Source organism: Euleptes europaea, chromosome 1, assembly GCF_029931775.1.
Source record: "Euleptes europaea isolate rEulEur1 chromosome 1, rEulEur1.hap1, whole genome shotgun sequence".
NCBI classification, from domain to species: domain Eukaryota; kingdom Metazoa; phylum Chordata; class Lepidosauria; order Squamata; family Sphaerodactylidae; genus Euleptes; species Euleptes europaea.
In genome coordinates, this window is record NC_079312.1 from 26,346,429 (window position 1) to 26,417,091 (window position 70,663).

The 70,663-nt window shown below is 46.5% G+C and overlaps 2 protein-coding genes, 4 non-coding genes and 2 pseudogenes across 6 annotated transcripts; 2 read left to right on the forward strand and 6 right to left on the reverse strand.

Moving 5' to 3' along the window:
• Positions 1–1,425: 1,425 nt before the first annotated feature.
• LOC130493058 (acetylcholinesterase-like) lies at positions 1,426–6,104 on the reverse strand. Its single transcript, XM_056866839.1, has 3 exons — positions 4,609–6,104; positions 3,131–3,291; positions 1,426–1,490 (listed from the first exon to the last, which is right to left on the reverse strand). The coding sequence occupies exons 1-3, from the start codon at positions 6,102–6,104 to the stop codon at positions 1,426–1,428; spliced, it is 1,722 nt and encodes a 573-aa protein (XP_056722817.1).
• Positions 6,105–8,755: 2,651 nt separating this feature from the next.
• On the reverse strand, positions 8,756–8,874 carry LOC130493606 (5S ribosomal RNA). The gene has a single exon (XR_008933985.1). It is a non-coding gene; the product is annotated as a 5S ribosomal RNA (ribosomal RNA).
• A 919-nt stretch (positions 8,875–9,793) lies between these two features.
• LOC130493593 (5S ribosomal RNA) lies at positions 9,794–9,912 on the reverse strand. The gene has a single exon (XR_008933977.1). It is a non-coding gene; the product is annotated as a 5S ribosomal RNA (ribosomal RNA).
• Positions 9,913–14,213: 4,301 nt separating this feature from the next.
• On the reverse strand, positions 14,214–14,332 carry LOC130493596 (5S ribosomal RNA). Its single transcript, XR_008933980.1, has one exon. It is a non-coding gene; the product is annotated as a 5S ribosomal RNA (ribosomal RNA).
• A 10,001-nt stretch (positions 14,333–24,333) lies between these two features.
• On the forward strand, positions 24,334–29,533 carry LOC130473974 (zinc finger protein 501-like; annotated as a pseudogene).
• LOC130493603 (5S ribosomal RNA) lies at positions 28,149–28,267 on the reverse strand (annotated as a pseudogene).
• Positions 29,534–29,657: 124 nt separating the features above from the next.
• Positions 29,658–29,776, reverse strand: LOC130493601 (5S ribosomal RNA). The gene has a single exon (XR_008933983.1). It is a non-coding gene; the product is annotated as a 5S ribosomal RNA (ribosomal RNA).
• Positions 29,777–39,828: 10,052 nt separating this feature from the next.
• Positions 39,829–63,863, forward strand: LOC130473983 (zinc finger protein 665-like). Its single transcript, XM_056845654.1, has 10 exons — positions 39,829–39,862; positions 41,874–41,924; positions 45,068–45,235; positions 46,435–46,599; positions 53,497–55,279; positions 55,331–55,555; positions 61,853–61,865; positions 62,055–62,221; positions 62,801–62,904; positions 63,634–63,863. Exons 1-10 carry the CDS (start codon positions 39,829–39,831, stop codon positions 63,861–63,863), a joined length of 2,940 nt encoding a protein of 979 aa, XP_056701632.1.
• Positions 63,864–70,663: the final 6,800 nt, after the last annotated feature.

Below are 70,663 nucleotides of genomic sequence, written 5' to 3' on the forward strand. Positions count from 1 at the left end.
GCTTCCTTGTAGATTGAGGAGAGTGGAGCGCTTACACATTTACTCCGCTTGATCCACAGATCCCTATTGATTCCCCCCATCCTCCCGCCATCCATCTGCCTGCTTTCCCCCCCCCCTCTATGATGTCTTTGAACTTGTGAAGGAACATTGGTGCGCTGGACTAACCTTCCCCTTATTTGCCAGTGTGCATTTAATAGCACACCATAGAATGGCTGTCCGACTGGTTGGGGTGGGTGGGGTACGCAGGGATGATCGCTGTGAGGGTCATTCAAACAATTCAAAAATGGAACCAAGCGAGATGGCAGCCAATCACAACACTCCTTCTCACCAACGCTACAGTGCATGCGCAAAAAATTTTAATAAGGGAGGGGAAGGCAGGGGAGTATCCACAACGTCACCAATGACGTTATGCTCCCCTACGGAACTTATTGTTCTTTTTTTTGAAAAGTGCAAACTGATAACAAAACGTCTTGGGTACGATGAACAGAGTGGTGAAAGAGGCAACAGGTGGACAGGAATTTTGAACATGCAGCCAAACCTCACGGACTGACCACGAGGCTAATAAATTGTAAGTGCTTGGTGCGGTAACGGCCTGAGACGCAAGGCGGATTAGAGAATGTTAAAAAATGCACTCAAGTAGCATAAGGCAACTAAGGAACAAGGCGACAGGACTAGGATTACAGAATTAGAAACAAACAATCACAGCACAAGGCAAGGTACACTATAAACAATGCATGAAATGGAATCACAAAGGTATAAAACAATGCAGTAAAAGCAAGATGGATACTGACAATAATCTGTTGTAGACTATAATCCTGCAGGGGCCACGGCTCAGTGCTAGAGCGTCTGCCTGGCATGCAGAAGGTCCTAGATTCAATCCCTAGCATCTCCAGTTAAAGGATTTGTCAGTAAGTGACTTTAAAGACCTCTGCCTGAGATCCTGGAGAGCCACGGCGACTTTGATTAGACAGTGCTGACCTTGAGGGACCAATGGTCTGATTCAATATAAGGCAGCTTTATGTGTTCCTCCTATTCCATTCTAAAGGTGCCATCCTGGACAGTTCAGTTCCACTACAGTTCTCATCCATTTACAAAAAGGCGCTTCTGAACATTTCTGTTTTGCACATTCTGCTAGGTGAGAGCCTCCACTGAGAATGTAAATAAATGAAGAAGAAAGAGAGCTCAGGAGATTAAGTTAATTCAGTCACGTGAATGTAGACTTGATTGTGCCTGAGAAGAAGGTGAGGGGAAGCTGGTTAATGATTTTATGTTTTAAAATCAGTCAACAGAAATTACTGTAATCCACTCTGAATACAAATGAAAGAAGAAAGGTATAAACTGAAATTTCCTCCGTTGTCCATTGCCTCTTTAGACCTCTTCCTCCCACTCCATAGGATCCTGTTTCTCCATCCGTATGTACTTAATTTACAGTTCTTGCTTCCTATTGTCTTCTGGGCTGGGTTTGGGAGAATCTTTTCGAGGCTGGTCTGTGGCAAGAAAGAAGGCCAAGAAAATAAGCTTCTCACTGAGTCAGACCAGATAAGCCAGAAACAAACATATTATCATGTGACTGCCCAAACTGAAAATGGTGCTTTCTAGACAGCTGACCGATCAACGTTAGCTAAGACGAGGCACCACTTTTTCTCATCTATTTAAAATATTTATACGTCTTGCCTTTCTCATGATTAATTCCGGTCCCAAAATGGGTAACAACAGTATAACAACAATTTGATAAACATTAAAATTACAGATATAAAAACCAATCTAAAAGTACCTTCCCCTCCCAACAGGGTATTCTCCCTTTGCCCAGGTTCAGGCTGCCTCCAAAGCGAAATAGCTCACTCTGCAGCCTTGCTAGGAAGGCTGGAGCCGGGAGGCTGTTCCAGAGGCATGGGGCAGCCACTGAAAAGGCCTGAGCCCAGACTGTTGTCGAACATGCTTTATGAGGGAACAAAACACTGCAAGGATTGTTAGGTTCTCATTCCTATCTTGTAAAAGAAATTTTATATCATCCTATATCTTTGAAAGCTATCCATATTCCCAGGATGACTTGTGAAGTGCCTGGTTATCTTACAGAGTCCAATGATAGACAACAAGGAGGAGGCTAAGTTAAAAGCAACAGTTCTTTATTTAGCTAAACACAGAGCTGGGGTGAGTTAACCACAGACAAAGCACAGGGTTACTCACCAAGGAAACAAAGGAAGGTCAGCATCATTTATGCCATTAGAATGGGGCAGGCCCATAGCTGCTTACAAGCAGATTGATACACAAAAGCACCAATACAAGTTAGGTGTCTACTCCACGTTAATTAGCATAGCCTATAGATATTGCCCGAAGGCGTCACTTAGGAAAGAGCTTGATCTTGTGAGCTAGGAGACAGAAACCACATTCCTAAAGTTAGAGGTAATTCAAAGACAGCTTTCTCTCTACTGGTGAGAGGCAGTACCAGGCACAGAAAGTATGATTTGTTGGTTCATGGGCCCCAGATGCCAACCTCCCCAAAGCTTCCATGTGCGTGCATATGAGCACATAGTGTTCTATACCAGCCTTTATATCTGGGCACTACACTTGAGCCATTGGGAATTTATTCAAGATCATTTGCAAGCACAGCGAACAGAGACTAGTCCTAATCCTTCCCCTGACACACCTCTGGCGCTGCCCAATTTTGGTGTAGGGGTTATAATGGAGAGCTCAGTTGCTATCCTAAGCAGTTCCAGAATGGCCTTAGCATTGTTCTGTTGTCTCTAGACCAAGGCCTTTCCCGTGTACTCTTTTTGCTCGTCTTGAAGTTCCTGTTTCTTTGGTGTTTTTTAAAAAGTTCCACATGTGCTTTACTCCCTCTAGTGGTCGATTCAATATAGCAGTAGATTAAATCTAATTTATTTCCCTGCTGAGTAAAGCAGCAGCTTTTTAGTCTTGATAAAATCGGGTGTGATATTGAATGGACCACTAGAGGGAACAAATCATTTGTGGAACTTTTAAAAAACACCGACGAACCAGGAACTTGGAGATGAAGAAAAAGAGAATGCAGAAAAGCCCCTAGATTCCAATCCAAACATTCGTCCACAATGTCTACCTCAGGGAATGGCTTTGGGCTCTGCCTCCCCATTTCAAGGCCTCAACTCACATAGGCTTGATGCCTCTGATAAGAGCGCCTTCCAGAAACCACAGTGCCGAGCAGGTGAGGGTTTCATGACTTGAGGCGGCTCTGTGCTGATGTGAAAGAAGTTCTGCTCTGCAGGGTTGTAGAGCGGCCATTCTGTCTCACCGACATGTGAAGGGGTGGGATTGCTGTAGAGGAGGCAAAAATATCATGATCCAAGAAGTCAGAGAAGGAACTTGTTCTGTGTAAGGTACACAATATATGTCGTCTGATTATTCACTTACTTAATTTAGATTTCACTTGTCTCATTGAGACTCAAGATGGATTACATAGTTTAAAAAATGCAGTCAGATCAGTAAAATACATATTCCACTCACATTTGTAATTAGAGTACTGATTTACATTAATTAGATCTGGAAAAGCTTTCATCCCCGTCAACATGTATCCAAGAATCTGGGCCTTGTTAATGGCACCACAAACTATTATGGCTGCCATTTAAGATTCTTTGTAGAGGCGGTGATTCGAGTGACCCTGACTTCTGAAATTAGGCAGGCAATGACCACAGCAAAGGCCTTTTCTGTGGGGAAGCCTAATTTGTGGAATGTCCTTCCCAGAGATATGTGCTAGGTACCAGACAAATTAATTTTCTTCACACCTTTAATGACCAAATTCCTTTTTCTTCATATGCAATGCGATAGTTTAAAATAAAATTCTGCCTCATTATTAAACAACTGCTTTTAGGCTTTCACTAGTTACCTTGGAAGTTTAACATCGAATGGAAAGAACAGAAATGGTATGGTCCAAAAGAACGACATAAAAGTAGGGTTGCCAGCTCTCAGTTGGGAAATACCTGGAGATTTTGGGAGTGGAGCCTGAGGAGGGTGGGGTTTGGGAAGGGGAGGGACCTCAGCAGGATACAGTGCCATAGAGTCTGCCATCCATAGCATCCATTTTCTCCAGGGGAACTGATCTCTATTGTCTCCATATCAGTTGTATTAACGGGAAATCTCCAGCCCACACCTGGAGGTTGGCAACCCTATGTAAAAGTGAGCATGGTGTAATGCTGGATCCACACTAGGATCCAGGAAATCCAGATTCAAATCCACATTCTAGCATTCTAGGGTGAAACTTTGGATTAGACTCTCTCTTCTTCTGTCAGCCTAACCTACCTCACAGGGTTGTTGTGAGATTAAAATGGACAAGGGGAGAACCATATGCACAGCCCTGAGCCCCTTGGAGGAAGGGCAGGATAAAGATGTACTAAGTAATAATAAGAAATGTCTCAAATTGACAAATGAATTGAACCAGTGTATATAGGTGAGGTTATTTCTAGTTAACAAATAGGCATTACCTTTCATAGGCAACAGAAACGGGCATGTATTTAAAATGGATGCTAGTTCCTAACACGGTCTGTGAAAAAGAAACCTTAGGGAAGTGCTACCTCCTGTATTTTCTGGGCCGGGGATGGTGAACGTTTACAAGTACAGATCTACAAGTTCTCTTACCCACTTCTGGCAAACTCCGCCCAGTACCGCATCACTCGGGGGATTAGCGCTAACTCGGCCTCTGTATGCGTTTCATTGGTTCCCGGTATTAACGTCAGACTTCCAAAAATGTATGGGACTGTAGATCCATGGATGGACCCCATCCATTCAGGCCAGACAGAGCCAATACTGCGGTGGGTGAAAGTGTAAGCATACACAGGGCTTCCAGTCCTTGCAGTCTCTGTGGCAACTTCATTTGCAGGACATACAAAGAAGTAATCACCCACGGCCTGGGACAAAGCGGAACGATACCGGGCTGGGCCCTCTGGTTCCGCTTCGCTGTATCTCCAAGCAATGGCTTGGATGAAGTCATCGGTGGCATTGGGTACACTCATCTTCAGCCCCTCCAAGAGCTTCTCCCGGGTCAAAAGGCATTCCTTGGATGTACATAAGGAAAGAGCAGTGTCGAAGATAAAGACGGACCCTTCGTCAGAGGTGGTACCAATCATAATAGGTTTAGACTGAAATCGCCTGGGCTCCACCAGTTTCTGTGGGTCATCAGGAAGAAAATCTCCATCTGTTGTTGGTATGAAGGGAAAGTTTAGAACCATCTTGGAATCCACAACTGAGAACATGTATGTTTGAAATTCTTCCACTCCCTTTTCCTGCAAGCACTCCACTATGACACTGCCCTCATCTTCTGTACAGCCCATCAGCTGGGCCAGGGCCAGAGATCTCCTCTTTGCCTCCTCAGGGCTCACCCAAGCCCAGGGTGCAATGGCCGATCCACTCTGCAGCACTGCGTGGTCAAAGAGAGGCTGACTCCCCGGTGAGAGGAGGTGGTAGCTGGCAGATGCTCCTCCAGCACTCTCGCCAAAAATAGTTATCCGCGTAGGGTCTCCTCCAAAGGCAGCTGCATTCTCCCTCACCCACCTCAGGGCCAACTGCTGGTCCAACAGGCCCATGTTTCCTGGGGCGGCTGGTGGTAATGAAAGGAAGCCTAGAGCTCCCAGGCGGTAATTAATGGAGACCACAATGACATTCTCGGTGGCAGCTAAGAATGCCCCATCATATATAACCAAAGACGTTGTGCCAATATAAAATGCCCCGCCATAAATCCAGACAAGGACAGCAGTTGGTGTGGAGGGCTGGGGATTGGGTACCCAGACGTTGAGGAAGAGACAGTCCTCCGAACGGGGCGTGTTGGCAGTCCATGTTTCAGCACCTGGAATGTCTGAAAGAAGTATTTGGGGGCATGAATTGCCATAGTTGGTGGCTTCCAGGATGTGGCTCCATGGCTCATGGGGAACAGGCCTCTGGAAACGCAATTTCCCCACGGGGGGTTCTGCATAGGGGACGCCCAGATAGGCTGTGACTGCTTTTGAGCCAGCTGGGAGATGCTTTCCCCGGATAGGGCCACTGCTGGTGACTACTACAGTATCATGGTGAGCAGGAGACTTGGATTCCTGAAGGGAAAGGACCAGGAAGCTCAAGAACCAAAGGAGGAGACTAGTCATTGCAGCACCTGAAAGAAGAAGCGACAAAAAATATAAGACAAGTATGGCAATAATTCCCTAAAGTCCCGCCTCTCCTCCAGAGCTCTGTACCAATCCTTGCGATTCTGGCCTCATGCCAATCCAACGATTCAGCCAATCAGAGCCCATAGAACTCCAGTGGATGGGACGGGGTCAGCAAGCCTCAGCTTCAAAAGAAGGACAAATTTCTTCCCTTAGACAGGGGTTTTGGTAGCTCTGGATAAGAGTGTTAGTATAGGCAGGTTTTTATTTAGCTTTTAGTTTGGGGTTTGGGTCATCTTAGGGAAGAAAGCTCTTTTTTTAATGAAAGAAATAAGCATCCTGTTAAGGGGCCAACATTCCCAACGAACATGTACATGTTCTGTGGAAGGAGCTCTGTGTGTTAAAAGACCAGCCTGGAACCTGGGCAGAATCCCATCAATTGTGGAATTAGATTTAGGGAGCACATAGCTTACGTGCCACCAACCCTTTAATCAAAGCAGGAATCAATGCCGTTGACCTAGCGGAGAGAACAGGCCTACTTGCTTGGAGAGGAGACTGCTGAGATTTAGTCCCCCCCTCTCCTCTTTCCTGTCATCTGATGCAAGCGGTTCTTTAAGACAGCCAACTCACCCTTCCTCTTGCCTCCTCCTCCTCCAGCAATGGTCTTTTTCAGCTCTCTGCAGTATCCGTTCACTTATCTGCTACATGTGGAGGGAGCAAGAAAATGGCATTATTTATCTCGAAAGGTATGACTCAGCAGGCTTTATCATACCCAGTGGGAGGATCCTGCATAATATCCACTGGCTGTGACATTACTGCGAAGAGAAAATTGAAACAGATTTTCATGGGTAAGTGGGCGGCCCACAGGGGGAAGAGTGGGGCAGGACAATTCCTGACCAGCCCAGGCTCAGTATTGCCAAAAGTGAGAGAACAAACATGAGAAGGGCTCCGGATAACATGAGAGACCTTTGGCACACTTTTACATAAACAGAAGAAGAATTTGCAGAGGGGCCAAATGTAGCTTGGAGTCAGAACCCCTGCTTTGGATGCAGAAGGGTATAGGTTCAATTCCTGCCACTTCCACTTGAAGGCAGTCTGGGAGACTCTCAAAAGCTTATTCTTCGGCAGACCGACATGGCTACCCTCTGCAACGATCAGCGATGATTATTATTAACACCATTTGTCATCCACCTTTCTCACTGAGTCTCAAAGTAGATTGCAAAACACAATAAAACCACTTCAGTCAAACAGCAAAGATCTCTAAACAAAAAAAACAGTGCAGCGGAGCTAGGCCTGAAGAACTAGCAAAACACACCGGTGAATTAATGCAAGGGAAGTTTGTGCTTGGTGGTTTGCTGCACAGTTTCCTGATCCGAATTCTCAAACATCATATGCATGACGGCTTCCCCCCTCCAAGAAATTCCAGGAGTACCTTGTGATTAATTATGCATCCCCTGTGAATCGGAACTTCTGAGTCCCTCCCTCTGAGCTGCCTTGTTGCAGTTTGCTTGGAGGGGACGGGTAACCCCTAAAGGGACTGCTCCCCATCTGTGCCTGTGCTTTTGCAAAGCTGGGTATTTCTCCCCTCCTTTCTTCAACAGCTCCCTGCCAGGAGCTGCCTTCCAGCCTCTCTTCGGTTGGTGTCTTCCTGCACATTTCATGAAGGTTTCACTCCGAGTCCTGCCCATAAAGAGCGATTAAACCCAATGCAAGGCACATCCGCCAATTTCTACTTCTACCCCCAAACGGCCTACAAGAAACATACTTAGCTACAATGCTCGATGAATGGGAAATTCTGTATTCATGGAAAACTGGCTGGATACTTTTCTTCTGATGACTTTTGTTGTTGTCGTCTTTATGGAAAGTGAATGTCTAATGTTTGTTTCATGACGGGAATGCTGTAATTTCCTTTGTGTAGAGTAGAGAAGAGAGATCTGTATGCTGAACAGTACATCATGGAGTGTCTACATTACTGTTTTAAAAATGAACTTTAAAAAAATAGTTGTCTTCAACTCAAACAGTTCTCCATGATAAGACTGGATTTCTGAACCCATCTCAAATTTATTGTTGAGAGTAGTGTTGTGAGATGTTTGGACTTTGCAGCTGGCTAGAAGAGGGAATGCACCATTTGCTGTCCTGTCAAAATATTCACATTTCCGAATCAACTGAAAGCGATTCCAGTTTCTTGGAATACAAAAATGCTGAAAGAAGCCAGTTAGTTTCTCTACAAAATAATACAATCTCTTACAAGTCCATTTCTTTTTGCTTTATTGTCAACAGCCACCCCTCCAGTTCATTTTATTCTGCTTTACTGTGAACAACCATCACTCAATCATATAATCCAGTGATGGCATATGTGTGCCTTGTTCTATTACCCCTCTGCTCTGCCACTTCTCTGCTTCAAGTGGCACAAGTGCAGACTGTGTTCTTGTCGTGGCGTTTCATTGGGCAGCTTTGTTAAGTGTCCGTGAAGCTTTCGGGCAATGTGTCTGCAAAGGGTGAAGGAACGCTTTGTGCGAGTAATGTTTCCCTGATTATTGTTGAGAGTAGTGTTGTGATATGTTTGGACTGCAAGGTACGTTCCTGCAAGAGGAGGGGGAAAGAGTGACAAGGGGCTGGCCACAGCGACCCCCGCTGGTGGCAAAAGGGAATGCCTACAGCACCCGGTATTCCCAGGCGGTCTCCCATCCAAGTACTAACCAGGCCTGACCCTGCTTAGCTTCCGAGATCAGACGAGATCGGGCGTGTTCAGGGTAGTATGGCCGTAGGCAGCCACCCTAGCTCCCCTGCCTCACTTCAACATGATGCAGAAACATGCTTAGCTACAATGATCGATGAATGGGAAATTCTGCATTCTTCAACATCATGGAAAGCTGGCTCGATACTTATCTTCTATTGACCTTTTTTGTTGTCGTCTTTATGTGAAGTGACTGTCTAATGTTTCTTTCGTGACGAGAATGCTGTAATTTCCTTTGGGTGGAGTAGAGAAAAGAGATCTGTATGTTAAACAGTATATCATAGAGTGTCTACGTTATTGTTTTAAAAATGAACTATTTTAAAAATAGCTTTCTTCAACTCAAACAGTTCTCCATGATAAGATTGGATTTCTGAACCCATCTCAAATTTATTGTTGAGAGTAGTGTTGTGATATATTTGGACTTTACAGCTGGCTAGAAGAGGGAATGCACCATTTGCTGTCCTGTCAAAATATTCACATCTCCGAATCAACTGAAAGCGATTCCAGTTTATTTGAATACAAAAATGTTGAAAAAAGCCAGTTAGTTTCTCTACAAAATAATACAATCTCTTACAAGTCCATTTCTTTTTGCTTTATTGTCAACAACCATCCCTCCAGTTCATTTTATTCTGCTTTACTGTGAACAACCATCACTCAATCCTATAATCCAACGACGGCGTATGTGTGCCTTGTTCTTTTACCCCTCTGCTCGGCCACTTCTCTGCTTCAAGTGGCACAAGTGCAGACTGTGTTCTTGTTGTGGCATTTCATTGGGCAGCTTTGTTAAGTGTCCCTGAAGCTTTCGGGCAATGTGTCTGCAAAGGGTGAAGGATATGCGTTGTGTGAGTAATGTTTCCCTGGCCGGCTGATGCGCTCCTGCAAGAGGGGGAAAAAAAGAAGAGGGGGCGAAAGGGGGCTGGGCACAGCGACCCCCGCTGGTGGCAAAAGGGAATGCCTACAGCACCCGGTATTCCCAGGCGGTCTCCCATCCAAGTACTAACCAGGCCTGACCCTGCTTAGCTTCCGAGATCAGACGGGATCGGGCGTGTTCAGGGTAGTATGGCCGTAGGCAGCAGCCTTGGCTCTCCTGCCTCACTTCAACATGATGCAGGCCCTTCCTCCCACCGCCCCCCACCCCAAGAATAAATTTCCCCAGCTTTCCGGAACCGGGGGCTCTCTCTCTCCACCCCTCTCCTGCGCAGGGCTGACCTTCGCACCCCAGGCTCAGCAGCTCCGCCACCCCCTTGGGAAAACCCACCTCCCACCGGCCCCGGCCAGCCTTCGCCGCCTTTCCCAGCCGTGGGGAGCCTTTCCGCCAGGACAAGCGGCTGGGAGGCGCTTCCAGCATTTGGGAGACCCCCGCTCGAATCCCCACTCTGCCGGGGGACCTCGGGCAGTCCGGGCTCACAACCCGCTCAGCCTAGCCTACCTCGCAAGGTTGTTGTGATGGTTACCCGGAGGGCAGCAGAACCACGGAAGCCGCTGGCGACCCAGAACGGGATTTGAAGGGAACGAATAAGACTGGATTTCTGAACCCATCTCAAATTTACTGTTGAGAGTAGTATTGTGATATGCTTGGACTTTACAGCTGGCCTTACAGCTTGCTGGGGGTAACGGGAAGATGACTGGGGAAGGCGCTGGCAAACCACCCCATCAACAAAGTCTGCCTAGGAAATGTCCTGTCCAAAATATGCACATCACCAAATCCTCTGAAAGTGATTCCAGTTTATTTGAATACAAAAAAGTAGCCAGCTCGTTTCTCTACAAAATAATACTCTCCCTCTTAAAAGTCCATTTAATTTTGTTTAATTGTCAACAACCATCCGAGTTCGTTTTATTCTGCGTTATTGTGAACAACCATCAGTCAATACACATTTTCAAAACCATATAATCCAGTGATGGAGTATGTATGTGTGCAGGGTGATCCTACCCCTCTGCTCTGCCACTTCTCCGCTTCAAGGGGCACAAGTGCAGACTGCCTTCTCGTCGTGGCATTTCATTGGGCAGCTTTGCAAGTGTCCCTGAAGCTTTCTGCCAATGCGCCTGCAAAGGGTGAAGGAATGCGTCATGTGAGTAATGCTTCCCTTCCGGGTTGATGCGCTCCAACAAGGGGGGAAAAAGAGAGAGGGCCAAGGGTGGGCCACAGCCTACAGCACCCGGCATTCCCAGGGGGCCTTCCGAGATCACACGAGATCGGGCATGCTCAGGGTAGTATGGCTGTAGGCCCCAGCATTACCTCCTCTGCCTCACTTCAACATGATGCAGTCCCTTCCCCTACCCCCCCAGAATAACATTTTCTCAGCTTTCCAGAAACTGGGCCACCACCCTGCCACACAGCATTAGCCTTGGCACCCCGCACCACCAGGCCTGCCCCCCAAACAAGGCCCACACGTCCATCCTCTCCACCCGGCCTGAAGTCCAGGCCCCATATCGAAACACTCTGCCAAGTGCTTCAATCGTCTCTCCAGAATGGGTTTGGGGTTCATGGCTTCAAAAATGCAACCTCCTCCACTCGGTAAGGCACACAAGGATTCCTCCTCTCACCTGATCCACTGCGTGTGTTAAGTGCCCTCGAGTCATCTCCCACTCATGGCGACCCTATGAATGAAAGTCCTCCGAAACGTCCTATCTTTGACAGCCTTGTTGAGATCTTGCAAATTGAGGGCTGTGGCTTCCTTTATAGAGTCAATCCATCTCTTGTTGGGTTTTCCTCTTTTCCAGCTGCCTTCAACTTTTCCTAGCATGATTGTCTTTTCTAGTGACTCTTGCCTTCTCATAATGTGACCAAAATACGATCGCCGCAGTTTGGTCATTTTCGCTTCTAGCGTCAGTGCAGACTTGATTTGATCAAAAACCCACTGATTTGTGTTTTTGGCCCTCCAGGGTATCTGTAACACTCTCCTTCCAACGCCACATTTCAAAGGAATCTACTTTCTTCCTATCAGCTTTCTTCATTGTCCAGCTCTCACAACCATACATAGTAATAGGGAATACGATGGCATGAATTAACCTGATCTTGGTTGCCAGTGACACATCCTTACATTTCAGAATCTTTTCCAGCTCCTTCATGGCTGCCCTTCCCAATCTCAATCTCCTTCTGATTTCTTGGCTGCACTCTCCCTTTTGGTTGATGATCCACTACCACCCTGGAAAAGCACACCTTCCGCCTGGGCTAGCAAACCTTTGCAACCTTTCCAAGCTGTGGAGAGCCGCTTTGTTTTGCTGTTTGACTTGTTCGTTTTTGTACCGTTCATTTTTGTATTGTTGTATTTAGATAGTTAGAGTGAGGTTGTTGCTTATATGGGATGGTATTATACTGTATGTTCATTTTGTGAAATAGAGTTAAATTTGGGCTACGTGCTGTTATTTTTTGAGAGCCACTCTCATTACAGCATAGGGTTAGTTTTGGAAATCAACCTCCAGGTACTAGCTGGAGATCTGCTATTACAACTGACCAATAGAGATGTTCACCTAGAGAAAATGGCCACTTTGGCAATTGGACTCTACGGCATTGAAGTCCCTCCCCTTCCCAAACTCCGTTCTCAGGCTCCGCCCTGAAACCCTCCTGCCAGCGACAAAGAGGGACATTGCAACCCTAAACATTGTGCTTAAGAGAAATGTTGAACATGTGCTGAGCATCTTGAAACCCATTCCGGAGGCTTTAATCAAAATACTGAAAAATAGCTGATTTACTGCTGATGCTGTTGAAATTTGAAAGGAACTGAGCGAGCACTTAAAAACAAGGACTACACAATGACAGAATCAAATTACAAGTATTAAAACAACGAATGGGACAAGCATTGCCTCTAGCTCATTTTCTGGCAAATATTGTCAATATCTGGTTCTAAAGTCAAACCTGAAGTGCTGAAGAAGAGGAGTCACTTTTAACAGCAGCAGCTTCTTCTGCTGGCACAAAGAAATCCTATTCCTTTGGACTCATTCATTCTCAATTGAGAAATAGGTTGAGATGCAATAAAGCAGGGAAGCTTGTTTTTCTTCTCCACATTATGAACAAACAGGAAAAGTTAGATGAAAATGAGTGAGCTACAAAGACAGTATTTTAAGTTTTGCAATGTGTGTACCTGAGTGATAGTCAGCCTAAGTTTTTAAATAGATATTTTGTTTAACCACATCAGTTAACAAACATGGATGTTTAACCAAATACAAGAATACCTATGTTATAATATTATTGTTCTAGTTAAATAAAGCTATCTAAATCGTGTTATTAAGGTAATGATTATTTTTCTCCTTCCAATAAAGTACAGCAGAAAAGTTGTCCAAACATGAATGATTAACCTATTAAACTGGAGATAGTTAATCTCACAATTATTTCATAATTATTGATCTATGTATTTCTAATACTATAACCAAATTTTTATATAACTTTCAAATTAATCTGAAAAGCTATTATTCTAAAAAGGAAACCTTGATTTGGGTGTAAGTATTAAGATTATACCTGCAAGAATGTGTCTTTATATACAATACCGTGATTTAAATCTAGTCTTACTCACTAGCGATTTAAATCGTGGTTAAAATCAAATCCACCCTGGCAGTCTCACACACACTCAGCCTTACCTACTTCACAGGGGGGTTGTGAAGACTACATGGAGGACAGCAGAACCACATAAGGCGCTTGGGGTCCCCCTGGAGAACCAGGGCATGGTTTAAAGGAAATATATAAGTAGATAAAAAGTAAAGGAATGCTTTGAGGTTTCTGATGTTTTCTTCCCTTCCCTTCCCAAGATCTATTAAGCCTGGAAGGCCCCAAGTCATCAGCAGAGAGGCCGGCAACAGAGGGCCCAGGCCGGCTTAGGGCCAGCGCAGTGCCCAGGGAGAACAAGGCAGCAGCAAACCTCAGGCAGCTTTCTAAGTGGCCGTGAAGCTTTCTGGCACTCTGCAAAGGGTAAAAAAAAAAATGCTTTCTCCAAGTAACATTTCCCTGCCCGGCTGATGCGCTTCTCTGGCACACTGCCTGCTGCTGGGAGGAAGGAGAAAAGAAAAAAGGTTTATTGTTAACAACCATCCCTCGAGTTCGTTTTATTTTGCTTTCTTGTGAACAACCATCGCTCAATAAACATTTTCAAAATCATATAATCCAGTGGTGGCGTATGTGTGCCTTGTTCTATTACCCCTCTGCTCTGCCACTTCTCTACTTCAAGTGCAGTGCAGACTGCCTTCTCGTGGTGGCATTTCATTGGGCAGCTTTGTTAAGTGTCCGTGAAGCTTTCGGGCAATGCGTCTGCAAAGGGTCAAGGAATGCTTTGTGTGAGCAGCGTTTCCCTGGCCGGCTGATGCGCTCCTGCAAGAGGAGGGAAAAAGAGAGTGACAAGGGGCTGACCAGCGCCTCCCGCTGGTGCCAAAAAGAAAAGAAATGCCTACAGCACCCGGTATTCCCAGGCGGTCTCCCATCCAAGTACTAACCAGGCCTGACCCTGCTTAGCTTGCGAGATCAGACGAGATCGGGCGTGTTCAGGGTAGTATGGCCGTAGGCAGCAACACCAGCTCGCCTGCCTCACTTCAACATGATGCAGGCCCTTCCTCCACCCACTCACCCACCCCCAATTCCATTTTCTTAGCTTTCAGGAAATTGGGCCACCGCCCTGCCACACAGCACTAGCCTGGGCCCCCCACATGCCCACGCCTGCCCCCCCCCCAACAGGACACACACGTCCATCCCCTCCAAGCAGCCACACGCTGGGCTTTCTCACCCGCAGTCTCTCCTCTCCCTGCTGTTGGGGGGTGGGGGGGCATCCTTCTCCCTCCCACCCCGCCTCCAGCAGCCCTCTGCCCAGGTCCCCTATCGACTTCTTTGGGCAGCTGCTTCAGTCATCTGTCCAGAAGGGGTTGGGGGTTCCCGGCTTCAACAAGGCAAACTCCCCAACTGGGTGGGGCGCACGCAAGCATCCCTCGGCTCAGCAGCTCCGTTCCCGTCTTGGAAAAACACACCTGCTGCTGCTGGCCCTGGGGTTGCCAGGTCCCTCTTCGCTGTCGGTGGGAGATCTTGGGGGCGGGGCCTGGGGAGGGGAGGGACTTCAATGCCATAGAGTCCAATTGCCAGGTTGGGGAATACCTGAAGATTTTGTGAGTGGAGCCTGAGGAGGATGGGGTTTGAAGAGGGGAGGGACTTCAATGCCATAGAGTCCAATGGCCAAAGCGGCCATTTCTTCCAGGTGAACTGATCTCTATCGGCTGGAAATCAGTTGTAATAGCAGGAGATCTCCAGCTACTACCTGGAGGTTGGCAACCCTAGCTGGCACTGGCCAACTTTCGCCACCTCTCCAAGCTGTGGAGAGCCTTTCCACCATGACAGCGGCTAGAATGCGCTTCTAGCATTTGGGAGACCCCAGTTCAAATCCCCACTCTGCCATGGAAGCTGGCAGGTGACCTTGGGCCTCTCTGGGGTGGATAAAAATTATTTTTTTAAAATTAACAATCCCATTTTTTAAAAAAAAAATTAAAATGTTTTTAAAACTTTAAATCAGATTTAAATCATTTCTCTACTTCAAGTGGCACAAGTGCAGACTGCCGTCTTGTGGTGGCATTTCATTGGGCAGCTTTGCAAGTGTCCGTGAAGCTTTCGGGCAATGTGTCTGCAAAGGGTCAAGGATATGCGTCGTGTGAGCAACGTTTCCCTGGCCGGCTGATGCGCTCCTGCAAGGGGGGGGGAAAGAGTGGTCAACCAAGGGTGGGCCACAGCCAACATTCACGTCTTTATCTGGCCCTCACCACAAATGACTTTTGACACCCCTGCTGTAGGGTTTTCGAGGCCAGAGGACCCCGAGCTCGTCCCAATAGCTCAGAGGCCGGAACAGCCCCTCCCTGCCTCCATCGGAGAGCTTAGGTTGTGGGGTTGCCAACCTCCAGGGGAGGCCTGGAGCTCTCTTGGGAATTGCAGCCGATCTCCAGACTGCAGAGCTCAGCTGCCCTTGCAGGAAGAAAAGGCTGCATTGGAGGGTGGGGGGGGGGCGACTCTAGGGCATTGCACCCCACCGCGCGCCCCCCTCCCCAAACCCTGCCCCACCCCTCAACTCTCTGCAATCTCCCCACCTGGGATTGGGCGCCCCTCGGCTCCTCCTCCATCCCCCTTCCTGGTGGTTGGCCGGGGACTACATTTCCCAGAAGGCCTCGCGAGGGCCAGAGCCGCGAACCCCACGTGTTCTCGGTGTGGGAGAGGGGAGGGAGGACAAAGGGGTCTGGGGGCGCCATGGGGTCCCTCCGGGGGTCTCCTCCTCTCCCTGCTCCTTTTCCCCAGCGGGAGGGGCAACCCGGACCTCGCAGGTCTGCGGGGGAGGTGAGTGGGGGGCTTCATAGAGCGGATCTGGGGCGAGACATTCCTGCAATGGGGGGCGTGCAAGAGGGGGAGGTGGCCGGAGAGAGCGTGGGGAGAGAGGGAGGGGTTCGCGTGGGCAAGGGGTTAGTGGGGGGCGGGGTCGTGTTTCCGCCCCCTCTCGTGTGTCCCCCCCATCTGCCAGCCCTGCGTTTCTGCGTTTCTTCCCTGCTTGAGCCCCCCCGGGGGTCCCCGGCCCTCTTGAGCCTGCCGACACAGTTGGGAGTGCCGACCCTGCAGGGTGGGCGCAGCAGCAGCAAAAGGGCGGCGGGCCCAGACCCCCAGATGGCGGGGGCACCCTGAACTTCCATCCTATGGGGCAGATCCTTTTGTGCCGTGGAGGCAGCTGCCGTCAAAGCAATATTTTTTTAAAAAAAATTTTTTTTTAATTGGATCACATACAATTTCAATATTGTCATCTTCAAAGTTTCGTAGATTAAAACAATTTCAACCTAATCAGCCTAATCTATATTAACTTTTCTTGAGTTGTTTTTAAAAAAAAAACCTGCGCAGCCAATCAGAACTTCAGGAGCCTCGCAGGGCCAACCCCCCCCCACCTCCCTCCACCCACTCCCCCAAAACACTGGGTGGGCAGCAGAAAAGGTGTCAGCAGGCCTCACTTTGGGGAACCCCTGACCTAGACTGCACCCCTGGTCTGATCCACCAGCAGCATCCCTTGTCTCTTCTTACTGCTCCCTTCCCCCTTAGCTGGCTTCACTCGCCCTGTTCTTCTTCCCCACCCTCCACAGGCTCTAAACCCCCAAAGAGGCGTGTGGCCATATTCTGCCCCTGTAATGGAAGCCAGCTTTTGCTGTGTCCAGCCAGTCATTGGGTTTTTGCGCAAGGAAGTCAGTACTCGCTTCAAGTTTGTATTAGAATCTGTGACCTGAGTACAGCTTGAAGGAGTTGTATTATTACAACGTTGGAGGAATAAATGCCCACCTCTGGTAAATCAATGGATCGAGCCCCTTAGAACTTCGTCAGTATTTGAAGGGAGGACATATAGATGACGATTGTGCATGGACTTGTTTTTTAGATATTTGAAAACATTTTATTGAGGCTTAATGGTAGATCTGCCACCACTGTTGTGACATGTCTCTGTGTATATTTTTTAGTTGCTGGATTCTGAGTTTCCCCCCCCCTTCAGTTATTTTTCTTATTTTTTTGAAATATAAACAAATAAACTATATTATACCAGTCACAGGCTGAGGGAGGTGGGAGGTGGAAAGAAGGCAATTTTTCATTCCATCAGTTTGATGTTTTGCACCATTTTACTTAATTGACTGGCCAACGGGGTTCTTTTTTCACTCTTGAATGCTCAGAGACGGAAATAGAAGATCAGCTGAGCCATATTTTCCTCTTTCAGAGATCACCAGTGCCCTTTGAGGAGGTGGCCGTGTTCTTCACTGTGGAGGAATGGGCTCTGCTGGACCCGGGCCAAAGAAAACTCTACAGGAAAGTTATGGATGAAAATTACGAGACTGTGGGCTCTGTGGGTAAGAAACGTTTCCCTTTTACTAGTAACACGGAAGACGACGGAGGGGCTGGCGTCTTCCTTTGGCCCTCTTGAATTTCTGTGCATGCTTTTGTTTGCCACAGAAGAAAGAAGGGAGCTCCCATACCTGGGGATCATACAGCGTCTGGAAAAGAGCATTGATGCAAATGCATTCATGCTGCAAAGAGAAATGTGTCGATCAGGAAGGCTTTTGTTAGGGAGAGATGGATGCCATTCTGGATGTCTCCTAGCCCTTTTTAAGATCACCCAGCTCCGTGGTAAACCAGGGGGCTGGGTTTCATCCCACAAGTGGGAGAGCTGGATGAGGGGCAACCTTGTCAATAGCTTCTAAGGAGCTCCATGTTCTTCCTTTCCACTGCAGCCTCAACAGAACACATGTTTGAAATCCTAAAAATCCCCCAGAGCGGTTTGGAATTGAGTAGGAACTGAGCAAAAGACTCAGCAGGGGGCAGGCAAGGGGTCAGCTAGATAGGGCTGTAAGGTTGGAGACCCTTCCATCCCTTTGTGTCACCTCTTGACTTTCCTCAGACTGATAATCTCAGGACTGTTTCCTCCTCCTTCTAGGAAGTTGCTTCTCTCTCCCTCCTCAGACAGTTAGACAGCTAGAGGCAACCTCTGTCTCTCAGCTTTCCTATCTGAAACGTAGTCCCCTAATAGACATTCAACTTTTTCTTTAATCAGTAATTGTGCTGCTTCTCTGCATACTTAGAACTCTGCCAACAACAACCCTGTGAGGCAGGTCTGTCTGAGACCCAGTGGTCCAAAGTCAGGCAGCAACCTTCAGTGGCAGATTGGAGATTTGAACCCAGATCTCCATGATCCTAGTCCGACATTCAAATGACTTCCACATGCAAGCTCTGCCAGATCAGGGAAGGGGTTAAACCCCCTGTGTTTTTTCATAGAGTGGATCTTTTCCACTCTCATGTCTCTGCTACTCGCACTTTCCTGGCTGCTCATGAGTAAACCTTTGCTTCTGTTTCCAAGAACAGAGGGATGGAATAGAGCTAATCTGTGGCAGGGTGGTCTGATTCAATTCCTTTTTGGCACTGCAAGTCGCATCCTCCTCCTGAAGCGGGTGGCCAGTTTTGAGACACCCGACTTCTGTCTTCCACCATCAAAGAGTGGTAGCAAATTTATTTGGGTGGGTTTCTTCTGTCTTTCAAGTTTTGTATTGAGCCCAAAGAGGACAGAGATCACTGAAAGGGTGGGGGGTTCAGAAAACAAAAATTTATTGATGTACATATGAAGCTGTCCCACACAGCGACAAACAAGCAACGAAACCTTCTCTTCTGCATTCCAAAATACAGAGGCCTTTGTCCATTCCATTTGTGTCTTGCTGTTGCAGGGAACTACATTTCCCAAAAGACCTTGCGAGCACCAGAGTGGTCAACCCTGCGTATTGGTGGTGTCCAGAGGGAGGTTTTTCCTGAAACTGGAGAGGGACAAATGTGGAATATGGAATTCCCCAGGGCATCTCTTCTTTCTTGTTTCCCCCGGCTGGAGGGAGAATTTGGCTCTTGCACATCTGCAGGAAAGGTGAGTTGAGGGTTTCCTCAACAGCTCTTGGGCAAGAATAAAAGAGGGGGAGAAATTAACTGTGAACAAAAGTGAAAGTAGAAGTGGTGGCCGGAGGGAGGTTAGAGAGAGATGCTTTCCTGGCAAGGTCTGTGCAGGGGTGTGTGTGTGGGGGTGCGCTTGTGTCTTCACTCTCTTGAATGTGTTCCAGGCAACCAGCCTGCATTTCTGTTCTTATTAAAACTCAGGGGGATCCCTGGTCTCATGCAGCAGGGCTCCTTGTCTGTCCTTACTGGGCCCTGTATTTCACAGCAGTGTTGTTTTTTGCAGGCTCCACTGGCTACTCCCAAGGAGGCGTTTGGCTGTGTTTTTTTCTCCTATGATGGAAGAACTTGAAAAACCTTCTGTTGCTTCCTCTAGAGCAGGGGTGTCGAACTCATTTGTTAGGCGGGCCGGATATAACATGAATATCACTTGGTCGGGCCGACGATGTGTACCAAATACATACATACATACATACATAACTACATACATACACACCAACTTTATAGGAGATACCAACTTTATAGAAGACACAAAGTCAATTAATGATATTCGGTTCTTGTAGGTTATCCGGGCTGTGTGACCGTGGTCTTGGTAGATGGTACCAAGACCACGGTCACACAGCCCGGATAATCTACAAGAACCGATGAACTCTGACCGTGAAAGCCTTTGACAATTAATGATATTGTTTTTTACTTAAAACACAAACAAGTTTACAGCAATAATTCTCTTACAGTATTTTATTTAACAGTCTTATTGTTATTGTTTTAAGTATATTTGTATTTTAAGTAAAAATAAAAATAATATCATTAACTGCATATGTCTTCTATAAAGTTAGTATCTCTAGTCCCTCGCATTAATTTTTAAAAACTTTTTTAAACGGGGTGGGGGCTGCCTTGGCTGGCGAGCTTGCAGCAGGTTCACCAGCCCACATCTGGACGGGGTGTGTGTGTGGCTGCCTTGAATGGTGAGCCTGCAGCTCTGCCCCAGTCCAGAAAAACAGGGGGAAAGAGAGAGAAGAGAAAGAGAGACAGAAAGAGTGAAACACATAGGAGAGAAAGAGAGAGAGAGAGAGAAAGAAAGAAAGAGAGAGAGAGGAAAAAGAAAGAAAGGAGAGGGAGGGGAGGGGAAAGGAAGGTGAGAGAAAGAGGTAAGAGAGAAATAGGGATAAAGAGAGAGAGAGAAAGGTATAAGGAGCGAGAAGGAGAGGAAGAGAGAGGGAAGGAGGGAGAGAAAAATAAAGATAAAGAGGTATAAAGAGAGGGAGACAGGGAGGGAAAGACAAAGAGGGAGAGGGATTGTGCTGGTTGGTCTCTCGGGTTGCTTCAGCCCCGGGCTGCCCAGAAAGAGCCGGGGAAGGGGGGCTGGCTGCCTTGGCTCCGCGGGCCAGAGAAAAGCCCTCTGTGGGCTGACCCCCGCATGTTTGACACCCCTGCTCTAGGGTGTGATTCCGACAAGCATCATCCTCAAGAAGCTCTCTGACTTGGCAGCTGATCTGAAGTCAAGTCAGTCTTTATTACGGCCCACAGGGCACTCAGAAGCAGAGTGAAACACTAACAGAAGCAGAAAACCGATAAAAACACTGATATAAAATTAAGTAACTACGTAAAACCTCTCCATGCATCACTTGTCTTAGGATACCTACAGTTAAAAGGGTAGAATCTGGATAAATTAGGCACTGGACATTATTTCAGCTGGTATTTTCATGCAGAAGATAGAAACTTGGTCATAGAAACCATAATTCTTTGGTCAACCCCTGCCAGTAAGATGGTTAGAATCTTCAGCGCAGAGAACCTTTTCTTATCAGCCAACAGCAGTTTCAATAAATGAAGCATGCCTGTACGTAAGAACGTAAGAAAAGCCCATCAGGTCCATCAGTCTGTTCACACAATGGCCAACCAGATGCCTCAAGGAAGCCCACAAACCAGACCACCTGCAGCAGCACCATCCTGCCTGTGTTCCACAGCACCTAATATGACAGGCATGCTCCTCTGATACCAGAGAGAATAAAAGCCCCAGTGGAAAAACATGTGAACCGATGTCTCTGGAGGCCGAGAGAGGAGGTTGCCAAGGATCCTTCCGGAGGGTTCTGAGCTGTTCTTTACTTATGGTTGGTTCCCCTGAAAAGGGGAGGGGGCTTCAGTGACCACAGAAATAGCAACACTGGGGTTAAATGGTCAAGATAGGTCAGTGTTGGCTTTACAGTCAATTAGAATTGTTTTTAACTTTTTATTTGACTTGACAGAGAGAAGCCCAGTTCTTTGCAATTGTCTGAGTTTGTATTTCTTGGGTATTTCCAGTACATTATAACTGTCAGAGGCTGAAAAAAATACTAATGCAATATTTCTTTATCCTTGGTTTGATGTGTTGCATTCTTTTAATCTATTGAGTGGCCGATGGGATTCCTCGTTGTTTCTTGGGTGCTCGAGGACAGGAATCGATGATGATATCTTCCTCTTTCAGAGATCGCCAGTGTCCTTTGAGGAGGTGGCCGTGTTCTTCACAGAGGAGGAATGGGCTCTGCTGGATTCAGGCCAAAGAAAACTCTTCTGGGAAGTTACAGAGGAAAATTATGAGACTGTCGCCTCTCTGGGTAAGGATCATTTCCCTTTTATTAGAAGCACGGAAGAGAAGGGAGGGGATGGCATCTTCCTTTGACACTCTTCAATTTCAGGAGACCATTCCCTTTGTCACAGAGGAAGGAGTGGAACTTCCGCCGCTGGGGATGTTACAGCCCCAGAAAAGGAAAGCTCTAAGTATTTCAGTACTGTTTTGTCTGTCAGGGAATATTTCTCTGGAAATCTTAGAACGGGGAGGTGAACTTTGCCCCCCTGCCCCGGACAGGAATCCCCCCCTACTTTCCTTCCCCTGGAAGTTTTTGATGTTCAGCTGTTGTTCTGCTTTGGCACTTTCTGCTTTAACTTTCACAAGTAGTCGTTTCAAATCTTCGCTGTTTTCTGGCAGTAATGTGGCATCATCAGCATATCTCAAATTGCTAATGTTCCTCCCCCCAATTTTCACTCCAGCTTCCTCTAAATCTAATACACGGTGAGAAGTGGCCATTGATTCCTACTCTCTGCTTCCTATCTTTAAGCCACCTCTCAATCCTCTTTTCCTATGACTATGACGTTTGCGTAGCAGTCTTTGGTGGGGGACTTTGTGTATTTGGATTTCCAAAAGGCTTTTGACAATGTCCACCGGCTCACTCTTGTCCACATGCTTATTGACACTTTCAAAAAGCTAATAGGTTAGTGAGACAGGACCTATCTTTGCAGAAGCCATGTTGGTTTTTCTTCAGCAGGACTTGCCCTTCTATATGCTTGACGATTCTATCTTTAGTACTGCTGGCCCCGCCTTCTGCTGGGTGAGCCTTTAATTGAATTAGGCTCCTCCTCGCCAGAGGCAGACTACAGTTAGCTGAGCTCAGAGTAGGCGTGGGAAAGAGAGCTGCTAAACTGGGAGTCTTGAGAGCAGTTTGGAAATTATCAGGGAAGTACAGGAAAAAACTGAACCATTTCAGCAATGGATTGCAGCTGCATGGCTAGTGAGGGGCTGAGGCAGTGACATGCAATGTCTGTGGCATGTCTGTATTCTTACTTGAGGGTAACAACAATTACATGGCTTTTCTTATGTTCTAAGGGAAGTAAAGGCTTCCTGTCTATGTTCTACCACTGCGATGTTATAATACTGATAAGCGGAATGCATCTCTCTCTTAGCTTGGATACATTCTTTATCAAATCAGGGCTTCCGTCCCATTACTGCATTAATGTCTCTAACAAGGAATGGATAAGGGGTAGACAAGAAAGCAATTAAAAGCCAAAAAGCATTCCAAAGCCGCTTCAAATCAAGCCCAATTATAGCTGTCTAATAGTTATAGAGTTCCGATGGAGTCTTGCAATGTTATCAGCTGGTTGATTTGTAAAATAAAATCACCTCCGTCCCTTCATTTCATTCTCCATAGGTTTGGCTAATTTAAAGCCAGAAATTAATTATTGTTTAAAGTTCCAATTATAATTATTAAACAGACATACACAAAAAGACCCAAAACAAACACACTGAGCAGGCAGACCAAGACTCACTCACTGTAGCCCGTCGCTCGTTCCTCATTCTGTCAGTTGTTTCAAACGGATCAGAGACAGAAGCTCAAGAAAATAAACCTCCTCCTCCTGCACTTAGACAAGGATCTCCTTTAATTAGGAGACTTCCAGATCACTCAGGCCCATGAAATGAGGGTGGCTTAGAAAGCTCCCTTCTCAAAGAGATTCTAACCGGTCGCCATGTTGCTCCACCTCCCAGGTTTCCAGTCTTAATCCCTCTTTTTAAAATTTCAGATTTTTCTGCAAACCTGGGTGTTTTCTTAGGTTTTTGGAAATATCTGTCCATGGCTCAAACATCCAGTTTTATGTCTGTCCATATTTTTCCTTTTTTTAAAAACAAAAATATATATTTTTAAATACAAGTGTTTTTTTTAAAAGCATTTCTTTTTTCCATTCTGTCTCTCTGTGCTTCCTACATCAACACAACAGAAATGTATCTGCTAACTGGCATTTCTACCTTTTCATTCTTCTTGGATTTCTGTCTCTCTTTTGCAGTTCCAGGATTGAGGGAGATGGTGAGGGAGAAGGAATCAGCAAGATCGGATATTGGAAAAGTTGAAGTTCTGCAGATGGAAGCGAAATCTAGGGAACAAACTGTACCAAAGCGAGAGTGCAGAAGGAAAAGGAAAGCCAAAGAGAAACAGAGGAAGAAATTGGTTGGCTATCAGTCCAGAAATCAACCTGAGATCTCAGCCCAAGAAGAAATACGGAAGAGAAAGAGAAGGCCTAAGGGTGCCATAAAAGACACAAGGTTCCGCTGGAAAACATATAACTGCCTGGAGTGTGGGAAAAGTTTCTATTATAATAGCAAACTAACTCGACATCAAAGACTTCACACTGGGGAGAAGCCATACAAATGCCTAGAGTGTGGAAAGTGCTTCTCTTGCAATGGCAACCTAACTAGACATCAAAGGGTTCACACGGGGGAAAAGCCATACAAATGCCTAGATTGTGGAAAGTGCTTCTCTCAGAATGGCGACCTAACTCAACATCAAAGGGTTCACACAGTGGAGAAGCCATACAAATGCCTGGAATGTGGAAAGTGCTTCTCTTGGAATGGTGACCTAACTAAACATCAAAGGGTTCACACAGGGAAGAAGCCACACAAATGCCTGGAGTGTGGAAAGTGCCTCCGTTCCAATAGCCAACTAACTAAACATCAAAGCCTTCACACAAGGGAGAAGCCATACAAATGCCTGGAGTGTGGAAAGTGCTTCTCTCAGAATGGCCACCTAACTGTACATCAAAGGGTTCACACAGGGGAGAAGCCATACAAATGCCTGGAGTGTGGAAAGTGCTTCTCTCAGAATCACCAACTAACTCTACATCAAAGGGTTCACACGGGGGAGAGGCCATTTGAATGCCTAGAGTGTAGAAAGTGCTTCTCTTCCAATGGCGGCCTAACTGTACATCAAAAAGTTCACATGGGGGAGAAGCCATACAAATGCCTGGAGTGTGGAAAGTGCTTCTCTCAGAATCACCAACTAACTGTACATCAAAGAGTTCACACGGGGGAGAAGCCATTTGAATGCCTAGAGTGTGGAAAGTGCTTCTCTTGCAATGGCAGCCTAACTCAACATCAAAGGGTTCACACGAAGGAGAAGCCATTTGAATGCCTGGAGTGTGGAAAGTGCTTCTCTCACAATCAAAAACTAACTGTACATCAAAGGGTTCACACGGGGGAGAAGCCATATAAATGCCTGGAGTGTGGAAAGTGCTTCTCTCGGAATGACAGCCTAACTGTACATCAAATGGTTCACCTGGTGGAGAAGCCATATAAATGCCTGGAGTGTGGAAATTGCTTCTCTCAGAATGGCCACCTAACTGTACATCAAAGGGTTCACACAGGGGAGAAGCCATACAAATGCCTGGAGTGTGGAAAGTGCTTCTCTAGGAATGGTGTCCTAACTGCACATCAAAGGGTTCACACAGGGGAGAAGCCATACAAATGCCTGGAGTGTAGAAAGTGCTTCTCTCGGAATGGCAGCCTAACTGCACATCAAAGGATTCACACGGGGGAAAAGCCATACAAATGCCTGGAGTGTGGAAGGAGCTTCTCTTGGAATGACAGCCTAACTGCACATAAAAAGCTTCACACGGGGGAGAAGCCAAAGAAATGCCAGGAGTGTGGAAAGTGCTTCTCTCAGAATCACCAACTAACTATACATCAAAGGGTTCACACTGGGGAGAAGCCATATAAATGCCTGGAGTGTGAAAAGTGCTTCCCTCGGAATAACAACCTAACTGCACATCAAAGAGTTCACACAGGGGAGAAGCCATACAAATGCCTGGAGTGTAGAAAGTGCTTCTCTCAGAATGGCCACCTAACTGTTCATCAAAGGGTTCACACTGGGGAGAAGCCATATAAATGCCTGGAGTGTGGAAAGTGCTTCTCTCAGAATGGCAGCCTAACTGCACATCAAAGGGTTCACACAGGGTAGAAGCCGTACAAATGCCTAGAGTGTGGAAAGTGCTTCTCTTGCAATGGCAGCCTAACTCAACATTGTGTTTGGCGGTTTGCTGCACAGTTTCCTGATCTGGATTCTCAACATCATATCCATGACGGCTTCCCCCCTCCAAGAAATTCCAGGAGTACCTTGTGATTAATTATGCATCCCCTGTAAATCGGAGCTTCTGAGTCTGAGCTGCCTTGTTGCAGTTTGCTTGGAGGGGGTCAGCTCTTAAGGGACTGCTCCCCGAATGTGCCTGTGCTTTTGCAAAGCTGGGTATTTCTCCCCTCCTTTCTTCAACAGCTCCCTGCCAGGAGCTGCCTTCCAGCCTCTCTTCAGTTGGTGTCTTCCTGCACATTTCATGAAGGTTTTACTCCTCTGAGTCCTGCCCATAAAGAGCGATTAAACCCAATGCAAGGCACATCCACCAATTTCTACTTCTACCCCCCAAACGGCCTACAAGAAACATGCTTAGCTGCAATGCTCGATGAATGGGAAATTCTGCATTCTTGAACATCACGGAAAACTGGCTGGATACTTTTCTTCTGTTGACTTTTTTTTTTGTCGTCTTTATGTAAAGTGAATGTCTAATGTCTGTTTCATGACAGAAATGCTGTAATTTCCTTTGTGTAGAGAAGAGAGATCTGTATGCTGAACAGTACATCATGGAGTGTCTACATTACTGTTTTAAAAATGAACTTTAAAAAATAGTTTTCTTCAACTCAAAACAGTTCTTCATGATAAGATTGGATTTCTGAACCCATCTCAAATTTATTGAGAGTAGTGTTGTGAGATGTTTGGACTTTACAGCTGGCTAGAAGAGGGAATGCACACTTTTCTGTCCTGTCAAAATATTCACATCTCCGAATCAGTTGAAAGCGATTCCAGTTTATTGGAATACAAAAATGTTGAAAGAAGCCAGTTAGTTTCTCTACAAAATAATACAATCTCTTACAAGCCCATTTCATTTTGCTTTATTGTCAACAACCATCACTCAAGTTCATTTTATTCTGCTTTACTGTGAACAAACATCACTCAATCATACAATCCAATGATGGAGTATGTGTGCCTTGTTCTATTATCCCTCTGCTCTGCCACTTGTCTACTTCAAGTGCCACAAGTGCAGACTGTCTTCTTGTCGTGGCACATGGTATTCCCAGGCATTCTCCCATCCAGGTACTAACCAGGCCTGACCTTACTTAGTTTCCGAGATCAGACGTGATCGGGCGTGTTCAGGATAGTATGGCCGTAAGCAATACTTGTGCCTCTCCTTCCTCACTTCAACATGATGCAGGCCCTCCTTCCACCCACCCCACCCCCCAATTAATTTTTCTTAGCTTTCAGGAAATTGGGCCATCACCCTGCCACACAGCACTAGCCTGGGCACCCCACACCACCACGCCTGCTCCCCCCAAGCAGGGCACACACGTCCATCCCCTCCAAGCAGCCACATGCTGGCCTTGCACACCCACAACCTCTCCTCTCCCTGCTATTTTTTTTTGGGGGGGGGGCTTCTTCTCACTTCCACCCCGCCTCCAGCAGCCCAGGTCCCATATCGACTTCTTTGGGCAATTGCTTCAACCATCTGTCCAGAATGGGTTTGGTGTTCCCGGCTTCAACGCTGCAAACTCCCCAACTCGGTGGGGCGCAGGCAAGGATCCCTCGGCTTAGAAAAACACACCTTCTGCTGGCACTAGGGTTGCCCGGTCCCTCTTCGCTGTCGGTGGGAGACTTTGGGGGCAGAGCCTGAGGAGGGCGGGGCTTGGGGAGGGGAGGGACTTCAATGCCATAGAGTCCAATGGCCCAAACAATGATCTGATCTCTATCGGCTGGAAATCAGTTGTCATAGCAGGATATGGCCAGCTAGTACCTGGAGGTTGGCAACCCTAGCTGGCACGGGCCAACTTTCGCCACCTCTCCAAGCTGTGGAGAGCCTTTCCACCATGACAGTGGCTAGAATGCGCTTCTAGCATTTGGGAAACCCCAGTTCAAATCCCCACTCTGCCATGGAAACTGGCAGGTGACCTTGGGCCTCTCTGGGGTGGATAATTTTTTTAAAAAATTAATAATCCGATTTTTTTAAAAAATTAAAATGTTTTTTAAACTTTGAATCAGATTTAAATCACTTCTCTACTTCAAGTGGCACAAGTGCAGACTGACTTCTTGTGGCATTTCATTTGGCAGCTTTGTTAAGTGTCTGTGAAGCTTTCGGGCAATGCGTCTGCAAAGGGTGAAGGATTGCGTTGTGTGAGTAACGTTTCCCTGGCCGGCTGATGCGCTCCTGCAAGCAGGGGGGGGGAAGAGAGAGAGGGGGCGAAGGGGCTGAGCCACAGTGCCTCCCGCTGGTGCCAAAAAAAAAATGCCTACAGCACCCGGTATTCCCAGGCGGTCTCTGATCCAAGTACTAACCAGGCCTGACCTTGCTTAGCTTCCGAGATCAGACAAGATCGGGCGTGTTCAGGGTAGTATGGCCATAGGCAACAATAGGGGCTCTCCTGCCTCACTTCAACATGATGCAGAATTATGCTCAGCTACAATGCTTGATGAATGGGAAATTCTGCATTCTTGAACATCATGGAAAACTGGCTCGATACTTATCTTCTATTGACTTTTTTTGTTGTCGTCTTTATGTAAAGTGAATGACTAATCTTTGTTTCATGACGGAAATGCTGTAATTTCCTTTGTGTAGAGAGATCTGTATGCTAAACAGTACATCATGGAGTGTCTACATTACTGTTTTAAAAATGAACTTTAAAAAAATAATTTTCTTCAACTCAAACAGTTCTCCATGATAAGATTGGATTTCTGAACCCATCTCAAATTTATTGTTGACAGTAGTGTTTCGATATGTTTGGACTTTACAGCTGGCTAGAAGAGGGAATGCACAATTTGCTGTCCTGTCAAAATATTCACGTCTCCGAATCAGTTGAAAGCGATTCCAGTTTCTTGGAATACAAAAATGTTGAAAGAAGCCAGTTAGTTTCTCTACAAAACAATGCAATCTCTTACAAGTCCATTTTGTTTTATGGTCAACCACCATCACTCAAGTTCATTTTATTTCTGTTTTATTGTGAACAATCATCGCTCAATAAACATTTTCAAAATCATACAATCCAATGATGGAGAATGTGTGCCTTGATCTATTACCCCTCTGCTCTGCCACTTCTCTACTTCAAGTGGCACAAGTGCAGACTGCCGTCTTGTAGTGGCATTTCATTGGGCAGCTTTGCAGGTGTCCGTGAAGCTTTCGGGCAATGTGTCTGCAAAGGGTGAAGGATTGCGTTTGTGTGAGTAATGTTTCCCTGGCCGGCTGATGCGAGGAGGCTGCTGAGGAGGCTGGCTGGGGACCTCGGGCAGTCCGGGCTCACAACCCACTCAGCCCAGCCTACCTCGCAAGGTTGTTGTGATGGTTACCCGGAGGGCGGCAGAACCACGTAAGCCGCTGGCGACCCAGTGCAGGGTTTGAAGGAAACGAATAAGCGGAGAAAGGGTAAAGGGACGCTTTCGGTGTGCGATGTTTCCTTCCCTTCCCTTCCCATTAGGTCCATTAAAGCCGGAAGGAGACCAGTCCTCTCGGCAGACAGGCCGGCAGCAGAGAGCCCAGGGAGAAAAAGGCAGCAGCTCTGTGCTGCCGCTTCTCTGCTTCAACTGCAGTGCAGACTGCCACCTTCTTGTCGTGGCATTTCCTTTGGCGGCTTTGTTAAGTGTCCGTGAAGCTTTCGGGCAATGTGTCCGCAAAGGGTGAAGGATATGCTTTGTGTGAGCAACGTTTCCCTGGCCGGCTGATGCGCTCCTGCAAGGGAGCGGGGAAAAAGAAGAGGGGCGAAAGGGAGCTGGCCACAGCGCCCCCCGCTGGTGCCAAAAGGGAATGCCTACAGCACCCGGTATTCCCAGGCGGTCTCTGATCCAAGTACTAACCAGGCCTGACCCTGCTTAGCTTCCGAGATCAGACAAGATCGGGCGTGTTCAGGGTAGTATGGCCGTAGGCAACAGCACCGACTCTCCTGCCTCACTTCAACATGATGCAGGCCCTCCTCCCACCCACCCCCAATTACATTTTCTTAGCTTTCAGGGAATTGGGCCACCACCCTGCCACACAGCACTAGCCTGGGCACCCCACATGCCCACGCCTGCCTCCCCTCCACACAAGGCACACACGCCCATCCCCTCCAAGCAGCCACACGCTGGGCTTTCTCACCCACAATCTCGCCTCTCCCTGCTATTTGGGGTGGGGGGCATTCATCTCACTCCCACCCCTCCTCCAGCAGCCCTCTGCGCAGGCGCCCCATCGAACCGCTCTGGCAGTTGCTTCAGGCCCCTCTCTGGAATGGCTTGGGGGGTTCCCGCCTTCAACAATGCGAACTTCCCCGGCTCGGTGCGGCGCTCGAGACTCCCCTCCGCCACCACCTTGGGGAAACACACCCACCTCCCACCGGCACGGGCCAACCTTTTTGCCACCTTTCCAACCCGCGGGGAGCCTTTCCGCCAGGACAAGCGGCGGGGATGCGCGTCCAGCATTTGGGAGACTCAGGTTCGAATCCCCTCTCTGCCTGCCGGGGAGGCTGGCCGGGGACCGCGGGCAGTCCGGGCTCACAACCCACGCAGCCTAGCCTACCTCGCAAGGTTGTTGTGATGGTTACCCGGAGGGCAGCAGAACCTGCTTGGGATCCAAAGAAATAGATTCAGGGTGGCCCTCTGAACCTGACTCCGTCTGGGCCTTATGAAGAGCACCCCCGCCCCTCAGTTAGTCCTACAATTGCATGTAACCTGCAAATCATTTGAAGGAAAAGAATAATCCGAGGAAGGGTAAAGGGACGCTTTAGGTGTTCTATGTTTCCTTCCCTTCCCTTCCCGTTAGGTCCACCGAGGCCAGAAGGCCTCCAGTCCTCCCTGCAGAGAGGGCCCAGCGCAGACTTCCGGTGGTGCCGTTGGAGAGAGCACTCCATTTCCCCAGGTTGTCCTGGGAGAAATCCAAGTTTGCGTTATTTTTGGGGTACATAGATACCCCAATCCGACCCTTGCAAGTGGGTTGGAAAGCAGGAACTCCCTGCAGCCCGCAAACGCGGTTTGACCTCCTAGGTACTCTGAGGGGGCTTTTTTAAGCCCCTCGGAGTCCTAGACGCCGGTCCTGCGAGGGCACTAGGGAAGGACATCGCCAAAACGCAACTTTGGCAGCAAGCTCTACCCTCCACTGCCTTAATACCAACATAAGGACTACATAAAGAAAAGAACCTCACCTCTTGACACCCAAGTGAGTACAAAAGAACTCTTCGTCTACTTACTAGAAATTTGAACAGACGGGAGGCTGATAAGAATATTTCTGGGACCCCCACCCCTCCATAATCCGAACTGAAAAAGTTTGATCTGAGTTAGTCATCGGGATTAGCGACAGGAGCCTTATCGGATCGATCAGCCTAAACCATAACAAAGAGTCGGAAGGATACCTTTTAGACTGACAAGAATTATCACCAATGAGAGGTCCGAAGGAAGGGGAGGGTGATTTCTCTTCCTGATTTTCCGGCGAATTCCTGCCACGTTTGCAGTAAGGGAGTGCCTGGAACGGAAGACTCTCTATAACACCCTCTCTATCATTGGAACTAAAACAACAGGAAGTAGCCGCGGGACTGAATATCCGTCGCACTCGAGTTACTTTCAAATCATTCCTGAAGGAATAACCATCGAGAAGAGGCGATAGAAGGTCTGCAGCACTAGTAACTTCCTGTTTACTTCCTGATTAATCCGATCTAGAGCGACCGAAAAAACTCACTGGTATTTTAAAACTTTAAAATGCAATTTTAAAGCCAATTTTGACTCTTTTCAACCCGAAAAAATTACTAGGCTGATCTTTGAACTATCATCTTTTAACCAGCACCTTAAAGGCCCTGTCGGTGGACATGTATTTTACCAGCTTTTTTTGAATGTAAATGTCTCGACCCCGCTCTGGCTCACTACATAGCCCTGCCTATACTAAACTAAGGGACTCTTTACAAACCTCGACCATGGAAAAAAAGTTACAGGATATGCTAACTAAACAAACTGAGGCAACAAATAAACAGTTTGAACAGATGTCTGCACAGATGGCACAGTTGACTTCTATGATGACAAATCTTGGTCAAGCATCCCAAGCTATTAATCAGAAGTTGGATGTGGTCACTGGAGACTTGAAAGAAGTAAAAACTCAAATGATTGTTATGAAGACAGATATGCAAGCGATGGATGTATCAATTAAGAAAGTGATGGATGAGCACAAGGACACAAAGAAAAAATTAACAAGCCAAGAAAAACAGATTGAAACAATACAAGCGGATCAGATGGCGGCAAAAAATCAAATGGCAATGATGGAGATGAGAGTGAAAGAGACCAACCTTCGTATACGCAATTTTCCAGATATGATGGGAGATAATAAAGAATCTGCAATACCAAATTTGGCCTACTTATTTCAGATAGATGAACAAGAATTAAAACAAGCCATTAATAGAATATACAGGATACCACTACCTGCTAGAATGAGAAGATCTAAGCCAAGAGATTTGATGATAGTGTTCTATGACACCAGAGTTAAAGACAAGATTATGAAGATTCATTATGAAAATCCAGTGTCAGCAGGAGACTCCTCTCTTATACTACTGAAGGATATTCCAAGGCATCTACTTTCACAGAGGAATAACTACAAAGACTTTGTGTCTATACTGAAAGCTAATGGCATCAAATATCGTTGGATTATGCCACAAGGTTTGGCTTTCACCTATAAGGAAGTGAAAACGACAATTCTATCCCAAGCAGATGTGGGGAAATTTTTGAGAAAATATAAAATGGACCTTAAAGAATTACCTGGAGAGAAGGAGGAAGAAGAAGAGGAAGAAGAAGAGGTACAGGGTGCAGAAGGTGGTACTAAACTATAGACTTTTTATTTTGCTAAAAAATACTACATTATGGCAAAAGCAATTTCTTGGAATGTAAATGGACTGAATGAGAAAACTAAAAGGGCCAGAATCTTCAAATATCTACAGAAATATAAATACTCCCTAATTTGCTTACAAGAAACCCATATAGCTTTAAAGCATAAAAAATACTTGGAGAAACAGATGCTTGGACAAGCATTTATTGCTTCTGCTAAAACTAAAACAAAGGGAGTGGTAATCTATGCCCACCCCAGTCTCTGTCCAGAACTAGTATATAAAGACAATGAAGGAAGAATTGTAATTATCAGAACTAAAATGTTGGGACAAAGGACAATAGTGGTTGGAATCTATGCACCCAATGAAGGGAAAAAATCCTTCTATGAAAAATTACATGACCTGATAACCCAGTACGCACAAGACCAAATTTTATTGATGGGCGACTTCAATGGAATTATTCTCCCATCTCTGGACAAAAAATCAAAAGCAAAAGATATCAATGATGGATGCTTGCCTAAAACTTTCTTTGCCATGGCTTCAGAATTAGAATTACAAGACATTTGGAGAACAATGAATACAACAGCTAAAGAATACACCTTTTATTCAGCAAGACACGATTCACACTCCAGAATCGATATGATATGGGCCAGTAAATCAATTTTCACGCAACTACGTAAAATTCATATTTTACCTAGAACTTTTTCTGATCACAATCCTGTTACCTTTGATTGGAACAATAAACAAGCATTTAGATGGCGAATGAACGATAAACTTTTAAAAGACAACAAGATACAAAAGGAATTACAGGTTTTAATGAAAGATTTTTTTGAAATTAACCTTAATGGGGAAACTTCTTTAAATACAGTTTGGGACACATTCAAAGCTGTTCTGAGAGGTTTTATGATACAGAAACACTCGGCCTGGAAGAAGACTCAATTGCAATTTACAAACAACATACTTTGGAATTTACAAAATTTGGAGCAGAAATTGGTAATGGTAACACAGGAAGAGGAGAGAAGAGAAATTCAAATACAGATTTCTGCATCTAAACACCAATTAAATTTGGTAATAATGGAGGAAATGAATAAAAATCTGAAACTTGCTAAACAAAAGTATTTTGAATATGCAAATAAACCAGGAAAATTTTTAGCAACACAACTGAAGGACTCATTTCAAAAGAAGATTATAACAAAAATCCAAACTGCTAAAGGACCAGTTTATTCAACTTCAGAAATTCAGAAAGAATTTGTTTCATTTTACTCTAAGTTATATCAGAAAGAAAATACTCCAAAACAGAAAATAGATAAATTTCTAAACTCAATACAGATGAAAGCTTTGTCAATGACCCAGAGAGAATGTATTGAAGCTCCAGTAACAAGGGAAGAAATACAAGAAGCAATACTGAGACAAAAAACGGATAAAACACCTGGACCAGATGGAATTACTGCACTATTTTATAGAACTTTTAGTGACAATTTAGTTGGATTTTTTGGTTCACTTTACAATGCAATTTTGGACGAGGGAACATCCCCGGAGACTTGGTCACACGCATTTATATCACTGATACCCAAAGAAGGAAGAGATCCAGAAAAAACATCTAATTACAGACCTATATCGCTCTTAAATGTGGATTACAAAATTTTTGCTTCGGTTTTGGCATGTAGGATAAAGCAATTTATTAAGGATCTTATACATGAGGACCAAGCAGGTTTTATACCAGGAAGGCAAATAAAAGACAATGTAAGAATTTTACTAGATTCACTGGAATATTATGACCATAATATTCAACAAACTGCGGCTTTTGTATTTTTGGATGCAGAAAAAGCCTTTGATATGGTCTCTTGGAACTTTTTGAAACGGATTTTGGATAAATTGAATTTTGGAGATCGTTTTCAGAAAGGTATATCGGCTATTTATACCTCCCAACAAGCTAAAATTTTGGTTAATGAATCAATGTCAGATAACTGCCAAATCACGAAAGGGACTAGACAGGGATGTCCCTTGTCTCCACTTTTATTTTTGTTGGTGTTGGAACCGCTATGTGTGAAACTAAGAAGTATGGAGGACATCCGCGGGCTAAGAATTAAAAAACATGAATTTAAGTTGAGAGCATTCGCGGATGACCTACTGCTAATTTTGGAAAACCCAACACAGTCAATGAATATACTTCAGGAGACTTTGGATGATTTTGGAAAAGTATCAGGCTTTAAAGTGAATCAAGAAAAAACAAAGATAATATTTAAAAATTTATCGGAAATACAACAACAGGAATTTATATCATATACTGGCTGGGAGAAAGCTAACAAAGTTAAATACCTGGGAATTTGGATCACTGCAAAGAATAAAGATCTGTTAACCAACAATTACCTCAAGTTATGGGGTAAGATTAAAACTGATATGATTATATGGTCAAACAAAAAATTGTCATTAATGGGACGTATCTCAACGATCCAAATGAATGTCTTACCGAGGATGCTCTTCTTATTCCAAAATTTACCAATAATATCACAAACAAAATATTTTGAAACTTGGAGGAAAGACATTTCAAACTTCATCTGGCAAGGAAAAAAACCAAGGACTGCTTATAAATACTTGGTGGATCTAAAAACTAGAGGAGGTTTAGCACTGCCTAACTTTCAACTCTATGCTGAAGCGGTAGCTTTAGTATGGCTAAAAGACTGGATGAATTTGTCAAATGTACGTTTGCTAGACTTGGAAGGTTATAATAACTTAAGTGGATGGCATGGTTATTTGTGGTATGATAAAATTAAATTACAAGCAACATTCCGTAATCATATAATCAGGTCCTCTCTACTTCGTATTTGGATGAGATATAAACACATTTTGGAACCAGAAACACCGATGTGGATATCGCCCCAAGAAATGCTAACTTTGCGCCCACTTAGACCAGACAAATTTATTACTTATCAAGATCTAACTAATTGGGAAGGAAAGAAATGCTCACTAAAAGACTTTCAACTGCTTAAGGATGATTTACAATGGCTTCAATATTACCAAATCAAATCAGTTTTTGTACAAGATGCAAAAAAAGGTTTCTCTAAAGAAAAATCTCCTTTTCAAAGGATTCTACTAGACAATAATACAAAGCTGATTTCTAAAATGTATAATCTCCTTTTAACAATATACTGTGAGCAGGACACGATTAAACCAACTATGATCGACTGGGCTCAAAATGTGGGACATGATATTGTTTTAAATAAATGGGAAAGATTATGGTCTAAAGATTTAAAAGGAATAAAAGCACAGTCAGTGCGAGAAAACATCTATAAAATGATGTATAGATGGTATCTAACACCCAAGAAAATTGCAAAGATTTATAAAACGATGTCCCCTACTTGTTGGAAATGTAACAAAGAAATTGGTTCCTTTTATCACATGTGGTGGACCTGTGACAAAGCCAAAGACTTCTGGGACATGATTTATAACGAACTGAGATTAATACTACAAAAGAATATATCCAAAACACCAGAAATGATGTTATTGAGTATGATTCCAGACGACTTAGCAACACAAAGAACCTTTTTGATATATGCCACAACAGCTGCGAGACTGCTTTATGCAGCGAAATGGAAAGGGCTAGAAACTCCAGAGAAAAAAGACTGGATTGTTAAAATGTTTGAAGTGGCAGAAATGGCAAAACTCACAGCTATTCTAAATGAAGAAAATGACGTTTGGTTTTTGGGGGAATGGGGAGCGTGGATGCATTATTGTGAATATGAGTTAAAATTGGGAAGAATGGAAGAATATTTTCTAATCTGATCCAGAGGATTATGTTTGATTTTTTTTTATATTGAATAAGCATAATTATATTTACTAACAGATTATGGTTTTTTATATATGGTATTGATATTTTATCAAGATTAGATTACCTATGACGGGAGGAACTTTTTATTAAGAGGCAGATAGAGGTGATGGGGAAGTCAAAAAATTTTCCATTTCTTTTTTTCTTTTTTCTTTTCTCTTTTTTATTATATGATATGGAATTATAACAACTTTAGGTTAGAATTGAAATTCGATATTGTTATAGATGTTGTTTAATGCAATGGAAAATTTCTATCATAAAACCCAATAAAATTTATATATACAGAGAGGGCCCAGCGCAGTGCCCAGGGAGGACCTCGGGCAGCTTTTGCTGGCCTTCTGCGTCTGCAGAGGGGGACTGAAAGCTTTGTGGGAGCCACGTTTCCCTGCCTGGCTGATGCCCTCCTCCGGCACACTGCCTGCTGCTGGGAAGAGAGAGAGGCCAGGGGCCGCCACCGCCACTCCAGCAGGGCCCCAAAGGGTGAGATCCAGCAGCAGCAAGATTAATTTGCAGGCTTTTGCAAATTAATTAATTGATTAAATTTGCAACTCAGCTCTGCTTTCAGCAGAGGCAAAAGACCCGTCTCCCAGATCCCTTCACAACTGCAACACATGGAGGTGCCTGCGGCCTGTCTGTTTGGAGTGGAGGGTCCTGGAGACTGTGCGTTCACATGTGCTCAATACTGAACTTGTTTCACCTACCGTAGCATGCAATATAAATGCAGGACTTGCAGGACTCTTCTGTTACAACGGATGATTTGCAGATTACGTGCAATTGTGGAACTAACTTGGGGCGGGGGTGCTCTTAATGAGGCCCAGACTGAGAGTCAGGTTCAGAGGGCCAACCTGAATCTATTTCTTTGGATCCCAAGCAGCTTCCAGTAGTCCTATTTCTCTCCCTCCCCTTTTTTTAAATTCAGTGCTATTATAAAAACACACCTTGCATGATTGAGTTTGTGCCAACTGTTAACAGTACAGACTCAGACCACTGATAATTTCGGTGCAAAGTCTGAAGTCTGTTTTACACAAACATAAAATGCTTCCATCAGCTTCAGGCTAAAACCCTCAAGCGGCCTACAAGAAACATGCTTAGCTGCAATGCTCAATGAATGGGAAATTCTGCATTCTTCAACGTCACAGAAAACTGGCTGGATACTTTTCTTCTGGTGACTTTTTTTTGTTGCCGTCTTTATGTAAAGTGAATGTCTAATGTTTGTTTCATGACAGAAATGCTGTAATTTCCTTTGTGTAGAGTAGAGAGGTCTGTATGCTAAACAGTACATCATGGAATGTCTACATTAAAAATGAACTTTTAAAAAAGTTTTCTTCAACTCAAACAGTTCTCCATTATAAGATTGGATTTCTGAACCCATCTCAAAATTATTGTTGAGAGTAGTGTTTCGATATGTTTGGACTTTGCAGCTGGCTAGAAGAGGGAATGCACACTTTTCTGTCCTGTCAAAATATTCACATCTCCGAATCAACTGAAAGCGATTCCAGTTTATTTGAATACAAAAATGTTGAAAGAAGCCAGTTAGTTTCTCTACAAAATAATACACTCTCTTACAAGTCCATTTCTTTTTGCTTTATTGTCAACAACCATCACTCAAGCTCATTTTATTCTGCTTTACTATGAACAACCATCACTCACTCATACAATCCAATGATGGAGTATGTGTGCCTTGTTCTGCCCCGCCCCCAAATCTCTGGACTTTCCGCACCCGGATTGGGCGCCCCTCGGTTCCTCCTCCATCCTCCTTCCTGGTTGTTGCCGGGGACTACATTTCCCAGAAGGCCTCGCGAGGACTACATTTCGCGGGGACTACATTTCCCAGAAGGCCTCGTAATCCCGCGTGTTCTCGGTGTCGGAGAGGGGCGGGAGGACAAAGGGGTCTGGGGGCGCCATGAGGTCCCTCCGGGGGTCTCCTCCTCTCCCTGATCCTACCCCCCGGCGGGAGGGGCAACCCGGATCTCTCAGGCCTGCGGGGGAGGTGAGTGTTGGGGGGGGTCATCAAAGGGATCTGGGGGGAGGAGGCATTCCTGCAATTGGGGGGGGGGTGCAAGAGGGGGGGTGGCCGGAGAGAGGGGGGACTTCCCCGGGAAAGGTCTGGGAATGGGGTAGTGGTCGTGCTTCCCCCCTACTCTCGTGTGTCCCCCCTACTCTCGTGTGTCCACCAGCCCTGCCCCTTTTCCCTGCTTGACCCCCCCGGGGGTCCCCAATCCTTTTCAGTCTGGGGAGTTCAGACACTGCGGGGGGGGGGGGGCGCAGCAAGAGCAGCAAAATGGAGGAGGCGGGGCGGCGCCAGACCCCCAAAGTCCCCCAGGAGATAACTCCAGCCTCACAGGGCAGATCCTTTTGTGCCGTGGGGGCAAACAAAAGATTTTTAAAAACCTGCACAGCCAACCAGATCTGCCAGAGTCACTCAGGAGCCAAAAACTTCACTTCCCTCCCCCCTCTCCCCAAAAGCACTGGGTGGGCACCAGACAAGGTGTCAGCAGGCCTCACTTTGGGGGACCCCTAGTCTGATCCAGCTGTGTTCCTCGCCTGTCCTTACTGTCCCCCCCCCACCTTAAGCTGGCTGCACCCACTGTGCTCTTTTCCCCACCCTCCACAGGCTATACTCCCCCAAAGAGGCGTTTGTCCACATTCTGCCCCTGTAATGGACGTGTGCCAGTCAGTCCTTTTGGTTTTCGTGCGAGGAAGTTGTCGCATGCATCCAGTTTTGAATAAGAATCTATGCCCTGACTACAGCCAAAGGAGTTGTATTATTACAACGCTGGAGAAATAAATGCCCACCTCTGGAAAATCAATGGATCGAGCACCTTAGAACTGTATCAGTATTTGAAGGCAGGGCATATAGATGACTATTGCACATGGACTTATTTTTTAGATATGTGAAAACATTTTGTAGGGACTTAGTGGTAGATCTGCCACCACTGTTGTTACATGTGTCTCTGGGTATCCTTTTTTATTAGTTCCTGGATTTGGGGTTCCCCCCCCCTTCAGTTATTTTTCTTCTTCTTTTGAACTATAAATAAAGTATATTATACCTGTCAGAGGCTGAGGGGGGGGGCAAGGTGGAAAGAAGGCAATTTTTCATTCCATCAGTTTGATGTTTTGCATCATTTTACTCAATTGACTGGACAGTGGGGTTCTTATTTCTCTCTTGAATGCTCAAAGACAGGAATAGAAGATCAACTGGGCCCTATTTTCCTCTTTCAGAGATCGCCAGTGTCCTTTGAGGAGGTAGCTGTGTTCTTCACTGTGGAGGAATGGGCTCTGCTGGACCCGGGCCAAAGAAAACTCTACAGGGAAGTTATGGAGGAAAATTACGAGACCGTGGGCTCTGTGGGTAAGAATCATTTCCCTTTTACAGGAACACAGAAGAGAACGGAGGGGCTGGCATCTTCCTTTGGCCCTCTTGAATTTCTGTACTTGCTTTTGTTTGCCACAGAAGAAAGAAGGGAGCTCCCATACCTGGGGATCATACAGCGTCTGAAAAAAGAGAGCATAAAGTGCATTGGTGTAAATGCATTCATGCTGTAAAAAGACATGTGTCTACGAGGAAGGCTTTTGATAGGGAGAGATGGACACTGTTCTAGATGTCTCCCAGCCCTTTGTAAGATCACCCAGCTCCCTGGTAAACCAGGGGGCTGGGTTTCATCCCACAAGGGGGAGAGGTGGATGAGGGGCGACCTTGTCAATAGCTTCTAAGGAGCTCCACATTCTTCCTTTCCACTGCAGCCTCAACAGAACACATGTTTGGAATCTTAAAATCCCCCAGAGCGGTTTGGAATCGAGTAGGATTCACGTGCCTCTGTCGGCGGAGCATTTTAACCCCGTCTCCTCCCATGCAGGGTGTGGAGGCCACATTCACCTTGGTTTTACACAGGCAGCGATGAAGAAACAACTACAACAAAAATCAAAACCAAGGAGTAAGTTGCAGAGAAACAATATGTCTAAATGTCTTTTATCAAAAATTGATACAAAATATTTCTGTATAAATCAGAAATGCATGGTCAGACGTGTTTCGACCATGTCTTCTTCAGTGGTCATCAAATATAAACAATATAGCACAATAGAACATTTCTAGGATACAATAAATATGTACTAGATCTAATGCCAGGGCTGCTTTGTACAGCAGTAAAGGTAAAGGTGTCCCCTGTGCAAGCACCGGGTCATTCTTGACCCATGGGTTGACGTCACATCCCGACATTTCCTAGGCAGACTTTTGTTTTACGGGGTGGTTTGCCAATGCCTCCCACAGTCATCTTCCCTTTACCCCAGCAAGCTGGGTACTCATTTTACCGACCTTGGAAGGATGGAAGGCTGAGTCAACCTTGAGCTGGCTACCTGAAACCAACTTCCGTTGGGATCGAACTCAGGTCGTGAGCAGAGCTTGGACTGCTGTACTGCAGTTTACCACTCTGTGCCACGGGGCTCCTACAGCAGTATGTACACCAAATAAATACAATTTTTAAGAAAAAATGTTTATATTATTATATGATCATTATTATATTATTATTATATGATCAATAGACAACTGCATCATTTGTCCTCTCCATATTCCTCTCCAGTGGGGACCAAAAGCAACTTACATTGTTCTCCTGCCATCCATTTTATCCTCCACTGATGCGATCTGCCTACGGTTAAAGAATCAGCATTGCTGACAGAGGTCCATCCAGCCTCTGGCTTAAAAACCTCCAGGGAAGGGGAGCCCACCACCTCCCTGTGGGGTAGTTCTGGCTGTGAGGGTATGCCTGGCCCAAGGTCACCCAGGGAGTATCCAGGAAGAATCCTGGTTGTTTGAACTTGGGTCCCTGAGGTCATAGTCAGACACTCTAACCACTACACCACACTGGCTCTGTTAGCTCAGAGAAGCTCCCTTTGTTTTGTACAGGGGGGGATATTTTCCACCCTCCCAGCCTGTGCTGCTGTTTTCCTCTATGGGGACACAAAGCAGCTTATGTTGTTCTCTGTTACGCCTCACAACTGTTCCAAGTAAAAGCATCTAGCATGCAAAGGAACAGAAAAAGACCCAGCAGGGGGCAGGCAACGGGTCAGGTAGATAGGGCTGTAAGGGTAGAGACCCTTCCATCCTTTTGTGTCACTTCTTGGCTGTCCTTAGACTGATAATGTCAGGTCTGTTTCCTCCTCCTCGGAAGTCGCTTCTCTCTCCCCCTTCAGCCAGTTAGACAGCTAGAGGCAACCTCTGTCTCTCAGCTTTCCTATGTGAAACATAGTTCCCTAATAGGCATTTAACTTTTTCTTTAATCAGTGACAAACAAGCATAATAACCCTTCTCTTCTGCCTTATCAAATACAGAGATCATTGTTCATTCTGTTTGTGTCTTGCTGTTGCAGGGAACTACATTTCCCAGAAGGCCTTGCGAGCACCAGAGTGGTCAACCCTGCGTATTGGTGGTGTCCAGAGGGAGGTTTTTCCTGGAGGTGGAGAAGGAAAAATGTGGAAAATGGAATTCAAGAGAGCCTCTCTTCTTTCTTGTTTCCCCCGGCTGGAGGGAGAATTTGGCTCTTGCACATCTGCAGGAAAGGTGTGTTTAGGAGTTCCTCAACAGCTGTTGGGCAGGAATAGAGGAGGGAGAGAAATTACCTGTGAACAAAAGTGAAAGTAGAAGAGGCTGCTGGAGGGGGGGTAAGAAAGAGAAGCTTCCCTAGCAAGGTCTGTGCAGGGGTGTGTGTTTGTATGTGGGGGGGCCGCTTGTGTCTTCACTCTCTTGAATGTTCTCCAGGCAACCAGCCTGCATTTCTGTTCTTATTAAAACTCAGTGGGACCCATGGTCTCATGCAGGGGGGTTCTTTATCTGTCCTTACTGTGCCCCGCATCTGACAGCAGTGTTGTTTTTTGCCAGCTCCACTGGCTACTCCCAAGGCGGTGTTTCACCCTATTTTTTTCTCCTAAGATGGAAGAACTTGAAAAACCTTCTGTTGCTTCCTCTAGAGCAGGGATGTCAAACTCATTTCTTAGGCAGTCCAGATATAACATGAATGTCACTTGGTCGGGCCGATGATGTGTACCACATACATACATGTTGGAATTTAAGACTGGTCAAAGCAAGCAGGTAGATTGCTGTAATCTATGTGACAGCCAGATGACAGCTGGTGTCACATGACTGCTTATGACTTAGCAGTAAAGCTGGACTGAACTGGTTCTAGCAGGATGATATCTGACCACTGGGTGGCTAACTGTTGATTGGCTGCTGGACAGGGCCAGAAATGTATATATGTTGTACAGAACTTGTATAGGTGTGGGTTGTGGAGAATTTATGTCCAAGCGGAGCATTTTGACACTGTTAATAAAAGAGCACTTATTTATATGTGCTGAGTCTTCTGTGATTACTCGTCTGCTGAGCTGCAACGCTTCTAAACATACGCCAACAATACATACATACTACAAAATGTAATGCCAGGTACTGGAAGTACGAACTTTATAGAAGACACAAAGTCAATTAATGATATTGTTTTTTACTTAAAACACAAACAAGTTTACAACAATAACCCTCTTACAGTATTTTATTTAACAGTCTTATTGTTATTGTTTTAAGTACGTTTGTATTTTAAGTAAAAACCAAAATAAAAATAATATCATTAATTGCATATGTCTTCTATAAAGTTAAAATCTCTAGTCCCTCGTATTAATTTTTAAAAACTTTTTAAATGGGGTGGTGGTGGGTGCCTTGGCTGGCAAGCTCACAGCTGACGCGCCAGCCCATATTTGAGCTGGGGGTGGTGGGTGCCTTGGCTGATAAGCTTGCAGCGGGCTCACCAGCCCAGATCTGGACGGTGTGTGTGTGTGGCTGCCTTGAATGGTGAGCCTGCAGCCCTCCCCCAGTCCAGAAGAACAGGGGGAAAGAGAGGGAGACTAGAAAGAGGGAGAGAGAGACAGAAAGAGTGAAACACATTGGAGAGAAAGAAAGAGAGGGAGAGAGAGAAAAAAGGAGAGCTATAGAAAGAAAAGGAGAGAGGGAGGGGAGAAAGGGGATGGAGGGTGATAGAAAGGGAAGAGAGAAATAGGGATAAAGAGAGAGGTATTAGGAGAGAAAGAGAAGGAAAGAAAGAAAGGGAAGGAAGGAGGGAGAGAGAAATAGAGATAGAGAGGAAGAAAAAGGTATAAAGAAAGAGAGAGAGGGAGAGAAAGACAAAGAGGGAGGGGGGATGGTGCTAATTGGTCTTCTGGCCTGCTCCAGCTCCGGGAAGAAGAAGAGTTGGTTTTTATATGCCGACTTGCTCTACCACTTAAGGCAGAATCAAACTGGCCTACAATCACATTCCCTTTCCCTCACCACAACAGACACCCTGTGAGGTAGGTGAGGCTGAGAGAGCATGACTTGCTCAAGGTCACCCAGCTGGTTTCGTGTGTAGGAGTGGGGAAATGAATCCAGTTCACCAGATTAGCCTCTGCCGCTCATGTGGAGGAGTGGGGAATCAAACCCGGTTCTCCAGATCAGACTCTACCGCTCCAAACCACTGCTCTTAACCCCTACATCACGCCCTGAAAGGGGCAGGGGAGTGGGGCTGGCTGCCTTGGCTCCGCGGGCCAGAGAAGAGCTGCATCCCGCATGTTTGACACCTCTGCTCTAGAGTGTGATTCCGACAAGTGTCATCCTCAAGAAGCTCTATGACTTGGCAGCTGGCCTGAAGTCAAGTCAGTCTTTATTGGGGCCCACAGGCCATTCAGAAGTAGAGTGAAATACTAACAGAAGCAGAAAACTGATAAAAACACTGATATAAAATAAAACTACGTAAAACCTCTCTATGCATCGCTTGTCTTAGGATGCCTACAGTAAAAAGGGTAGAATCTGGATAAATTAGGCACTGGACATTTCAGCTGGTATTTTCATTGCAGAAGATAGAAACTTGGCCACAGAAAGCATAATTCTTTGGTCAACCCCTGCCGATAAGATGGTTAGAATCTTCAGCTCAGAGAACCTTTTCTTATCAGCCAACAGCAGTTTCAATAAATGAAGCATGCCTGTACATAAGAACGTAAGAAAGGCCCATCAAGTCCAGCAGTCTGTTCACACAGTGGCCAACGAAGTGCCTTGAGGAAGCCCACAAACCAGACCACCTGCAGCAGCACTATCCTGCCTGTGTTCCTTTACAGCACTTAATATGACAGGCGTGCTCCTCTGATACCACAGAGAATAAAAGCCCCAGTGGAAAAACACGTGAACCGGTGTCTCTGGAGGCAGAGAGAGGAGGTCGCCAAGGATCCTGAAAAGGGGAGGGGGCTTCGGTGGCTTCAGTGACCACGGAGAAAGCAACTCTGGGGTTAAATGTTCAAGATAGGTCAGTGTTGGTTTTACAGTCAATTAGAATAGCTTTTAACTTTTAATTTGACTTGACCGAGAGAAGCCCGGTTCTTTGCAATTGTCTGAGCTTGTATTTCTTGGGGACTTCCAGTACATTATAACTGTCAGAGGCTGAAAAAAATACTAATACAATTTTTCTTTGTCCTTGGTTTGATGTATTACATTATTTTCATCTATTGAGTGGCCAATGGGATCCCTTGATCTTTCTTGGATGCTCGAGGACAGGAATCGATGACGAACTGGGCCATATTTTCCTCTTTCAGAGACTGCCAGTGTCCTTTGAGCAAGTAGCTGTGTTCTTCACGGAGGAGGAATGGGTTCTGCTAGATCCAGGCCAAAGAAAACTCTTTTGGGAAGTTACAGAGGAAAATTATGAGACTGTTGCCTCTTTAGGTAAGGATCGTTTCCCTTTTATTATGAGCACAGAAGAGAAAAGAGGGGATGGCATCTTCCTTTGATACTCTTGAATTTCAGGAGACCATTCCTTTTGCCACAGAGGAAGGAATGGAAATCCCGCCGCTGAGGATGTTGTGTATGTGTAAAGTGCCTTCAAGTCGCAGCAGACTTATGGCGACCCCTTTTGGGGTTTTCATGGCAAGAGACTAACAGAGGTGGTTTGCCAGTGCCTTCCTCTGCGCAGCAACCCTGGTCTTCCTTGGTGGTCTCCCATCCAAATACTAACCAGGGCTGACCCTGCTTAGCTTCTGAGATCTGACGAGATCAGGCTAGCCTGGGCCATCCAGGTCAGGGCGCTGAGGATGTTACAGCGCCGGAAAAGGAAAGCTCTAAATATTTCAATACTGTTTTGTCTGTCAGGGAATATTTCATAAGAACATAAGAAAGGCCCTGCTGAATCAGACCAAGGCCCATCAAGTCCAGCAGTCTGTTCACACAGTTGCCAACCAGGTGCCTCTAGGAAGCCACAAACAAGACGAATGCAGAAGCACCACCCTGCCGGTGTTCCACCGCACCCAAAATAATAGGCATGCTCCTCTGATACTAGAGAGAATAGGTATGCAGCATGACTAGTATCCATTCTAACTAATAGCCATGAATACCCCTCTCCTCCATGAATATGTCCACTCCCCTCTTAAAGCCCTCCAAGCTGGCAGCCATCACCACATCCTGGGGCAGGGAGTTCCACAATTTAACTATGCGTTGGGTGAAAAAATATTTCCTTTTATCTGTTTTGAATCTCTCACCCTCCAGCTTTAGCAGATGACCCCGTCATCTTCTCCCTGTCCACTCTCTCCAAACCATGCATAATTTGATAGACCTCTATCATGTCTCCCCTTAGCCGCCTTCTTTCCAAGCTAAACAGCCCTAAGCGTCCTAACCACTACCCATACGACAGTTGCTCTAGTCCAGTGGTCGGCAAACTGCGGCTTGTGGGCCTCATGGGGCTCTTTGGCCCCTTGAGAGCGGCTCTGCCACTAGGTTCGGAGCCCCTGCTCTCACGCCCGCTCGTGCCGGCAGCCGGGCTGCGCTTGCTCCCTTTGCGCCGGAGAGAGCGAGCGGAGGCGAATTTCCTGTCCGGAGCCAGTGCGCCTGAGAGAGCGAGCGAACGCACTGTCCCCCCCCCCCCCGTGGAGAATGGCCGGGCAAGCAGGGCGGCTTCAAAGTGCTGGTGGCCACCATTGCCGTGGCGCTGGCTTACGCCTACAACGTCGACATGGAGCAGCCCGTGGTTTTCCAGGGGCCCAACGACTCCTTCTTTGGATATTACGTGCTGGTGATTACTATGACAATACTCGGTGGTGAGTGTTGTTGTTGTTGGGGGGAGTTTGCCTCTTAGCCGAGGCGCTTTTTCGGGTTGGCGGAGCTGCCTCCCGAAAGCGGGCGCCTCTCGGACTCTCTGCCCTGGGAGGAGCGCCGCAAATGCGTAGGGCTGCTGAGCTTGGAAAAAAGGGAGACATGATGGAGGTCTATGCAATTATTCATGGGGTGGAGAGAGTGGACAGGGAGAAGCTTCTCTCCCTCTCCCGTAATGCTACAACTCGCGGTCGTCTGCTGAAGCTGGAGGGTGGGAGATTCAAAACTCATAAAAGGAAGAATTTCTTCACACAACGCGTGGTTAAATGGTGGGACTTCCTGCCCCAGGAGGTGGTGATGGCTGCCAACTTGGAGGGCTTTAAGAGGGGAGTGGACCTGTTCATGGAGGAGAGGGCTATCCATGGCTACTAATCAAAATGGATACTAGTCATGATGCATGCCTATTCTCTCCAGGATCAGAGGAGCAGGCCTATTATATCAGGTGCTATGAAACCCAGGCAGGACAATGATGCTGCACTGGTCTTGCTGGTGGGCTTTCTGGAGGCACCTGGTTGGCCACTGAGGGAACAGACTGCTGGACTTGAAGGGCCTTGGTCTGATCCAGCACAGCCTTTCTTATGTTCTCATGTGTTTACTGCGTCTGTGAATCTAGAGAAAAGTTTGCTCACATTGTTTACATTAAGTGTTTGTCAGTCATTGTCATGATTTAATTTTATGGATACCTTACTTACAATTTAATTTTTATCAATAAATAAGATCATTATTAAGTATGATATTAAGTTTTATTCAGTGTACCTATAGTTTAATTAAGACTTAAAACTTTAATTAAAGTTTATTAAGTTAATAAATAGTGTACCTACCTATATAGTTTAAGAAATTTGGCTCTCAAAAGAAATCTCAATCATTGTACAGTTGATATTGGCTCTGTTGACTAATGAGTTTGCCGACCACTGCTCTAGTCCCCTAATCATTTTGGTTGCTCTTTTCTGCACCTTCTCAAGCTCTGTAATATCCTTTTTGAGGTGTGGTGACCAGAACTGTACACAGTACTCCAAGTGTGGTCTCACCATAGATTTGTACAAGGGCAGTATGATATCAGCAGTTTTATTTTCTATTCCTCGTCTAATTATGGCCAGCATGGAATTTTTCACAACAGCCGCACACTGGGTTGATATCTTCATTGAGCTATCCACTACCACCCCAAGATCCCTTTCTTGGTCTGTCGCTGCCAGCACAGATCCCATCAGTGTACATGTGAAGTTGGGATTTTTTGCCCCAATATTCATCACTTTACACTTGCTCACATTGAATCTCATTTGCCATTTTAATGCCCATTCTTCCAGTACGCAGAGATTCTTTTGGAGCTCTTCACAGTCCGATTTTGTTTTAACCACCCTAAATAATTTGGTGTCATCTAAAAACTTGGCTACTTCACTGTTTAACCCCAACTCCAGGTCACTGATGAACAGGTTGAAAAGCACCGGTCCCAACACAGTTCCCTGAGGCACCTCACTGCTCACATCCCGCCATTGTGAGAACTGACCATTGATTCCTACTCTCTGCTTCCTATTTTTCAGCCAGCTCTCAATCCATAAGAGGACTTGTCCTCTTATCCCGTGATTATGAGGTTTGCTTAGCAGTCTTTGGTGGGGGATTTTGTCAAAAGCTTTTTGGAAATCCAAATACACAATATCCACAGGCTCATTCCTGTCCACATGCTTATTGACGCTTTCAAAAAACTAATAGGTTAGTGAGACAGGACCTACCCTTACAGAAGCCATGTTGGGTTTTGCCCAGCAGACCTTGCCCTTCTCTATGCTTGACAATTCTATCTTTAATAATGCTTTCCACTAATTTACCCGGAACAGACGTTAAGCTAACTGGCCTGTAATTTCCTGGGTCCCCCCTGGAGCCTTTTTTATAAATGGGTGTTACATTGGCCATTCTCCAGTCCTCTGGTACAGAGGCTGATAGAAGGGACATATTACATATCTTTGTTAGAAGTTCAGCAATTTCCCATTTGAGTTCTTGAAGAACTCTAGGGTGAATACCGTCTGGTCCCTGTGACTTGTTAGTTTGCAGTTTGTCTAGACGTTTTAGGACTTCCTGCCTTGTTACCGCTATTTGCCTCAGTTCCTCATTTTCCCCTCTCCAAAATCTCTGTTCAGGAGAAGGAATCTGCCCTGTATCTTCAACAGTGAAGACAGATGAGAAGAATTCATTTAGTTTTTCAGCAATCGCTTTATCCTCCCTTAGAGTTTCTTTACTCCCATTGTCATCCAATGGTCCAACCACTTCCCTAGCTGGTTTCTTACTCCTAATATACTTAAAGAATTTCTTATTGTTTGTATTGATGTGTTTAGCAATAAGCCTCTCAAAATCTTTTTTTGCCTCTCTAATTATTTGCTTGCATTTCCTTTGTGTAAGTTTGTGTTTGCTTCTGTTCGCCTCGTTTGGGCAAACCTTCCAGTCTCTGAAGGAAGACTTTTTTCCCTCTAATTGCTTCCTTCACCTTACCCGTTAGCCATGGTGGTGACTTCTTGGACTTATTACTACCTTTCCTGACCTGCGATATACAAGCTAGCTGAGCCTCTAGTAATGTGGACTTGAGTAACCCCCAAGCCTTTTCAAGAGATTTAACCCTCTTAACCGTTCCTTTCAACTTCCTCTTTACCAGTTTTCTCATTTTAGAGAAGTTCCCTCTTTTAAAGTCAAAGATAATTGTGTGAGATTTCCCACTCACTTTCCCACTTACTTATAAATTAAATTTAATGCCATTGTGATCACTATTGCCAACTGGCTCAACTACATCCACATCCCGCACTAAGTCACCGGCAGCACCACAGAGTATTAAATCCAGGATTGCCTCCCCTCTGGTTGGGTCTATGACCAACTGTTCGAGGGCACAGTCATTTAGGATGTCTAAAAGTTTTATCTCTTTGGCTTGACTGGAGCATACATTTATTCAGTCAGTATGAGGGAAGTTGAAGTCTCCCATTATTACTACTTCGTTACCTTTACATGCTTCCCTAATTTCATTCTCCATCTCAAGATCACCCTGAGCCATTTGGTCAGGGGGCCGATAGAACGTCCCCAGTACTAAATTTCCTTTGGGGCCCAGAATCGTCACCCATAAGGATTCTGTGGACGAGTCTGCCCTTTTTATGGTCTCTAGCTTATTAGACACTATGCCTTCCTTGATATACATAGCAACACCCCCTCCAATACGCCCCTTCCCTGTCATTTCTATACAGTTTGCAACCAGGGATGACTGTATCCCACTGGTTCTCTCCCCTCCACCAGGTTTCTGTAATGCTCACTATATCTATGTTTTCTCTTAAAACCATGCACTCTAATTCCCCCATTTTTGCTTGGAGGCTTCTAGCATTAGCATAGAAACACCTCCACACTTTTGGACTTGCCTGGCATGTGCCTTTGGGCATCTTTAAGTGGCTATCCATCATTCTTTTTCCATTCCCTTTCATGTCTAATTAATTCCTATGGGACAATCTGAAGCAATTTTCCCTTTGTCCGTATGCACTGAGTTTGCCCGAACCGGATGCTTTTCAGCTCCTGTCGGCTTTTCCCCCAGGTTCAGTTTAAAAGCTGCTCTGCCATATTTTTTATATTACGTGCCAGCAGTCTAGTTACATCCTGGTTCAAGTGGAGCCCATCCCTTTTGTATAGGCCCGGCTTGTCCCAAAATGTTGCCCAGTTCCTTACAAATCTAAAGCCCTCTTCCCCGCACCACCATCTCATCCACGCATTGAGACTCACCAACTGTGCCTGGCTAGCTGGTCCTGCACGTGGAACAGGTAGCATTTCTGAGAAAGCTACCTTGGAGGTCCTGGCTTTTAGTCTTCTGCCTAGCAATCTAAATTTGGATTTCAAGACCTCCGGACTACATTTCCCCACGTCGTTGGTGCCAACATGCACCACAACCACTGGCTCCTCCCCAGCACTATCTACTAGACTACCTATATGACGGGTAATGTCCGCAACCTTCGCACCAGGCAGGCAAGTCACCATGCGGTCCATGCACCCGCCAGAAACTCAGCTATTTACATTCCTAAGGATTGAATCCCCCACTACGAGAAGCTCCCCTCCCCTCTGAGGCATATCCTCGGTACGAGAGGATATCTGTTCATCCACCAAGGAAGAGGTCCCTTCTAAGGAACCACATCCCCCTACCTCAGTGAGATAGCCTCCTTCACCAAGGGCTCCATCATCCGTGACTAGCAGGTTGCTGTCACCTTGGGACTGGGATGTGACTATTTCATCCCCGGAGTCCTCCGTCACCTCTCTCTGCCTGCTTCAGCTCCTCCAGTTGAGCTACCTTGGCCTCAAGGAAGTGAACTCACTTCCTGAGAGCCAGGAGCTCCCTGCACCGCGCACACCCCCACTACTTCTGTCCAGCAGGCAGATAATCATACATGTGACACTCCATGCAGAACACTGGATAGCCCCCCGACCCCTGCTGGCTTTCTGCCTTCAAAACTGGTATTTTATTTATTTATTAATATATTATTTTTTGGTGTTGTAACCCTGCCCTTTACTCTCTTGCACTCTTCCTGTACCAAATAAGAACTGAGTGCCAAAGTCCCTTGCCCTGTAGCTATCTGCTGCTAATTCACATAGATATTCAAGTTGCTTGGTACTCCAATTGGATGGAGCAAGTTACTCCGCCAACATAACAAGATTTTCTACTCACCCTACAGATCACCAGTCACGATCCACAGGCTAAGAGCCACAGGGCAAGAGCCTTTGTGCTCACGCCTCTGGCGAGCAGGAGCCTTGGATTTTAAATGCTCTCAGCCTCCACCTCTCCCACACAAGCTCCAATCACAACAACCCCACTTAACAAGGTAACAATCAAGCTTTCAGGCAGCAATCAACCTTAATCACCCACTGGCACAACAATCACAACCCTCTCCCAGCAAACCTCAATCAAATTCTCAGTTTAGTTAGGCTTCCCAGCGTTTAAAAAAAAGGCAAAGTTTAAAATCACCCCTGCCTGTAGTCCCCAATTCAGCTTAGCTGAATCAAAATGCAGCCAGAAATCTTAGAAAAACAGGGAGGTGAACTTGCCCCAGAGAGGAACCCCCCCAACCTTCCTTCCCCTGCAAGTTCTTGATGTTCAGCTGTTCTGCTTTGGCACTTTCTGCTTTAACTTTCACCAGTCGTCATTTCAAGTCTTCGCTGTTTTCTGGCAGTAATGTGGCATCATCAGCATATCTCAAGTTTCTCATGTTCCTCCCACCAATTTTCACTCCAACTTCCTCTAAATCTAATCCACGGTGAGAACTGGCCATTGATTCCTACTCTCTGTTCCTATCTTTCAGCCACCTCTCAATCCTCTTTTCCTATGACTATGACATTTGCTTAGCAGTCTTTGGTGGGGGACTTTGTCAAAAGCCTTTTGGAAATCCAAATACACAATGTCCACCGGCTCACTCCTGTCCACATGCTCATTGACACTTTCAAAAAACTCTTAATAGGTTAGTGAGACAGGACCTATCTTTGCAGAAGCCAGGTAGGTTTTTCTTCAGCAGGGCTTGCGCTTTTATATGCTTGACGAGTCTGTCTTTAATATTGCTGGCCCCGCCTTCTGCTGGGTGAGCCTTTAATTGAGTTAGGCTCCTCCTGGCCAGAGGCAGACCACAGTTAGATGGGTTCAGGCTAGGCGTGGGAAAGAGAGCAGCTGAAATGGGAGTCTTGAGGGGCAGTTTGTCTGGGAAGTTATCAGGGAAGTACAGGAAAAAAAACGAACCACTTCAGCAATGCATCGCAGCAGCGTAGCTAGTGAGGGGGCTGAGGCAGTGACATGCAGTGTCTGTGGCATGTTTCTATTCTTGCCTCAGGGTAACAGCAATTACATGGCTTTTCTTATGTTCTAAGAGGAGAAAAGGCTTCCTGTCTATGTTCTACCATTGCGATGTTAAAACACTGATAAGCGGAATTCATCTCTCTCTCTTAGCCTGGATACATTCCTTATCAAATCAGGGCTTGGAACTTTGATAACTGGCCTGTTTAAGAATCACATCTGTCCCATTACTACATTAACATCTCTAAAAAGGAATAGATAAGGGGTGGACAAGAGAGCAATTAAAAGCGAAAAAGCATTCCAAAGCTGCTTCAAATCAAGTCCAATTATAGCTGTCTGATTGTTATAGAGTTCCGTTGGTGTCTTCCAATGTTATCAGCCAGCTGATTTATAAAATAAAATCACCTCCATCCCTTTATTTCATTATCCATAGGTTTGGCTAATTTAAAGCCAGAAATTAATAATTCTTTAAAGTTCCAATTGCAATTATTAAACTGACAAAACAAAAAAAGACCCGAAACAAATACACCGTATAGGCTGACCAAGACTCACTTACTGTAGCCTGTCGCATATTCCTCATTCTGTCAGTTGTTTCCAATGGATCAGAGACAGAAGCTCAAGAAAATAAACTTCTCCTTCTGCACTTAGATAAGGATTTCCTTTAATTAGGAGACTGCCAGGTCACTCAGACCCATGAAATGAGGATAGCTTAGAAAGCTTCCTTCTCAGAGATTCTAACCGGTCGCCATGTTGCTCCACCTCCCCGGTTCCCTGTCTTAATCCCTCTTTTTTAAATTTCAGATTTTTCTGTAAACCTAAGTGATTTTCTAGGTTTTAGGAAATATCTGTCCATGGCTTGAGCCTCCAGTTTTATATCTGTCCATATTTTTCCTTTTAAACAAAAAATTATTTTTTTAAAAGACAAGATTTTTAAAAAAAGAATTTCTTTTTTCCATTCTGTCTCTGTGTGCTTCCTACATGAACACAAGAGAACTGTATCTGCTAACTGGTATTTCTAGCTTTTCATTCTTCTTGGATTTCTGTCTCTCTTTTGCAGTTCCAGAATTGAGGGAGATGGTGAGGGAGATGGAATCAGCAAAGTCGGTTATTAGAAAAGTTGAAGTTCTGCAGATGGAAGCAAAATCTAGGGAACAAGCCGTACCAAAGCGAGAGTGCAGAAGGAAAAGGAAAGGCAAAAAGAAGCAGAGGAAGAAATTGGTTGGCTATCAGTCCAGAAATCAACCTGAGATCTCAGCCCGTGAAGAAATACGGAAGAGAAAGAGAAGGCCTAAGGGTGCCATAAAAGACACAAGGTTCCGCTGGAAAACATATAACTGCCTGGAGTGTGGCAAAAGTTTCTATTGTAATAGCAAACTAACTCAACATCAAAGACTTCACGCAGGGGAAAAGTCATACAAATACCTAGAGTGTGGAAAGTGCTTCTCTTGCAATGGCAGCCTAACTGCACATAAAAGTGTTCACACGGGGGAGAAGCCATACAAATGCCTGGAGTGTGGAAAGTGCTTCCTTTCCAATGGTGAGCTAACTAAACATCAAAGGGTTCACACGGCAGAGAAGCCATACAAATGCCTGGAGTGTGGAAAGTGCTTCCTTTCCAATGGTGAGCTAACAAAACATCAAAGTGTTCACACAGGGGAGAAGCCGTATAAATGCCTGGAGTGTGGAAAGTGCTTCTCTCAGAAATGGCACCTACCTGTACATCAAAGGGTTCACACGGGGGAGAAGCCATACAAATGCCTGGAGTGTGGAAAGTGCTTCTTTCAGAATGACAACCTAACTGCACATCAAAGGGTTCACACGGGGGAGAAGCCATACACATGCCTGGAATGTGGAAAGTGCTTCTCTCAGAATCACCACCTAACTCAACATCAAAGGGTTCACACAGGGGAGAAGCCATATAAATGCCTGGAGTGTGGAAAGTGCTTCTCTTGCAATGGCAGCCTAACTAAACATAAAAGGGTTCACACGTCGGAGAAGCCATACAAATGCCTGGAGTGTGGAAAGTGCTTCTCTCGGAATGACAGCCTAACTGCACATCAAAGGATTCACACGGGGGAGAAGCCATACAAATGCCTGGAGTGTGGAAAGTGTTTCTTTCGCAATGGCAACTTAACTGCACATCAAAGGGTTCACACAGGGGAGAAGCCAAAGAAATGCCTGGAGTGTGGAAAGTGCTTCTCTCGGAATGACATCCTAACTGCCCATCAAAGGGTTCACATGGGGGAGAAGCCATACAAATGCCTGGAGTGTGGAAAGTGCTTCTCTCGGAATGACAGCCTAACTGTCCATCAAAGGGTTCACACGGGGGAGAAGCCATACAAATGCCTGGAGTGTGGAAAGTGTTTCTTTTGCAATGGCAACCTAACTGCACATCAAAGGGTTCACACAGGGGAGAAGCCATACAAATGCCTGGAGTGTGGAAAGTGCTTCTCTCGGAATGACATCCTAACTGCCCATCAAAGGGTTCACACGGGGGAGAAGCCATACAAATGCCTGGAGTGTGGAAAGTGCTTCTCTCGGAATGACAGCCTAACTGTCCATCAAAGGGTTCACATGGGGGTGAAGCCATACAAATGCCTAGAGTGTGGAAAGTGCTTCTTTGAGAATAGCAACCTAACTGTACATCAAAGGGTTCACACGGGGGAGAAGCCATACAAATGCCTGGAGTGTGGAAAGTGCTTCTCTCAGAATGACGAACTAACTAAACATCAAAGGGTTCACACAGGGGAGAAGCCATACAAATGCCTGGAGTGTGGAAAGTGCTTCTCTCGGAATGACATCCTAACTGTCCATCAAAGGGTTCACACGGGGGAGAAACCATACAAATGCCTGGAGTGTGGAAAGTGCTTCTCTTGCAATGGCAGCCTAACTAAACACAAAAGGGTTCACACGGGGGAGAAGCCATACAAATGCCTGGAGTGTGGAAAGTGCTTCTCTTGCAATGGCAACCTAACTTCACATAAAAAGGTTCACACGGGGGAGAAGCCATACAAATGCCTGAAGTGTGGAAAGTGCTTCTCTTGGAATCACCAACTAACTGTACATCAAAGGGTTCACAAGGGGGAGAAGCCATACAAATGCCTGGAGTGTGGAAAGTGCTTCCTTTCCAATCGCGAGCTAACTAAACATCAAAAGATTCACATGGCGAAGCCATACAAATGCCTGGAGTGTGGAAAGTGCTTATCTTGCAATAGCAACCTAACTAAACACAAAAGGGTTCACATGGGGGAGAAGCCATACAAATGCCTGGAGTGCGGAAAGTGCTTCTTTCAGAATAACAACCTAACTGCCCATCAAAGGGTTCACACGGGGGAGAAGCCATACAAATGCCTGGAGTGTGGAAAGTGCTTCTCTCAGAATCACCACCTAACTCAACATCAAAGAGTTCACACAGGGGAGAAGCCATATAAATGCTTGGAGTGTGGAAAGTGCTTCTCTTGGAATGACAGCCTAACTAGACATCAGAAGGTTCACAAGGGGGAGAAGCTATATAAATGCCTGGAGTGTAGAAAGTGCTTCCTTTCCAATGGCGAGCTAACTAAACATAAAAGGGTTCACAAGGGGGGAAGCCATACAAATGTCTGGAGTATGGAAAGTGCTTCTTTTGCAATAGCAACCTAACTAAACATCAAAGGGTTCACACAGGGGAGAAGCCATATAAATGCTTGGAGTGTGGAAAGTGCTTCTCTCGGAATGACAAACTAAACATCAGAATGTTCACAACAGAGAAGCCACATAAAACGGGTGTGTGGAAAGAAGTTCATCCACAGCTGTATCCTTACCTTACAATGGAACAAGTTTTGCCAGCTTCACTCATCAAATAGCCGTGGGAAATGGTGTGTGAGTGTAGGTTTCACTCATCAGATATCAGAAGCTTATCAGGGTCAATACTTGGGGGACCACCAAGGAAGATGCTGCAGAGGAAGGCCCTGGCAAACCACCTCTGCTGTTCACTTGCCTTGAAAGGCCTTTGCTGGGGTCAACATTAGTCACCTGTGACTTGACAGCACTTTACACACACACAAACACAATACAGAACAACACAGTTACCCACCTAAAACTTTTCATAACCCATGTACGTTCAATTGCTATGGAATAGTATAACTAGAAGTCAATATGAACATCTTCATGCCTTCCTCATGAAGATACTGTTGTAGGTTTCAATATATTGATTATAGATATTGACATATGACGGCTTTTAATTCATTGTTGTCAGTTCTCAAATATGTTTAGGCTATGGAACTATGTAACTGAAACCACAGAAAGAAGCTAGCTCAGTGAACAGCTGATAATCTAGGCTTTGAGCTAACCTAGATAACAACAGAACACAGTAAAAAAATGACAAAATATTTTTGCATTCGGCTTTTCTGCCTTTTCATCTACCTAGACGAATTTTTTAGATATTCCTCGCTTTTCAATATAATCAAGATGCAATTATATATAACTTTAAGGTTAGAATCTTTTGACTTAGTAGCTAGACAATGAGCAGACATGTGTGAAATTTATAAATGTTATGAGAAAAGTGTTGTTTATATGACATTTCCTGATGCCATCCATCAATTTATGACACCAAGATTAAAGTATACGTTTGAGAGCAGACATTTAATCTGATTCCATGCATCACAAGTCCCTTTGAAGTCTGGGGAAATGACCATATTCCCATAACAATATCTCATTGGTTCTCGGAACACCAGCCTCCAAAACTGTATAAAAAGGGCTTGAAAATTGAGAGAAATTTGGACATTATGACCCAGACTTGTTGCTAACAGTCTGTGTGGGAAATTCTCTACCAGGCATGCTTGTGTGCTGTCTGTCTTGAGAATTTTTCCCGGCACGATCATAGATGGGTTGGTTACTGGATTGGTAACTAATTTGTAACTTTGTTCTATTCAGATCTATATTCTTTTATTTTAACTAGTATTATAGTGTGCATATATCTTTTCATTGTACTAATTTGTGAATTATTTACAATAAAAAGGAATTGTCTACAATTCAAAATAGGTTGTATCATCACTTGCAAGTGGCTGTTTAAATAAGGTAATGTGGTTTTTAGTGAATCACAAAATCTAAAAACTTAGCCACAAAAGTACAGTGATTGTCTACTTCAGTGCCTTTTACTGAATCAGACCCTTGGTCCATCAAAGTCAGTATTGTCTACACAGACCAGCAGCGGCTCTCCAGGGTCTCAGCTAGAGGTCTTTCACATCACCTACTCACCTAGTCCCTCTAACTGGAGATGCTGGGGATTGAACCTGGGACCTTCCTCTGAGTCCTGGAACAAAAGCATTTTCCTTTTCTTCCATTCAGAAATTAGTTTTGGAACCCATACTCCTTCAAGGGCAACAGAAAACAGCATGAAAATATTTATATATAACATTTCTATTCTGTCTTTCTGCTCAGTTAGGGGAACCCAATTTTGGCCCAGTATTTAGTCCTTTCAAGAGTGTTTATGTGCCCAGAATTTTTGTGAGGACAAAATATTTCCTATATTCTATCTATGTAAAAGATCTTTGTCCCAAGATAAGGAAAGAATAAGCACCAAGTTGAAAACAAACTGTAGTCGTGGGGGAAAGGAGCAATTGCAGGGTGGCACAGTAGTTTTTTCACAGATTGTCAATCACTAAAGGGAAAGTCCTGTCTTTTTTCCAGGGCCGGGAAGGGAGGAGAGCTCCAGAAGGACCCTGAGACCATTCACTAAGTACAAGATGAAGGGGGGGATGAGTAGACCTGGTGTGGTGGGGAGGTAGTCGTGAATTTCCTACATTGTACGGGGGTTGGACTAGATGACCCTGGAGGTCCCTTCCAACTCTGTGTTTCTATGATTCACCAATCCTTCAAATTCTTGTAACCAAATAAGGCCTTTTTAGCTCAGTTGAAATTCATGTTATTAGTTTTTGTCCAATTCTCCAGCCCGTCACAATCAGCCTGTACCCTGTCTCTGTCTTCTACCGTAAGCATTCCCTCTATTCCTTCATCCAGATCATTTATAAAGATTTTGAATAACACAGGGCCCAGGACAGATCCCTGAGGCACTCCATTAGTCGCTCCTCTCCAAGTGGATGAGGAACAATTAAGCCCTCTTTGGGTGCGATCTGTCAACCAGCTACAGATCCACCTAACAATAATAGGATCTAAACCACATTTTACTAACTTGTCAAAAAGAATATTATGTGAAACCTTATCAAAAGTTTTACTGAAATCACTATAAACCAGGGGTGTCAAACCCGAGGCCCCGGGGCAGATCCGGCCCCTTTAAGCCTTCCCACTCTTGGCACGACCACTTTGGAACCTGCAAGCAGCCCGGAGCTGAATTCAGGGACAATAGAGGCAGAAGGAGAGGTGGGGGGAGGTAAAAATTCGGGAGAGAAAGGGAGAAGAGATAATCACAGGAAAGCTGCCCCAGGTTCGTTTGTGAACATTCACAGCACAAAATGTCACCCCAAAAGTCTGAAATGTCCACCAAGTGACCCTCCTTCATACCATTTTGGAAATGTTTGTAGCCCAATCAACTACTCCTTTGAAAGCAATAGATTAATCTGCTAATGTTCACTACCCTGGGAGCAGTATGCTGAGAGGAGCCCTACCAAAAAAATGTTGAAATGAATGTAGCTCTTATTTATTTCTGGAATCGTAGAATGATAGAGTTGGAAGGGACCAGCAGGGTCATCTAGTCCAACCCCCTGCACAATGCAGGAAATTCCGAACTACTCCCCTCCCATACTATACTACATGCCCAGAAGATAACCAAGATGCATCCCCTTTCATCGTCTGCTTAAGGTTATAGAATCAGCCTTGCTGACAGATGGCCATCTAGCCTCTGCTTAAAAACCTCCAAGGGAGGAGAGCTTACCCCCTCCCGAGGAAGCCTGTTCCAATGAGGAACCACTCTCACTGTTAGAAATTTCTTCCTAATGTCTAGACAGAAACTCTTTTGATTTAATTTCAACCTGCTGTTTCTGGTCCAACCTTCTGGGGCAACAGAAAACAACTTGGCACCCTCCTCTATATGACAGCCCTTCAAGTACTTGAAGATGGTTATTGTGTCCCCGCTCAGTCTTCTCCTCTTTTAGCAGAGATATAAGGGGAAAACATATTTGGAACAAAGGTAGCTAGACACTTTTTTAAAAAGAAAGCTGGGAATTTGGAGAACAAGAGAGACAAATGTCATACTGATATGATATTAGTTTCCAAATATTGTTTTGGAGGGCTTTTAACACATCCCACAGTATTTTGTGGTCCTATTGTTTGTTTAATGCTCGTTTTGGGCCGTTCCGGGTGTTTTGGCCTGGAAAGGGTTAATGAATACGCGCTCTCTCTCTGCGTTTTGATTTTTAAAATATTGTTCTGGAGCCCATGGAAGGCATGCCACTGTTTTTGGCGGAGGTATTTCTTTAATGCTCGTTCTGGGCTGTTCCGACCCATTCCGGCTTTTACCCTGCCCCCATAAAATGTAATGCCAAGTACCAGAGATGCAAACTTTGTAGAAGACACAGAAAAAGCCAGTTAATATTATTTTTTCCTTAAAATATGGGCTTGGCCCGCCCAAGCACCGGACAATGTGAAGGGAGGGTTGGTGGCACCCAAATCACCATGCCCGAGGTCAGATTAAAAGGACCCACACACAGTACCCATAGGGGTGGCATCTTAATAGTTTACTCCACTGTCCTGTGTCCCTTTGAGCCACATCTTTTGAATCCTAATTAGGCCTGGAGGCAGAAGATTCCCCATTCAATTGCAGAAGCAGTTTCCCTAGATCTCATACGGTTGCCAACCCCTGCCTGGAGATCTCCCAGAATTACAGCTGATCTCCAGATGACAAGAGATATTCTCCCCTGGAGGAAACGGCTGCTTTGGAGGGTGGGCTCCAGGCCGTTGCTGGGTTCCTTCTCCAAACCCTGCCCACCCCAGGCTCCATCCCCCAAATCTCCAGGAATCTCTCAACTTGGACTTGGCAGCCCTCCTTCGCAGCCACCCCGGGACGACTAATGCAGGAGGGAGGAAGAGACGGCCATAGGCGAGAACTGTCCCTTGCCTTCCCTGGAGAAAGTGCCAGAAACGGGGCTCTGATCCAGTGGGGGGACGGGGGGGGGATCAGGAAGATGCAATGATAGCTACTGGCTTTCTGGCATGGATCTCTTTAAAAGGGGATAGCTCGATTCGAGTCCAATAGCACCTTAGAGATCAACAAGATGTTTGGGGTATGGGCTTTGGGAAGACAAAGCTCAGAGACACATGCAAATCAGATACATGCAAATCAAGACCATCGGTGGGTCCCCAAAGCGACCCTCCATAGTTAGAGGAAGTCCACCTGCGAATATCAGTTCTGGGAGGCAACATCAGGAGAAACCCTGCCCATGTATGACCAGGTGGTGGCCACAGTATAAGATGGGCAGCTGCATTACATGGACCACTTGGGCTAATCCAGCAGGGTGCTCTTAACATGCCTCCCTTCGCCTTGCGTTTAGAGTAATTTCTGCCCCATAGTTTTCAGTTGGCATTTCTTTCTGTGGGTCATGTCTCCTTGCTGCTCTCTGCTGGCCAAAGGAGGCAAGTGCAACAGAGAGCTGGTGCGGTGCCCAGCAGTTGCCAGCAGAGGTCAGGACAGAAGAGATGGAACTATAGTCTGTAGAAGGAATAAACTAGGGGTGTTGAACTCATTTATGCGGTGCGGGGGGGAGAGCAAATCTGACATAAATGTCACTTGGTTGGGCCAGGCCATGTGTATCCAACCAAATAAACATATAAATAAACAATGGGTTGAAATCTAGAACCAACGGGTTGAAAGTACAGTACATCAAAAGAGTTTCTGTCTAGAGACAGTAGGAAGAATTTTCTAACAGTTAGAGCGGTTCCTCGGTGGAATAGGCTTCCTCAGGAGGTGGTCAGCTCTCCTTCCCTGGAGGTTTTTAAGCAGAGGCTAAATGGCCATCTGTCAGTAATGCTGATTCTATGACCTTAGGCAGATGATGATATGGAGGGCACCTTGGCCATTCTTCTGGGATGGAGTAGGGGTCACTGGGGGAGAGGGGGGGAGGTAGTTGTGAGTTTCCTGCATTGTGCAGGGGGTTGGACTAGATGACCCTGGTGGTCCCTTCCAACTCTATCATTCTATGATTCCATAAATAAGAGCTACATTCATTTCAACATTTCAGGGGGCACCTTTCAGCCTACTGATTCCAAGGTAGCGAACATTAGCAGGTTAACCTATTGCTCCCAAAGAAGTAGTTGATTATGCTGCAAACAGTTGCAAAATGGTATGAAGAAGGGTCATTTGGTGGACATTTCAGGCTTTGGGGGAATTAGACAGACCATCTGGGGGTCTGGGGGCTAGTAATGTCTCCTGGACACATGCCTCCATAGGTTACCACCCTCTGCTTCCTCTCTTGCTGCAGATCCAAGAAGCCGGCAAGCTGGAGAAATGCTGTCGCCCCCCAGGGGGTTGGGCCGCTGCCAGGGGAGATGAGGATGCCCTCATGCGTGCGAGGGCATGGCAGGGATGCTGGGCCGGTCATGGAGGTGCATCCAGGACCAATAGTGCCATGGTCACAGGCCCTCAATCCGTCCCTGCTCCCCTCAATCCAACCCTGTCCACAGTGGGCTCCACCCAACGGGTCTGCTTCTGCTGTGGCCGAGTGGTCGCCCATCGAGACGGGACCACCGTACACCGGGAGGAGGCAGTCCCAGGAGGCCACCCTTCAGGGCATGGAGCCAGTCAACCAGGCCTCCTCCTTGTTGACTGGTGACAGTTTTACAATCAACAGGTTTGTCCCTTGGTGTCTTTATAGCCCAATAAAAGCCACTGAGGCAGGATAAAATTACAGATTTATAATTCAGCTGAATAACAGGCTTTAGTCTAAAGACAGAAGCAACCACTTTTAGTCCAGCATAAGATTATATACTTGCCAAGATGCCAATCATTACAAATGTCATGTTCTCCTCCTCTTTACATCATTCTTTCCCCACCTTAGACATACAATGTCCGGTTACACCCACAACATACTTCTTCATAGATCCCATGATCAGAAAATGGAGGCGATTCCTCCCCTTAGGATGGGCAATTTACTATGCTAATGAGGTAACACCTCTACCTCTGTCCTTGACCAAGTTAGCATCCACATCCACAATTGCTGGAACAATGAATGCCCAGAGAAGTTCTGTGGGAGATGACAAGCATACATCACCCTTTTCTTATCTCCTGTCTTCTTGCAGTTACTTTTTGCAGCTACTATTAATTCAACGAGCCTTTTATCCATTACCTAGCAGTTCCATGCCTGCCTTTTGCTCAGTCTAGCATAAGTATTTATTTCTTTAGCTCATTTTCTTATTAACCCTTTGGCCAGGTCTACATCCTCCCAGGCCTCCTCCTCCTCCTTTGTGTCATGTCTTAACTGCGCCTCCCTCTCTGCTTTCCAGGAGTCGGCGGGGGCCACCATCTGTAGGGCTGGTGAGCACACCAGCAGGTCCCCGTCCTGAGACTGGCGGCTCTTTCCCACCCACCCCCTTACCACCAAGGAGAGCCCACCGGCATCTCATTCCCCTTCCTGACATCCCCCCTCCCCCATGAAGTCTGCCTCTGGTTTCTTTCATGTGGGATGCGGGGCATCAGGATGGGGGACACCAGGGTCCAGGTTAGGGGCTGACTGCATAAGGGCAGGGAGAGAGGAGAAGCTCTGGCTGCTGCTCCGAGAAAAAGCAATTTGGCATGTGCCATGGGTCACCTATGCGTGGCGCTAGACGTGCAGCTGGCCCAGGCCCGGAACAGCTCCCTTGTTTGGTCTGGCTGGGGTGGAGAGATGGGACGCCATGCACATGCCGCCATCACCCGGCCCTCACGCACCCACCTCTGTATGCATTTGCACCTCGCCTTCCGTGAGCCAAAAGCCATCTCTGTGGCCTGCATTTTGGTACCATGGTGTAGAGATAGGGGCCGATGCCCCCCACCAGGTCTGGCAACCAGCCAGAGCCACCATCACTGGCCAGGCACTCACGGCCGCCCCACTGGTAGCATCACGACGCCACCTGCCTGCTTGGCATCTCTGGATGGCATTTGAGCTTGGCGGTCTTATGGTATCGAGGTGGGGAGCTCCGGGGTCTGAACGGGCAAGGGCAGCTATCTTCTGATCAGATGAGTCGTTCCTGGGTTCTGCCCTGGTTGCGGGATGTTTCTGGCAAGATATCTGTCGACACAGGGCTCCGGACACCTGCCGTCGGTGCTTCCACGTCCAGCCTGAGGGCACACGCTACAGCGGCACGCCTCCAAGCTCGGCCCCTGACCGGCCCCGGTCCCTCTTAAGAGGGGCTGTTCCTCCTGCTGGTGAACAGGCAGATTACAGTCCTGCTAATTTCCGGGCAGCGGCCAAGCACCCGCCAACTAACCACAAGGCCATTCGTTCCTCGGGGTGATTGGGTGCCAGCGTCACCCCATGACAGACGAGCCAGGGCCCACCAGCACAACCTGTGGGGGGGCAGCACTTAATGAGGGGCCAAACACATGGCCGATACCGCCCAGTCACCACAGCTAGCAGTGATCCAGGGTGCCAGCCCCTCTCTCCCCGACTGGGATGCTGCGAGGACCAGCCGCTGCCTTCTCCTGCCCGGCAACACTCAGTGGAGCCTAGGTGCTGCCCCCCTTCTGCAGAATGGTCAGGGCGAGTCAGGAGCTGCGACAGCGGGCCGTGTGGCCAGCCTGTGGTGGCAGCAACACCAAGGTTGGAGCCGCCCACTTCCCACCTCTCTCGCCAACTCCCGTGGATTGGTGGTGGGTCCCTCGCTCTCACCTCCATGTACACGGCAGACTTCAGCAGAGCTGGCCGAGGAAGAGGTCTCACAGCTGCGGGAAGACCCATCGGATCAGGAGGGCGATGCCCGTGGGCCAGGACCAATAGGTTCCAAATGATGATCTTGTCACTGTGCTCTGCTTCACCCTCCCCACATGCCGGGAGCCACTGTCGGTCATCATGGTCACTTGTGGACTGTCAGGGGTGTCAACGCCACACTGTTATTGGTTGCATCCCTATGAGCAGGTATGTTTCAGAATGGGTGCTGGTGCTGGCTGTTTCTCACTCTCTTGGCATTTCTGCCCCTATAATGGAAGTGTGCTGTCGGTGTGGCCAGGCATTTTGGTTTTTGTGCCAGGAAGCTGCTACTTGCATCTAGTTTGTATTGCAACCTGTGCCCTGACTACAGCCAAAGGAGTTGTATTATTACACCATTGGAGGAATAACTGCCCACCTCTGGTAAATCAATGGATCGAGCACCTTAGAACTTTATCAGTATTTGAATGCATGGCATATAGATGACTATTTGGGTATGGGCTTATTTTTTAGATATGTGAAAACATTTAAGGCTTAATGGTAGATCTGCCACCACTATTGTTACATGTCTCTGTGTATCCTTTTTTTTTAGATGCTGGATTTTGAGTTTTTTCCCCTTCCGTTATTTTTCTTCTTCTTCTTTTGAAATATAAATAAATAAATAAAGTATATTATACCTGTGAGGGGCTGAGGGGGGTAGAAAGAAGGCAATTTTTCATTCCATCAGTTTGATGGTTTGCATGATTTTACTCAACTGACTGGCCGATGAGGTTCTTCTTTCACTCTTAAATGCTCAGAGACGGGAGTAGAAGATCAACGGGGCCACATTTTCCTCTTTCAGAGATCACCAATGTCCTTTGAGGAGGTAGCCGGGTTCTTCAAGGTGGAGGAATGGGCTCTGCTGGACCCGGGCCAAAGAAAACTCTGCTGGGAAGTTATGGATGAAAATTATGAGACCGTGGGCTCTGTGGGTAAGGATCTTTCCCCTTTTACCAGGAACACGGAAGAGAACAGAGGGGCTGGCATCTTCCTTTGGCCCTCTTGAATTTCTGAACATACTTTTGTTTGCCACAGAAGAAAGAAGGGAACTCTCATACCTGGGGATCATACAGTGTCTGAAAAAGAAAACATAAAGCACATAGATGTAAATGCATTCATGCTGTAAAGAGAAATGTGTTGATAAGGAAGGCTTTGATTAGGGAGAGATGGACACCGTTCTAGATGTCTCCCAGGTCTGCTGCTTCAATGGACTCAATAAAACGGCTCGGGAACAAACTGGTTGGGGAGACTGGAGAAGGGATTTTTGCCTGGGAATTAGCGGCGCCTTCCGCAGATTGGTTTGAATTTTGCACACTGAGCCGTCATTCTGGAAGCGACTGCGAAGCCGGCGCAGACCTGCTTCGCATTACAAAAGAGCCCATTTAACGCGACCTTTGGCGTTTGACGCGAAGAATCCTCCTCAAGGAACAACGCAAAACAACAGAGGCGAGTTAGCTATGCGCAGGCTAAGGGCTATGCAAACAGAAACAAAGGAGCAGGCGAGTGGGGGCAGTGGGACGTCTTTTGCTTCGGGAGGACCCTGAAAAGGCATTCTTAAAGTCGCATTTTGAAAAGCTTTGAGCCGGCATCGAAACTGCCCATGCAAAAAAGGGCCGGAGTTAGGGCAACTGAAGAACCGGAGCTGCTTCGCCGCATCTGGCCCGACCCCGGCAGGCGGATTTGGGTGCCACCGCCCTCCCTCCACGTTGTCCGGTGCTTGGGTGGGCCAAGCCTGTATTTTAAGTAAAAAATACTATCATTGACTGGCTTTGCCTGTGTCTTCTATAAAGTTTGCATCACCGTTCCCTGGCATTAAACTGTATGGCATTCGTGGCCTGGGCCCCAGCAAGAGACATTCACGTCTTTATCTGGCCCTCACCACAAATGAGTTTCGACACCCCTGCTGTAGGGTTTTCGAGGCCAGAGGACCTCGAGCTCATCCCAACAGCTCAGAGGCCTGAATAACCCCTCCCTGCCTCCATCGGGGAGTTTAGGTTTTATGGTTGCCAACCTCCAGGGGAGGCCTGGAGCTCTCTTGGGAATTGCAACTGATCTACCAGACTGCAGAGCTCAGCTGCCCTTGCAGGAAGAAAAGGCTGCTTCTTTTTTTTGGGTGGGGGGACGACTCTACAGCATTGCACCCCACCGCGGTCCCCCCCACCCATCCCGACACCCAGGTCCCACCCCCCACGCAGGCTCCAACCCTCAACCCTCTGGAATTAATCAATCCGGATTGGGCGCCCCTCGGCTCCTCCTCCATCCTTCTCCCTGGCTGCCGGATGTGACGAGGAACTACATTTCCCAGAAGGCCCTGCGAAGGCCCAGCGCTTTCAACCCCTCCATCCTTCTCCCTGGATGCCGGATGTGGCGGGGAACTACATTTCCCAGAAGGCCCTGCGAAGGCCCAGCGTTTTTAACCCCTCCATCCTTCTCCCTGGGTGGCGGATGTGGCGGGGAACTACATTTCCCAGAAGGCCCTGCGAAGGCCCAGCGCTTTTAACCTCTCCATCCTTCTCCCTGGGTGGCGGATGTGGCGGGGAACTACATTTCCCAGAAGGCCCTGCGAAGGCCCAGCGCTTTTAACCTCTCCATCCTTCTCCCTGGGTGCCGGATGTGGCGGGGAACTACATTTTCCAGAAGGCCCTGCGAAGGCCCAGCGCTTTTAACCCCTCCATCCTTCTCCCTGGGTGCCGGATGTGACGGGGAACTACATTTCCCAGAAGGCCCTGCGAAGGCCCAGCGCTTTTAACCCCTCCATCCTTCTCCCTGGGTGCCGGATGTGGCGGGGAACTACATTTCCCAGAAGGCCCTGCGAAGGCCCAGCGCTTTTAACCCCTCCATCCTTCTCCCTGGGTGCCGGATGTGGCGGGGAACTACATTTCCCAGAAGGCCCTGCGAAGGCCCAGCGCTTTCTACCCCTCCATCCTTCTCCCTGGGTGCCGGATGTGGCGGGGAACTACATTTCCCAGAAGGTCCTGCGAAGGCCCAGCGCTTTCTACCCCTCCATCCTTCTCCCTGGGTGCCGGATGTGGCGGGGAACTACATTTCCCAGAAGGTCCTGCGAAGGCCCAGCGCTTTCTACCCCTCCATCCTTCTCCCTGGGTGCCGGATGTGGCGGGGAACTACATTTCCCAGAAGGCCCTGCGAAGGCCCAGCGCTTTTAACCCCTCCATCCTTCTCCCTGGGTGCCGGATGCGGCGGGGAACTACATTTCCCAGAAGGTCCTGCGAAGGCCCAGCGCTTTTAACCCCTCCATCCTTCTCCCTGGGTGCCGGATGTGGCGGGGAACTACATTTCCCAGAAGGCCCTGCGAAGGCCCAGCGCTTTTAACCCCTCCATCCTTCTCCCTGGGTGCCGGATGTGGCGGGGAACTACATTTCCCAGAAGGCCCTGCGAAGGCCCAGCGCTTTTAACCCCTCCATCCTTCTCCCTGGGTGCCGGATGTGGCGGGGAACTACATTTCCCAGAAGGCCCTGCGAAGGCCCAGCGCTTTCAACCCCGAGGGAGGGGGGACAAAGGGGTCTGGGGGCCATGGAGTCCCGCCGGGGGTCTTCTCTTCTTGCTCCTTCCCCCCGGCGGGAGGGGGAACCCGGACCTCGCAGGTCTGCGGTGGAGGTGAGTGTTGGGGGGGGGCGGTCATCAAAGGGATCTGGGGGGAGGAGGCATTCCTGCAATGGGGGAGTGCAAGAGGGGGAGGGGGAGGGGGAGAGGGGGGACGCGTTACTCCCGGGCAAGACCTGGGCATGGGGTTAGTGGGGGTGGTCGTGCTCTCCCCCCACTCTCATGTGTCCCCCATCCACCAGTCCTGCCCCTCTTCCCTGCTGAGCCCCCCCAGCCCCCCGAGGGGAGTTCAGACACTGCAGGGTGAGCGCAGCAAGAGCAGCAGCAGCGAAATGGCTGCGCAAGGGGACGCGGCCAGACCCCAAAAGGCCACCACGGGATAACTGCACTCCCACAGGGGAGATCCTTTCGTGCCGTGGAGGCAGCTGCCGCCAAAGCAACGTTTGAAAAAAATCCGCCCAGCCAATCAGAGCTACCAGAGTCACTCTGGAACCTTTACAGGGAAAAACACCCCCCCACACACACACACACTCCTGGCTGCCCACTCTCTGAAAACACTGGGTGGGGACCAGGACAGGTGTGTCAGCAGCAGGCATCCCTTGGGGGGACCCCGGGTCTGACCCAGCAGCAGAATCCCTTGTCCCTTCTTACTGCTCCCCACCCCCTTAAGCTGGCTTCACTCGCCCTGTTCTTCTTCCCCACCCTCCACAGGCTCGAAACCCCCAAAGAGCCGCTTGGCCATATCTTGCTCCTGCAATGGAAGTGTGGTTTCGGTGTGTCTAGTCAGTCATTTTGGTGTTTGTGCCAGGAAGTTATTACTTACGGCAGGTTTCGTATTGCAACCTGTGCCCTGCCTACAGCAGAAGGAGTTATATTATTACAACGCTGGAGGAATCAATGCCCGCCTCTGGTAAATGAATGGATCGAGCACCTTAGAACTGTGTCAGTATTTGAAGGCATGGCATATAGACGACTGTTGCGCACGGACTTGTTCTTAGATATGTGAAAACTTTTTATAGAGACTCAGTGGTCGATCTGCCACCACTGTTACGTGTCTGTATATACTTTTTTTAAAGTTGCTGGATTTGGGGTTTTTTCCCCTTCAGTTATTTTTCTTTTCTTTTTTTTTTGAACTGTAAATAAGTAAATAAAGTCTATCATACCTGTCAGAGGGTGGGGGGTGGAAAGAAGGCAATTTCTCATTCCATCAGTTTGATGTTTTGCATCATTTTACTCAATTGACTGGCCAACGGGGTTCTTTTTTCATTCTTGAATGCTCAGAGACGGGAATAGAAGATCAGCTGAGCCATATTTTCCTCTTTCAGAGATCACCAGTGTCCTTTGAGGAGGTAGCCGTGTTCTTCACGGAGGAGGAATGGGCTCTGCTGGATCCAGGCAAAAGAAGACTCTACAGAGAAGTTATGGAGGAAAATTACGAAACCGTGGGCTCTGTGGGTAAGGATCATTTCCCTTCTACCAGGAATATGGAACAGAACGGAGGGGCTGGCATTTTCCTTTGGCCCTCTTGAATTTCAGAACATACCTTAGTCTCATTCTACATAATTCTATGATTTGTTTGCCACAGAAGAAAGAACTGAGCTCCCATACCTGGGGATCATACAGCATCTGAAAAAGAGAGCATAAAGTGCATTGATGCAAATGCATTCATGCTGTAAAGAGAAATGTGTCAGCCGGGAAGGCTTTGATAGGGAGAGATGGATGCCGTTCTAGATGTCTCCCAGCCCTTTTTAAGATCACCCAGCTCCGTGGTTAAACTGGGGACTGAGTTTCATCCCACAAGTGGCAGAGGGTGATGAGGAGCAACCTTGTCCATAGCTTCTAAGGAGCTCCACGTTCTTCCTTTCCACTGCGGCCTCAACAGAACACATGTTTGGAATCCTAAAATCCCCCAGAGCAGTTTGGAATCGAGTAGGATTCACAGGCCTCTGTTGGCGGAGCATTTTAACCCGGTCTCCACTCATGCAGTGTGTGGAGGCCACGTTCACCTTGGTTTTACATAGGCAGTGAAGGAACAACTACAACAAAAATCAAAACCAAGGAGTAAGAAGATGCGGAGAAACAATATGTATAAATGTATTTTATCAAAAACTGAAACAAAATATTTCTGCATAAGACAAATCAGAAATGCACCGACAGAAGCGTTTCGACCATGTCTTCTTCAGAGGTCATCAAATGCAAACAGTATACTACAATAAAACATTATTAGGATAGAAGAAATTTGTACTAGGTCAAGAGCCAGGGCTGCTTAGTACAGCAGTATGGACACCAAAAAAAGACAAAAATATTTTTATATTATTATTTTATGATCAGTTTTGCCTTCCAGAAGTAGACAACTGCATCATTTGTCCTCTCCATATTCCTCTCCAGTGGGGACCAAAACTGACATTGTTCTCCTGCCATTGTTCTCCTGCTGACATTGTTCTCCTGCCACCCATTTTATCCTCCCCTGTACAATGCAGGAAATTCACAACGACCTCCCCCCTACATCCCCAGTGACCCCGTCTCCACACCCAGAAAATGGCAAAAAAACAAAACAAAAACCCACCCTCCAGGATATCTGGCTTGGAGGAAAATTGCTTCCTGACTCCAAAGTGGTGATCGGCTCTACCCTGGGCATGCAAGAAAGGGCCACAAGAGCCAACACTGATGCAAACCTTCCTGCCCTCCCTCTCATGATCTGCTTCCGGTCACAGAATCAGCATTGCTGACAGATGGCCATCCAGCCTCTGCTTAAAACCCTCCAGGGAAGGAGAGCCCACCACCTCTCTG

Coding starts and splice junctions, on each gene's coding strand:
- LOC130493058 (XM_056866839.1), bottom strand. CDS start 6,104: ATGACTAGTCTCCTCCTTTGGTTCTTGAGCTTCCTGGTCCTTTCCCTT. Junction 3,292..4,608: donor GCGGAGTTTGCCAGAAGTGG/GTAAGAGAACTT, acceptor CCTCCTCTACAG/CAATCCCACCCCTTCACATG. Junction 1,491..3,130: donor CTTATCAGAGGCATCAAGCC/TATGTGAGTTGA, acceptor TCTTTCTTGCCA/CAGACCAGCCTCGAAAAGAT.
- LOC130473983 (XM_056845654.1), top strand. CDS start 39,829: ATGGAGGAAAATTACGAGACCGTGGGCTCTGTGG. Junction 39,863..41,873: donor CGAGACCGTGGGCTCTGTGG/GTAAGAATCATT, acceptor TTGCTGTTGCAG/GGAACTACATTTCCCAGAAG. Junction 62,222..62,800: donor GACAGTTTTACAATCAACAG/GTTTGTCCCTTG, acceptor CCCTTTGGCCAG/GTCTACATCCTCCCAGGCCT.